Genomic DNA, 72089 nt, shown 5'->3' with positions numbered 1-72089 from the left:
ATTAAACCCAGATCTGTGACTGGAGGTCAGTGTTTGAAAAGTTTCAACACTCTGTCCATCATTTTATTTTGTTTTGTGAGGTAAACGATGGAGTAGCCAGGTGTTGTACATCTCATCTGCCCTTCAAAGGCAGCTTCTCCTTTGAAGTCTGCCTTTTGGAGTTAACACTCAAGGGGCTTGGTCGAAGGGAGTTTGACACCTCCCATGGTCTGCAATCTCACATTGTTCTTCCTGAGTGATGTTGACACGTCTCTCTAAAAGGGCCGAAAGCTGTTTCATGGAACATGCTCCATCTGTGTCCGAGAAGGCACAGGAGTTTTAAAGGCAACAAAGTGGCACACTGCAACAAGTTACATTAATTTCAACTTGCGAGGCAGTCAGGCTTAATGGAACGAGTTGCTTGGTAGCTTGGAATGCCCATTTTGGTTGTACTATTCAGGAGTTAGCAAAGCTTGGGCGATAGCTTGTAACCCTGTACTCGTCAATTGGGCGACCTCTTTCCACAGCAAAAACTGTAGCTTTGATGTTTACTAGCAGGACATGTAAAGTACATGGCCTGCCTGTGTCTTATATTGCACCCTGCCTTCGGACTCAGTAGGCCTGCCAGAGGTTTAACTTACACAGATGTACATGGAAAGTGGTGGTTTCGTCATTGCTCTCAATGGACAAGTCAGGCTAGCCGTGTATGACTGCTCTACCAGTCTGCAGTGACAGCTGGGGGACTCATTTTACTTGGGGGACCTCCAGGGTAGCTCAGCCACTGCTGCAAGCCATTTCTTACATGACCCCCTCCCAGACAAAAGGTGATGAGCAACTAACATTTTTCTTGGTGATTCTCATCATCTAGGTGCAAGAACCTGGTAAGACCATTGGCATGGCCAGTCCCAGGTCTGCATTCCACTGTGAAGTCCATACCCTGTAGGGAAATGGACCACGTTAACACATTGGGGTTCTCTCTTCTCATCTGCATAAGCCATTTGAGGGGTCTGAGGTGGGTTTGTACTTTGAAGCGAGTCTCAAACAGGTAGAGTCCTCACTTCATCAGGGACCAAACCACAGAAAAAGGCTTCCTCCACGGAATGGCACTCCAGCGCTTCTTCCTAGGAAACAGACACCTGAGAATGAAGGCAACTGCCTTATTCTGGCCCAAATCATTCACTTGTGATAGCACTGCTCCTACCCCATGCTCAGAGGCATCTGTCTGGGCTACAAGCTCTTTGCTGATGTCAGGGGACTTCAAGACAGGTGTCAATCACAGAGCTTCCTTAAGAGTGTTAGAAATTGATACTGCTCAGTCAAGACTCATATTCTGGGTTACCTTTTGAAGATCAAGTCAATTAGTGGTGTCACTAACGTACCATAACCCTTAACAGATCACCTGTAGTATCCAGTCAGGCCTTAGAAGACTCTGACTTGGGTCTTATCGAGCTCCCAAGACAGGATGGTCTGGATCTTGGGCTGGAGAAGCTGTACATGGCCTCCACCAACTTGGTAGCCCAGGTACACAACAGAGCCCTGTCCTGCCTGGCACTTACATGCCTTGATTGTCAGGACTGCCTCCTAAAAAACCTGAAGCACTTCATTGAGGTAGACCAGATGATCGTCCCAGGTGGAGTTAAATACAGCTATATCATTAGGATAAGCTGCATTGAAACTCTTTAATCCTGACAGCACACGATTCACCAACCTCTGGAAGGTGGCAGGGGCATTCTTCAACCCAAAAGGCATCAGTTTAAACTGAAATTAGTCTTTAGGTGTACAGAAATGAGTCCTCTCCTGGAGTGAGGAAAATCATAAAAATAACCTGATGTCAGGTCAAAGGTGCACAGCTACTTAGCTGCCCCCAACCTATCGATGAGCTCCTCAGCTCTTGGACAGGGTGGGCATCAGTCTTGGTGACTGCATTGAGACCCTTGTAGGTCACACAGATCCTCAATTCAGGTTCACCCTTTTGGTGTTGGGTTTGGAAACTAGTACCACTGGGCTGGCCTGTGGACTACTAGAGGGCTCAATTACCCTCAGCTCAGACATCATGGCAATCTCAGCCTTGATGCTGGTCTTGACCTGGTCAGAAAATCTGTAAATTTCCCTTTTGACAGGAAAGCTCTCATCGGTGTCCACATCATGGGTGCGCCATGTTGTTAGACATGGGGACAGAGAAATCTGTCCAGCAAACTGCTTCAGGAAGTGATAGCAGCCCCTTTATTGCTGGTCTGTCAATGTTGGAGACTACTCTCTCAACTGTTCTATCTTGGCCATTAGTAGATAGGAGATCTGGGAGAGGGTCATTCTCTTCTACCTCACCTATATCTGTTGCCATCAACATGGTGATGTCTGCCCTCTCGTGGTGTAACTTGAGCCTATTTAAATGGATCACCATTATCTCAGGTACCTAGGGGCATGGTTCACTAACACCAGGGTGAACCTGAAGCTATGGGTGGGTTTAGGGGACCAGCATATCTTCCTCCACCCTTTCAAAGGTGGTCCCCAGCACTAGTAGTGGTATCAGTGGGGCCTTTTGCTTTCCTTGCCATTGGTTTGGTAGGTCACACAGAAGGGAGGAAACTCCTTGACCTTGTTAGACATCTGGGGCCAGTAGAAGTGGTTGACCAAACTTTCCCAGGTCTTGGTCTGCCCCAGCTGCTCAGCCAAGGACATATCATGGACCAGGTTGAGGAAAAACTCTTTGTACTCTTGAGGGACCACCAGACGCCTGAATGCCCCTTGTTTGGGGTCTCTTGGCTCACTATACAGGAACCCTTCTTCCCAGTATACTTCATGGGTTCCACTAGTATCTTCTTGTGCCTGTTTGACAGCTAGCCGTTGCAGGTCTTCTGGAGTGGAACAGGGTTTTTGTCGATTACTCAGGTTCTCCCTAGAGGAGCCCCTGCTCTTTGGAGTTCTGCCAGGCCTGGTAAGCTTCCAGGGATCATTTTAAAGTACCATCCCTCCCGCCTGGGGGGGTTTGACTCCATCTGGGCCTGTGGACCCTTGGAGGCTGGGCTGCAAGCCTTCCTGACCCTCCTCATGGCTTTTGGGACCTGGTTCATAGCTTCAGGCTCCAGGATCCCTTGATTGTCTCTCAGTGTCTTCTGTGCTCTGGTACTGACACAAACACCTTCAGAGAGACTCATCATGGTTGCATGGGTCCTCCCCTCTACTTCTACCAAAGCAGAAGTTTCTGAGTCATTGCCTAGTAGACACTCCACTGGTATGGCAGCTACTTTCTTTGGGTCAGTAACTCCTCTCACTCAAAGTCAGCCACAGCCATAGGGTGTGACTTTGGGATATTGTCAGCATTAACAATCTTGTGCACCTCTTCCGGTAGGTTCTGGTCTGAGGAAATCAGTTTAGCCATAACCATGGTTAAACTGGCACCTGTATCCTTCGTGGCCTTCACCGCCACCCCATTGATTTATGGTCACTGCCCACACTTCTCCGTACTAGGAGGCCAGTGGGCCAAAGGTTCAACGTTCCACCCTCCCAGAGACACTAAGGTGGTCTCTGTGTACCCTTTGGGATCTCTAGGCGCAACGCCCACCAAGCCCCTTCACTAGCAAACCCTTTAGACCGGTCACCAGTAGGTGCCTTTTTGGTGCACAGAGCATCCCCTCTTTTGTGCCCTGACTGGTTACAGTCAAAGCACATTCCTGCCTTCAAAGGGTCAAACTTATTTTCATGATACCCCTTCAACTTTGAATGGGATGTGGCTCTGGACTCCCTCCTTGGGCTTGGTTTGGGTACTCTTTGGGGCTACCTTTCTTTTTATCCTTTCCCCCGCTTTCCCCTGAGAGGGGGCTGACCACTTTTCTTTTGGTCATCACCCAGGGACTTTTTGGGGACCCTCGTTCTCACTCACTCATCACCTATCTTGCCCACTTTGCTGGGGCTAGATATCTTGGAGTCCACTACATCCTGGTGCAACTTCTCTGTTGCACCAGGATGTAGTGACAATGGGTTAAAATGTGTTCCTTAGCCAACAGATTGTAGAACCCTTCAAGTGTATTCACTTTGTTACTTTTAATCCAACAATCTAGTGCCATAACTGAGGTGTCAATGAAATCTACCCATGTTTGGGTAGTGCCTTTATGAAGGAATCTAAGCTTCTGCCTATACTTTCAGGAGTTATCCCAAAAAGCTCAATGAGGGGTGTCTTCTTGTGGGTATAGGACTATGCTGCCTCTTCCTCTAGTTTGAGCAGCCTATATTTGACAACCCCTTACACTAACTCCCACAGAAGTGTTCTTGAGCTCCCCAGTTCACCAGTGTCATGCCCCTACCTTTCTCATTTTGAGAGCTGTCAGACGAGGCCAGCGTATAGTAATGTCATCCCCTGAAACATAACTAGGGACAGACCCTTAGGCAAGCTTACACCTGGGACATCCCCATCAGCCCCTCCAGATCTCCTGCAACCATCTTCTCTGGTCTCGAAACCCAATGTGACCCTCCTTTCTTCTAGGACCTACCTTCTCTCAGGCAGTTCCATGGCTCTCTCTTCCAAGTCCATGACTGCTATATTCTCTGTATAAACCTCTGGCGGTCTTTAGAGACAGACAGACTGTGGGCCATTTAGACCCTCCTGGGTTTCCTTAGATGGGGTACCAACTTGCTCCAGTCAACAGGCTCTGATTGTCCTCTTCCTTTTCTTCATCCTTATTACCACAGAGTAGTTCCTTCTCCAGGTGTGGAGGTACCCTGTGATCCTCCTCCCAAGCTCTCAGGGCCTTAATCAAAGCAGGTTTCTTTGCTTTAGCTCCTAAAATGATTTTCATTTTTGCATAAAATGAACTCAGGTCATTCCCCCTTGTAAGAGGACAGATATTCCACATTGAGCTTCTCCTTGTTGAAAAAGTGGCTCCTGTGTTTTCTCCCTTTCACTTGAAGTTTGCAGGAAACTTTGCAAAATTTTTCAAACTCTTGCGTTTCTTGGGGAGAATTTTAGAACTCTTTGGAGATAGTACCCTGGAGATCAACATTGTCCACATAAAATATTCCTTGAGGGCAAGGACTTCTCTTCTAGGTGTGCAACTATGCAAATGCACGGTGGTGCTAACTTCAATAATTGTATGGTATTGCTAAAGACAAGTACTGGATCCCACAGCTAGGCACCAATGTGAGGAAATAAGTTGTAGTACAATGGGTGGTTGTGCAACCTCACAGTGTAAAACACTTACCAACCATTTTAGGACCCTTACATTTTGATTGTCAACCCCTCAGCTCAACCTTGAGTAGGTGTGGCACTGAGCAGCAGGGCTCACACAGAGGAACAGCACCAACACAATTGAAGAAGAAATTGACATGTCACTAAATAGTCTGACACCAGTTTATAATAGGCTGCATTTTTACAAGAATTTAGGGACTGATTTAGACCTTGGCGGAGGAGTTACTTCGTCACAAATGTGACGGATATCTCATCCACTGTATTATGATCTCCATAGGATAATATGTGATCGTAATATGGTGGCCGGGATATCCGTCATATTTGTGAAGGAGTATTTCCCTTCCCCAAGATCTGAATCAGGCCCTCAGACACTAGGATGAAAAAAATCCACCAGAGGTTTCCAGAGACATTGATTTTACAAGTAATAATAATTCAAAGCAGTTTCACTCAACTGTGAACAAGCCTTGGGAAAGTCAACTAAATTGACACTTAGAAACTTTTTCTAAGAACACTTAGGTAAGTGTCAATACGGTCGGTTAGAAGTACTTGGGGGCAAGCAGAAGGGAGCTAGATTGGGAGACCAGCAAGGTCCTCAAGAACAGTACCTTTCATACCTTCACCGAAGAAACAGTCCTATAGCAGTTGCAGGTACTTTATCCGTGTTGCAATGGCTTCCTGTGGAGTGGTCCTGATGCAAGGGATGAAGGATTCTGAAAATGCTCCAAGTCTGCTGTGGGTGTGATACAGTCAACAGGGGTCTTCCTGCAGAGATTCTCAGTCCACGAAGATGTTGACAACATCCCACTAGGTCCTTGCTTGTCTGGCTGAAGTCCAGTTGCTACCAGACTACCAGTCACACGGTGTTGTGGCCACAGCAAACTCCGACAGCACTCCTGGGTTCAGCAAACTTGGGTGCAACTCTGTGTGCCGGGTTAGGGACCTTAGTGCTGCACAGCGGCGGTGATGGCAACTTGAAGAATATGGGCTGCAAACGTGTCCCACCAGGCTTCTTCAGTTGTTGTATCCCTGTACTGTGAACAGGAGGCCATTCGGTTGACCCTTGGAGTCTCTTGGCTTGACTGGGCTTTGGAGACAGCTTCTCCTTGAGCAGGACAAAGCAGGCACAGTCCCTCTCTTCTCTAGCCACCAGGTGCAGTCTTTGATGGCACAGTCTTGCTTCCCTGGTCCCTTGGTGCAGCAGGGCAGTCCTTCTTTTGTTCTTCTTCGAAGTTGGTCAAGATTCGAGGACTGGGTGCCAGGAGTGCCCCCTTTATACTCAGAAAGTGCACTCAGGGTAGGATGAGGTTGGTAGCTAGTGAGCTCCCAGCTTTATTACCACCTGGAAACCACTTCCTGTGGTTTGATGCATCTGGCTTTCCTAGGATGCACAATTATGCCCACTCCCAAGATGGCGAGACCCCTCTCTTGGTGTTCAGACCCACCCCAGCCCACCCCTGGGGTGTGGCTACCTCAAGGCTACACTGCCCTGTGGAAACCAGTTTGGCAACAGGTTTCCCTCTCTGCTCCCTGTGACAGCCAGTCTGCCTACACAATGGGGCAGCCCTCCTCCATGGTATTGTATATCTCCCCTTCAATGTTGGCTTCTCCTTTGAAACCTGCCTTTTGGGGCTAACACCCAAGTGTGTCCCTGCAGGAGGGAGGCGACACCTCCCTGGCCTGAAATCACTCATTGTTCTCTTTCCTGACAGTGGTTGCCACATCAGGCACATATCTCCAGTAGAGCAGAAAGCTGTCTTGTGGAATAGACTCCATGTCTGCCCCGGGAAGGCACAGGAGTTTCAAAGGCAACCAAACAGCAGCTTCGCTAAAGCTGTACACTGAAAGAAGTTACATTAATTTATACGTGTGAGACAAGTCAGGCTTAATATACTGAGTTGTTTGATACCTTGGAGTGCCCACTTTGTTCGCACCATTCAGGAATTAGCACAACTGAAGGGTCAGGGTGTAATCTTGTATTTACTAAATGGGTGACCAAGTCTTTCCACATTAAAAATGGTAGTTTTGCATGTTTACTGTCAGGACTTGTAAAGTACATGTCCTGCCTGTGCCATATGTTGCATCCTGCCTTCAAACTCAGTAGGCCTGCCAGAGGGGTGACTTACACAGATGTACAGAGAAAGTTGTGACTTTACCATTGCTTTCAATAGCAAAGACGGGCTAGAAGTGCATGATATAGGAAAGTACCATCTTGCCTGTCATGTTACCCCCATATTTCACTTATATATGTTGTTTTAGTGTATGTGTCACTGGGACCCTGCCAGCCAGGGCCCCAGTGCTCATAAGTGTGCCCTGTATGTGTTCCCTGTGTGATGACTAACTGTCTCACTGAGGCTCTGCTAATCACAACCTCAGTGGTTATGCTCTCTCTGCTTTCTAAATTGCCACTAACAGGCTAGTGACCAATTTCACCAATTCACATTGGCATACTGGAACACCCTTACAATTCCCTAGTATATGGTACTAAGGTACCCAGGGTATTGGGGTTCCAGGAGATCCATATGGGCTGCAGCATTTCTTTTGCCACCCATAGGGAGCTCTGACAATTCTTACACAGGCCTGCCACTGCAGCCTGAGTGAAATAACGTCCATGTTATTTCACAGCCATTTACCACTGCACTTAAGTAACTTATAAGTCACCTCTATGTCTAACCTTCACCTGGTGAAGGTTGGGTGCTAAGTTACTTAGTGAGATGGCACCCTGGCACTAGCCAAGGTGCCCTCACATCGTTCAGGGCAAATTCCCCGGACTTTGTGAGTGCGGGGACACCATTTCACGCGATCACTATACATATGTCACTACCTATGTATAGCGTCACAATGGTAACTCCGAACATGGCCATGTAACATGTCTAAGATCATGGAATTGTCACCCCATTCTGACATTGGGGAGACAATTCCATGATCCCCCGAGTCTCTAGCACAGACCTGGGTACTGCCAAACTACCTTTCCCGGGGTTTCACTGCAGCTGCTGCTGCTGCCAACCCCTCAGACAGGCTTCTGCCCTCCTGGGGTCCAGCCAGGCCTGGCTCAGGAAGGCAGAACAAAGGACTTCCTCAGAGAGAGGATGTTACACCCTCTCCCTTTGGAAAAAGGTGTCAGCGCTGGGGAGGAGTAGCCTCCCTCAGCCTCTGGAAATGCTTTGATGGGCACAGATGGTGCCCATCTCTGCATAAGCCAGTCTACACCAGTTCAGGGATCCCCCAGCCCTGCTCTGGTGTGAAACTGGACAAAGGAAAGGGGAGTGACAACTACCCTGACCTGCACCTCCCAGGGGAGGTGCCCAGAGCTCCTCCAGCGTGCCCCAGACCTCTGCCATCTTGGATTCAGAGGTGTGCTGGCACACTGGACTGCTCTGAGTGGCCAGGGCCAGCAGGTGACGTCAGAGACTCCTTCTGATAGGCTCTTACCTGTGTTACTAGCCTATCCTCCTTACTAGGTAGCCAAACCTCCTTTTCTGGCTATTTAGGGTCTCTGCATTGGGGAATTCTTCAGATACCGAATGCAAGAGCTCACCAGAGTTCCTCTGCATCTCTCTCTTCACCTTCTGCCAAAGGATCGACCGTTGACTGCTCAGGACGCCTGTAAAACTGCAACAAAGTAGCAAAGACAACTACTGCAACCTTGTATCGCTTATCCTGCCGCCTTCTTGACTGTTTCCTGGTGGTGCATGCTCTGGGGGTAGTCTGCCTCCTTCTTGCACCAGGAGCTCTGAAGAAATATCCCGTGGGACGACGGAATCTTCCCCCTGCAACCGCAGGCAACAAAAGACTGCATCACCGGTCCTCTGGGTCCTCTCTCAGCACGACGAGCGTGGTCCCTGGAACTCAGCAACTCTGTCCAAGTGACTCCCACAGTCCAGTGACTCTTCAGTCCAAGTTTGGAGGAGGTAATTCCTTGCCTCCCCATGCTAGACTGCATTGCTGGGTACTGCGTGATTTGCAGCTGCTCCGGCTCCTGTGCACACTTCCAGGATTTCCTTTGTGCACAGCCAAGCCTGGGTCCCCGACACTCTAACCTGCAGTGCACAACCTTCTGAGCTGTCCTCTGGCGTCGTGGGACTCCCTTTTGTGTCTTCGGGTGGACTTCGGTCCACTCCTCTTCCAAGTGCCTGTTCCGGTACTTCTGCGGGTGCTGCCTGCTTCTGAGAAGGCTCCCTGACTTGCTGGGTGCCCCCTCTGTCTCCTCATCCAAGTGGCGACATCCTGGTCCCTCCTGGGCCACAGCAGCATCCAAAAACCCTAACTGCGACCCTTGCAGCTAGCAAGGCTTGTTTGCGGGCTTTCTGCGTGGGAACACCTCTGCAAGCTTCTTCACGGTGTGGGACATCCATCCTCCAAAGGGCAAGTTTCTAGCCCTCTACGTTCTTGCAGAATCCACAGCTTCTACCATCTGGTGGCAGCTTCTTTGCACCCTCAGCTGGCATTTCCTAGGCATCTGCCCACTCTTGACATTGTCGCTGCTCTTGGACTTGGTCCCCTTGTTTCACAGGTACTCAGGTCTGGAAATCCACTGTTGTTGCTTTGCTGGTGTTGGTCTTCCTTGCAGAAACCCCCTATCACGTCTTCTGTGCTCTCTGGGGGTTATAGGTGCACTTTACACCTACTTTTCAGGGTCTTGGGGTGGGCTATTTTTCTAACCCTCACTGTTTTCTTACAGACCCAGCAACCCTCTACAAGCTCACATAGGTTTGGGGTCCATTCCACTTTTGGAGTATATAGTTTGTGTTGCCCCTATACCTATGTGCTCCTATTTGAATCTACTGTAACTTTACACTGCTTGCATTATTTCCTTTTGCTATTACTGCATATTTTTGGTATTGTGTACATATATCTTGTGTATATTTGGCATCCTCATACTGAGGGTACTCACTGAGATACATTGGGCATATTGTCATTGTATGAGGCTGGACTGGCTTGTAGTGAGTACCTAGGGGTACTTACACCTTGCACCAGACCCAGTTATCCCTTATTAGTGTATATGGTGTCTAGCAGCATAGGCTGATAGATAATGGTAGCTTAGCAGAGCAGCTTAGGCTGAACTAGGAAACGAGTGAAGCTCCTACAGTACCACTAGTGTCATATGCACCTTATCATAAGAAAACACAATACACAGATATACTAAAAATAAAGGTACTTTATTTTTATGACAATATGCCAAAAGTATCTCAGTGAGTACCCTCAGTATGAGGATAGCAAATATACACAAGATATATGTACACAATACCAAAATATGCAGTAATAGTATTAGAAAACAGTGCAAACAATGTATAGTTACAATAGGATGCAATGGGGACACATAGGGATAGGGGCAACACAAACCATATACTCCAAAAGTGGAATGCGAACCACGAATGGACCCCAAACCTATGTGACCTTGTAGAGGGTGGCTGGGACTATTAGAAAATAGTAAGGGTTAGAAAAATAACCCACCCCAAGACCCTGAAAAGTGAGAGCAAAGTGCACTAAAGTTCACCAAAGGACATGGAAGTCGTGATAGGGGAATTCTGCAGGAAAGACACAAACCAGCAATGCAAGAACAATGGATTTCCAGTCGAGGGTACCTGTGGAACAAGGGGACCAAGTCCAAAAGTCACAAGCAAGTCGGAGATGGGCAGATGCCCAGGAAATGCCAGCTGTGGGTGCAATGAAGCTGCTACTGGACTGTAGAAGCTTAGGTTTATGCAGGAACAACAAGGGCTAGAGACTTCCCCTTTGGAGGACGAATCCCTCATGCCGTGGAGAGTCGTGCAGAAGTGTTTTCCCGCCGAAATACCGCCAACAAGCCTTGCTAGCTGCAAATCTTGCAGTTAGTGTTTTTGGATGCTGCTGTGGCCCAGGAGGGACCAGGATGTCGCCAATTGCGTCAGGGGACAGAGGAGGCGTCGAGCAAGACGAGGAGCCCTCTCAGCAGCAGGCAGCACCCGCAGAAGTGCCAGAAACAGGCACTACAAGGATGTGTGAAACGGTGCTCACCCGAAGTCGCACAAAGGAGTCCCATGTCGCCGGAGAACAACTTAGGAGGTCGTGCAATGCAGATTAGGGTGCTGTGGATGCAGGCTGGACTGTGCACAAAGGATTTCCGCCGGAAGTGCACGGAGGCCGGAGTAGCTGCAAAAGTTGCGGTTCCCAGCAATGCAGTCTGGCGTGGGGAGGCAAGGACTTACCTGCACCAAACTTGGACTGAAGAGTCACTGGACTGTAGGCGTCACTTGGACAGAGTTGCTGGGTTCAAGGGACCTCGCTCGTCGTGCTGAGGGGAGACCCAAGGTACCGGTGATGCAGTTCTTTGGTGCCTGCGGTTGCAGGGGGACGATTCCGTCGACCCACGGGAGATTTCTTCGGAGCTTCTAGTGCAGAGAGGAGGCAGACTACCCCCACAGCATGCACCACCAGAAAAGCAGTCGAGAAGGCGGCTGGATCAGCGTTACAGAGTTGCAGTAGTCGTCTTTGCTACTATGTTGCAGTTTTGCAGGATTCCAGCACGGTCAGCAGTCGATTCCTTGGCAGAAGGTGAAGAGAGAGATGCAGAGGAACTCGGATGAGCTCTTGCATTCGTTATCTAAGGAATCCCAACAGACAGAGACCCTAAAGAGGGTTTGGCTACCTAGGAGAGAGGATAGGCTAGCAACACCTGAAGGAGCCTATCAGAAGGAGTCTCTGACGTCACCTGATGGCACTGGCCACTCAGAGCAGTCCAGTGTGCCAGCAGCACCTCTGTTTCCAAGATGGCAGAGGTCTGGAGCACACTGGAGGAGCTCTGGGCACCTCCCAGGGGAGGTACAGGTCAGGGCAGTGGTCACTCCCCTTTCCTTTGTCCAGTTTCGCGCCAGAGCAGGGCTAAGAGGTCCCTGAACCGGTGTAGACTGGCTTATGCAGAAATGGGCACCATGTGTGCCCATGAAAGCATTTCCAGAGGCTGGGGGAGGCTACTCCTCCCCTGCCTTCACACCATTTTCCAAAGGGAGAGGGTGTAACACCCTCTCTCAGAGGAAGTCCTTTGTTCTGCCATCCTGGGCCAGGCCTGGCTGGACCCCAGGAGGGCAGAAGCCTGTCTGAGGGGTTGGCAGCAGCAGCAGCTGCAGTGAAATCCCTGGAAAGGCAGTTTGGCAGTACCAGGGTCTGTGCTACAGACCACTGGGATCATGGGATTGTGCCAACTATGCCAGGATGGTATAGAGGGGGCAATTCCATGATCATAGACATGTTACATGGCCATATTCGGAGTTACCATTGTGAAGCCACATATAGGTAGTGACCTATATGTAGTGCACGCGTGTAATGGTGTCCCCGCACTCACAAAGTCCGGGGAATTGGCCCTGAACAATGTGGGGGCACCTTGGCTATTGCCAGGGTGCCCTCACACTAAGTAACTTAGCACCCAACCTTTACCAGGTAAAGGTTAGACATATAGGTGACTAATAAGTTACTTAAGTGCAGTGTAAAATGGCTGTGAAATAACGTGGACGTTATTTCACTCAGGCTGCAGTGGCAGGCCTGTGTAAGAATTGTCAGAGCTCCCTATGGGTGGCAAAAGAAATGCTGCAGCCCATAGGGATCTCCTGGAACCCCAATACCCTGGGTACCTTAGTCCCATATACGAGGGAATTATAAGGGTGTTCCAGTAAGCCAATATAAATTGGTAAAATTGGTCACTAGCCTTTGTTAGTGACAATTTGAAAGAAATGAGAGAGCATAACTGTAGGAAAGTACCATCTTGCCTGGCATATTACCCCCATTTTTCACTGTATATATGTTGTTTTAGTTGTATGTGTCACTGGGACCCTGGTAACCCAGGGCCCCAGTGCTCATAAGTGTGCCTGAATGTGTTACCTGTGTAGTGACTAACTGTCTCACTGAGGCTCTGCTAATCAGAACCTCAGTGGTTATGCTCTCTCATTTCTTTCCAAATTGTCACTAACAGGCTAGTGACCATTTTTACCAATTTACATTGGCTTACTGGAACACCCTTATAATTCCCTAGTATATGGTACTGAGGTACCCAGGGTATTGGGGTTCCAGGAGATCCCTATGGGCTGCAGCATTTCTTTTGCCACCCATAGGGAGCTCTGACAATTCTTACACAGGCCTGCCACTGCAGCCTGAGTGAAATAACGTCCACGTTATTTCACAGCCATTTTACACTGCACTTAAGTAACTTATAAGTCACCTATATGTCTAACCTTTACCTGGTAAAGGTTAGGTGCAAAGTTACTTAGTGTGAGGGCACCCTGGCACTAGCCAAGGTGCCCCCACATTTTTCAGAGCCAATTCCCTGAACTTTGTGAGTGCGGGGACACCATTACACGCGTGCACTACATATAGGTCACTACCTATATGTGGCTTCACAATGGTAACTCCGAATATGGCCATGTAACATGTCTATGATCATGGAATTGCCCCCTCTATGCCATCCTGGCATAGTTGGCACAATCCCATGATCCCAGTGGTCTGTAGCACAGACCCTGGTACTGCCAAACTGCCCTTCCTGGGGTTTCACTGCAGCTGCTGCTGCTGCCAACCCCTCAGACAGGCATCTGCCCTCCTGGGGTCCAGCCAGGCCTGGCCCAGGATGGCAGAACAAAGAACTTCCTCTGAGAGAGGGTGTGACACCCTCTCCCTTTGGAAAATGGTGTGAAGGCAGGGGAGGAGTAGCCTCCCCCAGCCTCTGGAAATGCTTTGTTGGGCACAGAGGTGCCCAATTCTGCATAAGCCAGTCTACACCGGTTCAGGGGACCCCTTACCCCTGCTCTGGCGCGAAACTGGACAAAGGAAAGGGGAGTGACCACTCCCCTGACCTGCACCTCACCTGGGAGGTGTCCAGAGCTCCTCCAGTGTGCTCCAGACCTCTGCCATCTTGAAAACAGAGGTGCTGCTGGCACACTGGACTGCTCTGAGTGGCCAGTGCCACCAGGTGACGTCAGAGACTCCTTCTGATAGGCTCCTTCAGGTGTTAGTAGCCTATCCTCTCTCCTAAGTAGCCAAACCCTCTTTTCTGGCTATTTAGGGTCTCTGTCTCTGGGGAAACTTTAGATAACGAATGCAAGAGCTCATCCGAGTTCCTCTGCATCTCTCTCTTCAACTTCTGATAAGGAATCGACTGCTGACCGCACTGGAAGCCTGCAAACCTGCAACATAGTAGCAAAGATGACTACTCAACTCTGTAACGCTGATCCTGCCGCCTTCTCGACTGTTTTCCTGCGTGTGCATGCTGTGGGGGTAGTCTGCCTCCTCTCTGCACCAGAAGCTCCGAAGAAATCTCCCGTGGGTCGACGGAATCTTCCCCCTGCAACCGCAGGCACCAAAAAGCTGCATTACCGGTCCCTTGGGTCTCTTCTCAGCACGACGAGCGAGGTCCCTCGAATCCAGCGACTCTGTCCAAGGTACCCCCACAGTCCAGTGACTCTTCAGTCCAAGTTTGGTGGAGGTAAGTCCTTGCCTCACCTCGCTGGGCTGCATTGCTGGGAACCGTGACTTTTGCAGCTACTCCGGCCCCTGTGCACTTCCGGCGGAAATCCTTTGTGCACAGCCAAGCCTGGGTCCACGGCACTCTAACCTGCATTGCACGACTTTCTAAGTTGGTCTCCGGCGACGTGGGACTCCTTTGTGCAACTTCGGCGAGCACCGTTTCACACATCTTTGTAGTGCCTGTTTCTGGCACTTCCCTGGGAGCTACCTGCTTCAGAGAGGGCTCTTTGTCTTGCGCGACGTCCCCTCTCTCTGCTGTTCCAATTTGCGACCTCCTGGTCCCTCCTGGGCCTCAGCAGCGTCCAAAAACGCTAACCGCACGATTTGCAGCTAGCAAGGCTTGTTGGTGTTCTTTCGGCGGGATACACTTCTGCACAACTCTCCATGGCGAGAGGGATCCGTCCTCCAAAGGGGAAGTCTCTAGCCCTTGTAGTTCCTGCAGAAACCTCAGCTTCTTCTGTCCAGTAGAAGCTTCTTTGCACCCGCAGCTGGCATTTCCTGGGCATCTGCCCATCTCCGACTTGCTTGTGACTTTTGGACTTGGTCCCCTTGTTCCACAGGTAACCTAGATTGGAAATCCACAGTTGTTGCATTGCTGGTTTGTGTCTTTCCTGCATTATTCCTCTAACACGACTTCTTTGTCCTTAGGGGAACTTTAGTGCACTTTGCACTCACTTTTCAGGGTCTTGGGGAGGGTTATTTTTCTAACTCTCACTATTTTCTAATAGTCCCAGCGACCCTCTACAAGGTCACATAGGTTTGGGGTCCATTCGTGGTTCGCATTCCACTTTTGGAGTATATGGTTTGTGTTGCCCCTATCCCTATGTTTCCCCATTGCATTCTATTGTAACTATACATTGTTTGCACTGTTTTCTAAGACTATACTGCATATTTTTGCTATTGTGTATATATATCTTGTGTATATTTCCTATCCTCTCACTGAGGGTACACTCTAAGATACTTTGGCATATTGTCATAAAAATAAAGTACCTTTATTTTTAGTATAACTGTGTATTGTGTTTTCTTATGATATTGTGCATATGACACTAGGTGGTACTGTGGTAGCTTCACACGTCTCCTAGTTCAGCCTAAGCTGCTCTGCTAAGCTACCATTATCTATCAGCCTAAGCTGCTAGACACCCTATACACTAATAAGGGATAACTAACTGGGCCTGGTGCAAGGTGCAAGTACCCCTTGGTACTCACTACAAGCCAGTCCAGCCTCCTACAATAACCACTGAGGTTCTGATTAGCAGAGCCTCAGTGAGACAGTTAGTCATAACACAGGTAACACATTCAGGCACACTTATGAGCACTGGGGCCCTGGCTGGCAGGGTCCCAGTGACACATACAACTAAAACAACATATATACAGTGAAAAATGGGGGTAACATGCCAGGCAAGATGGTACTTTCCTACAGTCATAAAAATAAAGTACCTTTATTTTTAGTATATCTTTGTATGGTGTTTTCTTATGATATTGTGCATATGACACCAGTGGTATAGTAGGAGCTTTGCATGTCTCCTAGTTCAGCCTAAGCTGCTCTGCTATAGCTACCTTCTATCAGCCTAAGCTGCTAGAAACACCTCTTCTACACTAATAAGGGATAACTGGACCTGGTACAGAGTGTAAGTACCCCTTGGTACCCACTACAAGCCAGGCCAGCCTCCTACATTGGTTGTGCAGCGGTGGGATAAGTACTTGCAACTACTTACCACTTTGTCATTGTGTACTTTTCATAAGAGAATAATATACAAAACAAGTTCAGTGTATGTATACCTAACCAAAATGTTTTGCTTTCCTTCTCTTACACTATCTGCTAAGTGCTGAAAAGTACTCCTAAACTTTCAAAACGTTTTCGAAAAGTTGAAAAAGTTTTTTTCCTGTTCTTTAAAAAGTCCTGAAACTTTTTCTATCTTTTATCTGTCTCTAAACCTTTTTCTATCATGTCTGGTGTAGGAATCCCTCTTAATTTGGTCAGTACTACTTATGACCACCTTAACTTCAAGAGCCTAAGGAGTCTCTGCATTGATGGAGGTTTAGTGGTGGGTAAGAACCCTTCTAGAGAGTTACTGTCTAATATGCTTATTGAGAATGATAAGGCCCAGGGTGGCACCTCATCTGAAAAGTTGATAGATAGCTCACACTCTGACTCAGGGGAGCCCCCAGTAGGAGTGTTGCAGGGTTCCCTTCTTAATCTGCCCCTTAGCAGACCTCATAGCAATGCTGGTAGTATAAGAAGCTCCCATCATAGTGGGAGGTTTTTTTTCCTGAAGGCCAGGTTGTTGGAGTGCCAACTGTTAGGGACAGGTCTCCCTCTGCTCATTCAAATCTTTCTTCTGTGTCAAAACATTCCCAACCCACCCACCCTGATGACAAGATGTTGGAAAGCGAACTCAATAAGTTGAGAGTGGAAGAGACCAGGCTGAAGCTTAAACAGCAACAGCTGGCTCTAGACAGGGAATCCCTAGACTTAGAAAAAGAGAGACAGAGGTTGGGGTTTGAACCCCATGGTGGCAGCAGCAGTATTCCTGATAGCAATCCTGTGAGAGAGCATGATTCTAGGAATCTGCATAAGATAGTTCCCCCTTACAAGGAGGGGGATGACATTAACAAGTGGTTTGCTGCACTTGAGAGGGCCTGTATGGTACAGGGGGTCCCTCAAAGGCAGTTGGCTGCTATCCTATGGCTATCTTTCAGTGGAAAGGGTAGGGATAGGCTCTTTACTGTTAAGGAAAGTGATGCCAATAATTTTACAGTTTTGAAGAATGCACTCTTGGATGGATTTGGCTTAACCATTGTAGGAGGCTGGACTGGCTTGTAGTGAGTACCAAGGGGTACTTGCACCTTGCACCAGGCCCAGTTATCCCTTATTAGTCTATAGGGTGTCTAGCAGCTTAGGCTGATAGATAATGGTAGCTTAGCAGAGCAGCTTAGGCTGAACTAGGAGACGGGTGAAGCTACTACAGTACCACTTAGTGTCATATGCACAATATCATAAGAAAACACAATACACAGTTATACTAAAAATAAAGGTACTTTATTTTTATGAAAATATGCCAAAGTATCTTAGAGTGTACCCTCAGTGAGAGGATAGGAAATATACACAAGATATGTATACACAATAGCAAAAATATGCAGTATAGTCTTAGAAAACAGTGCAAACAATGTATAGTTACAATAGGATGCAATGGGGACACATAGGGATAGGGGCAACACAAACCATATACTCCAAAAGTGGAATGCGAACCACGAATGGACCCCAAACCTATGTGACCTTGTAGAGGGTCGCTGAGACTATTAGAAAATAGTGAAAGTTAGACAAATAACCCTCCCCAAGTGTAGGAGGCTGGACTGGCTTGTAGTGAGTACCAAGGGGTACTTGCACCTTGCACCAGGCCCAGTTATCCCTTATTAGTGTATAGGGTGTCTAGCAGCTTAGGCTGATAGATAATGGTAGCTTAGCAGAGCAGCTCGGGCTGAACTAGGAGACGTGTGAAGCTACTACAGTACCACTTAGTGTCATATGCACAATATCATAAGAAAACACAATACACAGTTATACTAAAAATAAAGGTACTTTATTTTTATGACAATATGCCAAAGTATCTTAGAGTGTACCCTCAGTGAGAGGATAGGAAATATACACAAGATATATATACACAATAGCAAAAATATGCAGTATAGTCTTAGAAAACAGTGCATACAATGTATAGTTACAATAGGATGCAATGGGGAAACATAGGGATAGGGGCAACACAAACCATATACTCCAGAAGTGGAATGCGAACCACGAATGGACCCCAAACCTATGTGACCTTGTAGAGGGTCGCTGGGACTATTAGAAAATAGTGAGAGTTAGAAAAATAACCCTCCCCAAGACCCTGAAAAGTGAGTGCAAAGTGCACTAAAGTTCCCCTAAGGACAAAATAGTCGTGTTAGAGGGAGAATGCAAGGAAAACACCAATCAGCAATGCAACAACGATGGATTCCTGTCTGAGGGTACCTGTGGAACAAGGGGACCAAGTCCAAAAGTCACAAGCAGCTCGGAGATGGGCAGATGCCCAAGAAATGCCAGCGGTTGGTGCAAAGAAGCTCTGACTAGGCTGAAGAACTGTGAATACTGCAGGAACGACAAGGGCTAGAGACTTCCCCTTTGGAGGATGGATCCCCCACGCCTTGGAGAGTCGTGCAGAAGTGTTTTCCCGCCGGATGGACGCCAACAAGCCTTGCTACACGCAAATCGTGCGTTTGGCGTTTTTGGACGCTGCTGGGGCCCAGGAGGGACCAGGAGGTCGCAAATTGGACCTGCAGAGAGAGGGGACGTCGAGCAAGACAAAGAGCCCTCACTGAAGCAGGTAGCACCCGGAGAAGTGCCAGAAACAGGCACTACGAGGATGCGTGAAACGGTGCTCGCCGAAGTTGCACAAAGGAGTCCCACGTCGCCGGAGACCAACTTAGAAAGTCGTGCAATGCAGGTTAGAGTGCCGTGGACCCAGGCTTGGCTGTGCATGAAGGATTTCCGCCGGAAGTGCACAGGGGCCGGAGTAGCTTGCAAAGTCGCGTTTCCCAGCAATGCAGCCCAGCGAGGTGAGGCAAGGACTTACCTCCACCAAACTTGGGCTGAAGAGTCACTGGACTGTGGGGGTCACTTGGACGGTGTCGCTGGATTCGAGGGACCTCGCTCATCGTGCTGAGAGGAGACCCAAGGGACCGGTAATGCAGCTTTTTGGTGCCTGCGGTTGCAGGGGGAAGATTCCGTCGACCCACGGGAGATTACTTCGGAGCTTCTGGTGCAGAGAGGAGGCAGACTACCCCCACAGCATGCACAAGCAGGAAAACAGTCGAGAAGGCGGCAGGATCAGCGTTACAGAGTTGCAGTAGTCGTCTTTGCTACTATGTTGCAGGTTTGCAGGCTTCCAGCGCGGTCAGCGGTCGATTCCTTATCAGAAGGTGAAGAGGGAGATGCAGAGGAACTCGGCTGAGCTCATGCATTCGTTATCTAAAGTTTCCCCAGAGACAGAGACCCTAAATAGTCAGAAAAGAGGGTTTGGCTACCTAGGAGAGAGGAAAGGCTACTAACACCTGAAGGAGCCTATCAGCAGGAGTCTCTGACGTCACCTGGTGGCACTGGCCACTCAGAGCAGTCCAGTGTGCCAGCAGCACCTCTGTTTCCAAGATGGCAGAGGTCTGGAGCACACTGGAGGAGCTCTGGACACCTCCCAGGGGAGGTGCAGGTCAGGGGAGTGGTCACTCCCCTTTCCTTTGTCCAGTTTCGCGCCAGAGCAGGGGCTAAGGGGTCCCTGAACCGGTGTAGACTGGCTTATGCAGAATTGGGCACATCTGTGCCCAACAAAGCATTTCCAGAGGCTGGGGGAGGCTACTCCTCCCCTGCCTTCACACCATTTTCCAAAGGGAGAGGGTGTCACACCCTCTCTCAGAGGAAGTTCTTTGTTATGCCATCCTGGGCCAAGCCTGGCTGGACCCCAGGAGGGCAGCTGCCTGTCTGAGGGGTTGGCAGCAGCAGCAGCTGCAGTGAAACCCCAGGAAGGGCAGTCTGGCAGTACCAGGGTCTGTGCTACAGACCACTGGGATCATGGAATTGTACCAACAATGCCAGGATGGCATAGAGGGGGCAATTCCATGATCATAGACATGTTACATGGCCATATTCGGAGTTACTATGGTGAAGCTACATATAGGTAGTGACCTATATGTAGTGCACGCGTGTAATGGTGTCCCCGCACTCACAAAGTTCAGTGAATTGGCTCTGAACAATGTGGGGGCACCTTGGCTAGTGCCAGGGTGTCCACACACTAAGTAACTTTGCACCTAACCTTTACCAGGTAAAGGTTAGACATATAGGTGACTTATAAGTTACTTAAGTGCAGTGTAAAATGGCTGTGAAATAACGTGGACGTTATTTCACTCAGGCTGCAGTGGCAGGCCTGTGTAAGAATTGTCAGAGCTCCCTATGGGTGGCAAAAGAAATGCTGCAGCCCATAGGGATCTCCTGGTACCCCAATACCCTGGGTACCTCAGTACCATATACTAGGGAATTATAAGGGTGTTCCAGTAAGCCAATGTAAATTGGTAAAAATGGTCACTAGCCTGTTAGTGACAATTTGGAAAGAAATGAGAGAGCATAACCACTGAGGTTCTGGTTAGCAGAGCCTCAGTGAGACAGTTAGGCACCACACAGGGAACATATACATGCACAGCTATGAGCACTGGGGCCCTGTGTGACAGGGTCCCAGTGACACATACATATAGGCCACAAACCTATGAGCACTGGGGTCCTGACCAGCAGGATCCCAGTGACACATAACAAACATACTGAAAACATAGTGTTTTCACTATGAGCACTGAGGCCTGGCTATCAGGATCCCAGTGAGACAGTGAAAACAGTGACAAACACCCTGACATACACTCACAAACAGGCCAAAAGTGGGGGTAACAAGGCTAGAAAGAGGCTACCTTCTCACACAACCCCCCCCAAACGAAGGACAATAAGGCTAACCTTGGCCAGTTGAGACTTTATTGTCTAAGTGGTGATAAGTAGAGAGTAGCTCTGCAATAGACTGGTTACTCCCTTTATCATCCACTATATGGTTACTTCCCTGTGGGGATGTAAACCACCCTGTTTGAAGTTTTTTAGCTAAGCAACAATGTGAAGATGTATTTTCAGAGTTTCTATCTGTAAGTTTTAGTTTAGAGCAGTGGGAATTGTCCACTGAACCTATTTGTAGTGATGGAAATGCCAGACAGGGATGCTGTCTCAGAAAAGCCATAGCTGGGCAAAAACTTTGTCCATCTGGCTGGAAGAGAGAACAGGGATGCTGTTTCTCTTGAGTTGGAGCAGGGCAGGGATGCTGTCCTATGAGCTCCACACTAGGGCAGGGATGCTGTCCTAAGTGTTGTGAGGTAGTGCAGGGTTTCTGCACTAAAGTTTCTCTGGGAGGGTTGGAGGGATGCTCCATGTTAACTAAAATGGTGCTGTATTTCTCACCAATGTTAGTTATCCCACAGAGAGGTACTTCCACCTCAGGGAGTCCAGCTTTGCCAGCTGATGATTCCCTTGGAACAGGTGCCACCCCAGGAGAGGTTTCTCCCACCACAGGAATAGTATCCTGAATGGTAGGGTGGTTAGGGGATACTGTGATACCCTTTTTACCTGTTGATGGAGAGGGATCCTGAGTTTTCAGGCCTTCTCTCCTTTGCTTTTTCATTTCACTTGAAATGAGAGGGAACAATTCCTCAGGGATGCCCAGCATGGCTGCATGGGCATAAAACTCTACATCAGCCCAACCTGAGGCCTCTAGGTCATTACCTAAGAGACAGTCTACAGGTAAGCTAGGTGATACCACCACCTGCTTAGGGCCAGTAACTCCACCCCAACTAAACTGAATTATAGCTAAGGGAAGAAACTTAGTGGAGTTATGGACATCAATAATCTTATACTGTTGTCCAATGATGTGTTGTTCAGGAGGCACTAGGTTTTCAGTCACCAAAGTGAAACTGGCACCTGTGTCCCTGTAGGCCAAGGCCTCAACACCATTTATTGAAACTGTCTGCCTGTACTTATCCATTGTAAGGGGACAAGCAGCCAGTGTGGCAAGGCCAATGCCACTAGGTGTGACAGAAACTGTCTTGGGACTGATGACATCAGTTTCCACTATGGACCCATAAGTGAACCCAACTACACCCTTTGCTTGACTGTTGCCAGCAGTCCCACCACTAGTACCACTACTGCTAGGGGCACTAGAGCTTGATGTATTAGTGGTGGTAGGCTCAGGGGGTTTACCTGGACAGGACTTATCCCCTGGCCTATGGCCTCTATTTTTACACACAAAGCACCAAGGCTTTTTAATGTGTGCAGGTTGGGAAGAAGAGGAAGAATTTGTTTTAACCCCACCCTCTGAAGAGTGTTTTAGATTTGAAGTGGGATCTTTGGTTTTACCCTTATCCCCATGCTTATCTTGAGATTTTTCACCATCTTTCTTCTTATTGCCATCTTTGTCACCCCCTGTATGAACTTTTCTGTTCACTCTTGTTCTGACCCATTTGTCTGCCTTCTTTCCCAATTCTTGGGGAGAGGTCAGATCAGAGTCTACCAGGTACTGGTGCAACAAATCAGACACACAATTATTAAGTATATGCTCTCTCAGGATTGTGTTATACAGGCTTTCATAATCAGTAACTTTACTGCCATGTAACCACCCCTCCAAGGCCTTCACTGAATGGTCAATGAAATCAACCCAGTCTTGTGAAGACTCCTTTTTGGTCTCAATGAACTTTATCCTGTACTGTTCAGTGGTTAAGCCATAACCATCCAGGAGTGCATTCTTAAGAACTGTAAAATTATTGGCATCATTTTCTTCACAGTAAGGAGCCTATCCCTACCTTTTCCACTAAATGATAGCCATAGGATAGCAGCCCACTGCCTTTGAGGGACATCCTGTACAACACAGGCCCTCTCAAGTGCAGCAAACCACTTGTTAATGTCATCCCCCTCCTTATAAGGGGGAACTATCTTGTGCAGATTCCTGGAATCATGCTCTTTTGCAGGATGACTATGGGGAATACTGCTGCTGCCACCATGGGTATCTAAACCCAACTTCTGTCTTTCCTTCTCTAATTCTAAAGACTGTCTATCCAAATCCAGCTGTTGCTTCTTGAGCTTCAGTCTGGTTTGTTCCACTCTCAATCTATTGAGCTCCCTTTCTAACAATCTGTCATCAGGGTGGGTGGGAGGGACATTTCTAGATACAGAGGTATGATGGGAATGAACAGAAGGAGACCTGTCCCTTACAGAGGGCACCCTAACAGCTTGGCTACCAGCATAATGTGAGAGCACACCATCAGTATGGTGTGATTCAATTTCTGTACCATCTATGCTAGACTGTCTAGTAATGGGCAGGCTGAGAAGTTTCTTTCCTGAACCTTTTCCTGGGGGAGTCCCTGGATCAGATTGAGAACCATTAGCTACTTTTTCACCAGATTGGGCACTTATGGCCTTATCCTGTACTCTAAGCATATTAATTAACAGTTCTAAGGAAGGATTCTTCCCTACACTCAAACCTCTCTCTATGCAGAGACTCCTTGCTCCTTTCCAGCTAAGGTGATCATATGCAAGTTTGGACAGTTCATCTTTTTGGCCTGTGCCAGACATTTTTAGAGAGAGTTAAAGTGATAGACAAAGAGAAAAAAGTTTTCTGAACTTTTTGGAAAGACAGAAAAAAACTTTTTAAACTTTTAAGAACTTTTTGAAAGTTTAGAAGTACTTTTCAGCACTTAGAAAAGAGTGAAAAGAGGAAATGCAAAACTTTTTGGCTATGTGTATATACACTGACCTTGTTTTGTATATTTTTCTCTTATGAAAAGTACAATGACAAGAGTGGTAAGTAGTCTCAAAGCACTTATCCCACCGCTGCACAACCAATGTAGGAGGCTGGACTGGCTTGTAGTGAGTACCAAGGGGTACTTGCACCTTGCACCAGGCCCAGTTATCCCTTATTAGTGTATAGGGTGTCTAGCAGCTTAGGCTGATAGATAATGGTAGCTTAGCAGAGCAGCTCGGGCTGAACTAGGAGACGTGTGAAGCTACTACAGTACCACTTAGTGTCATATGCACAATATCATAAGAAAACACAATACACAGTTATACTAAAAATAAAGGTACTTTATTTTTATGACAATATGCCAAAGTATCTTAGAGTGTACCCTCAGTGAGAGGATAGGAAATATACACAAGATATATATACACAATAGCAAAAATATGCAGTATAGTCTTAGAAAACAGTGCATACAATGTATAGTTACAATAGGATGCAATGGGGAAACATAGGGATAGGGGCAACACAAACCATATACTCCAGAAGTGGAATGCGAACCACGAATGGACCCCAAACCTATGTGACCTTGTAGAGGGTCGCTGGGACTATTAGAAAATAGTGAGAGTTAGAAAAATAACCCTCCCCAAGACCCTGAAAAGTGAGTGCAAAGTGCACTAAAGTTCCCCTAAGGACAAAATAGTCGTGTTAGAGGGAGAATGCATGGAAAACACCAATCAGCAATGCAACAACGATGGATTCCTGTCTGAGGGTACCTGTGGAACAAGGGGACCAAGTCCAAAAGTCACAAGCAGCTCGGAGATGGGCAGATGCCCAAGAAATGCCAGCGGTTGGTGCAAAGAAGCTCTGACTAGGCTGAAGAACTGTGAATACTGCAGGAACGACAAGGGCTAGAGACTTCCCCTTTGGAGGATGGATCCCCCACGCCTTGGAGAGTCGTGCAGAAGTGTTTTCCCGCCGGATGGACGCCAACAAGCCTTGCTACACGCAAATCGTGCGTTTGGTGTTTTTGGACGCTGCTGGGGCCCAGGAGGGACCAGGAGGTCGCAAATTGGACCTGCAGAGAGAGGGGACGTCGAGCAAGACAAAGAGCCCTCACTGAAGCAGGTAGCACCCGGAGAAGTGCCAGAAACAGGCACTACGAGGATGTGTGAAACGGTGCTCGCCGAAGTTGCACAAAGGAGTCCCACGTCGCCGGAGACCAACTTAGAAAGTCGTGCAATGCAGGTTAGAGTGCCGTGGACCCAGGCTTGGCTGTGCATGAAGGATTTCCGCCGGAAGTGCACAGGGGCCGGAGTAGCTTGCAAAGTCGCGGTTCCCAGCAATGCAGCCCAGCGAGGTGAGGCAAGGACTTACCTCCACCAAACTTGGGCTGAAGAGTCACTGGACTGTGGGGGTCACTTGGACGGTGTCGCTGGATTCGAGGGACCTCGCTCGTCGTGCTGAGAGGAGACCCAAGGGACCGGTAATGCAGCTTTTTGGTGCCTGCGGTTGCAGGGGGAAGATTCCGTTGACCCACGGGAGATTACTTCGGAGCTTCTGGTGCAGAGAGGAGGCAGACTACCCCCACAGCATGCACAAGCAGGAAAACAGTCGAGAAGGCGGCAGGATCAGCGTTACAGAGTTGCAGTAGTCGTCTTTGCTACTATGTTGCAGGTTTGCAGGCTTCCAGCGCGGTCAGCGGTCGATTCCTTATCAGAAGGTGAAGAGGGAGATGCAGAGGAACTCGGCTGAGCTCATGCATTCGTTATCTAAAGTTTCCCCAGAGACAGAGACCCTAAATAGTCAGAAAAGAGGGTTTGGCTACCTAGGAGAGAGGAAAGGCTACTAACACCTGAAGGAGCCTATCAGCAGGAGTCTCTGACGTCACCTGGTGGCACTGGCCACTCAGAGCAGTCCAGTGTGCCAGCAGCACCTCTGTTTCCAAGATGGCAGAGGTCTGGAGCACACTGGAGGAGCTCTGGACACCTCCCAGGGGAGGTGCAGGTCAGGGGAGTGGTCACTCCCCTTTCCTTTGTCCAGTTTCGCGCCAGAGCAGGGGCTAAGGGGTCCCTGAACCGGTGTAGACTGGCTTATGCAGAATTGGGCACATCTGTGCCCAACAAAGCATTTTCAGAGGCTGGGGGAGGCTACTCCTCCCCTGCCTTCACACCATTTTCCAAAGGGAGAGGGTGTCACACCCTCTCTCAGAGGAAGTTCTTTGTTATGCCATCCTGGGCCAAGCCTGGCTGGACCCCAGGAGGGCAGCTGCCTGTCTGAGGGGTTGGCAGCAGCAGCAGCTGCAGTGAAACCCCAGGAAGGGCAGTCTGGCAGTACCAGGGTCTGTGCTACAGACCACTGGGATCATGGAATTGTACCAACAATGCCAGGATGGCATAGAGGGGGCAATTCCATGATCATAGACATGTTACATGGCCATATTCGGAGTTACTATGGTGAAGCTACATATAGGTAGTGACCTATATGTAGTGCACGCGTGTAATGGTGTCCCCGCACTCACAAAGTTCAGTGAATTGGCTCTGAACAATGTGGGGGCACCTTGGCTAGTGCCAGGGTGTCCACACACTAAGTAACTTTGCACCTAACCTTTACCAGGTAAAGGTTAGACATATAGGTGACTTATAAGTTACTTAAGTGCAGTGTAAAATGGCTGTGAAATAACGTGGACGTTATTTCACTCAGGCTGCAGTGGCAGGCCTGTGTAAGAATTGTCAGAGCTCCCTATGGGTGGCAAAAGAAATGCTGCAGCCCATAGGGATCTCCTGGAACCCCAATACCCTGGGTACCTCAGTACCATATACTAGGGAATTATAAGGGTGTTCCAGTAAGCCAATGTAAATTGGTAAAAATGGTCATTAGCCTGTTAGTGACAATTTGGAAAGAAATGAGAGAGCATAACCACTGAGGTTCTGGTTAGCAGAGCCTCAGTGAGACAGTTAGGCACCACACAGGGAACATATACATGCACAGCTATGAGCACTGGGGCCCTGTGTGACAGGGTCCCAGTGACACATACATATAGGCCACAAACCTATGAGCACTGGGGTCCTGACCAGCAGGATCCCAGTGACACATAACAAACATACTGAAAACATAGTGTTTTCACTATGAGCACTGAGGCCTGGCTATCAGGATCCCAGTGAGACAGTGAAAACAGTGACAAACACCCTGACATACACTCACAAACAGGCCAAAAGTGGGGGTAACAAGGCTAGAAAGAGGCTACCTTCTCACACCAAGACCCTGAAAAGTGAGTGCAAAGTGCACTAAAGTTCCCCTAAGGACAAAGAAGTCGTGTTAGAGGAATAATGCGGGAAAGACACAAACCAACAATGCAACAATGATGGATTTCCAATCTTGGGTACCTGTGGAACAAGGGGACCAAGTCCAAAAGTCACAAGCAAGTCGGAGATGGGCAGATGCCCAGGAAATGCCAGCTGTGGGTGCAAACAAGCTTCTACTGGACAGAAGAAGCTGAGGTTTCTGCAGGAACAAAAAGGGCTAGAGACTTCCCCTTTGGTGGACGGATTCCTCTTGCCGTGGAGAGTCGTGCAAAAGTGTTTTCCCGCCGAAAGAACGCCAACAAGCCTTGCTAGCTGCAAATCGTGCAGTTAGCGTTTTTGGACGCTGCTGTGGCCCAGGAGGGACCAGGAGGTCGCAAATTGGACCAGGAGGTAGAGGGGACATCGAGCAAGAGAAGGAGCCCTCTTAGCAGCAGGTAGCATCCGGAAAAGTCCCAGAAACAGGCACTAAAAGGACGCGTGAAATGGTGCTCACCCGAAGTTACACAAAGGAGTCCCACGTCGCCGGAGACCAACTTAGAAAGTTGTGCAATGCAGGTTAGAGTGCCGTGGACCCAGGCTTGGCTGTGCACAAAGGATTTCCGCCGGAAGTGCACAGGGGCCGGAGTAGCTGCAAAAGTTGCGGTTCCCAGCAATGCAGTCTAGCGAGGTGAGGCAAGGACTTACCTCCACCAAACTTGCACTGAAGAGTCACTGGACTGTGGGGGTCACTTGGACAGAGTTGCTGGATTCGAGGGACCTCGCTCGTCGTGCTGAGAGGAGACCCAAGGGACCGGTAATGCAGCTTTTTGGTGCCTGCGGTTGCAGGGGGAAGATTCCGTCGACCCACGGGAGATTTCTTCGGAGCTTCTAGTGCAGAGAGGAGGCAGACTACCCCCACAGCATGCACCACCAGGAAAACAGTCGAGAAGGCGGCAGGATCAGCGTTACAGAGTTGCAGTAGTCGTCTTTGCTACTATGTTGCAGTGTTGCAGGCTTCCAGCGCGGTCAGCAGTCGATTCCTTGGCAGAAGGTGAAGAGAGAGATGCAGAGGAACTCGGATGAGCTCTTGCATTCGTTATCTAAAGTTTCCCCAGAGACAGAGACCCTAAATAGCCAGAAAAGAGGGTTTGGCTATCTAGGAGAGAGGATAGGCTAGCAACACCTGAAGGAGCCTATCAGAAGGAGTCTCTGACGTCACCTGGTGGCACTGGCCACTCAGAGCAGTCCAGTGTGCCAGCAGCACCTCTGTTTCCAAGATGGCAGAGGTCTGGAGCACACTGGAGGAGCTCTGGACACCTACCAGGGGAGGTGCAAGGGAGTGGTCACTCCCCTTTCCTTTGTCCAGTTTCGCGCCAGAGCAGGGCTAAGGGGTCCCCTGAACCGGTGTAGACTGGCTTATGCAGAATTGGGCACATCTGTGCCCAAGAAAGCATTTCCAGAGGCTGGGGGAGGCTACTCCTCCCCTGCCTTCACACCATTTTCCAAAGGGAGAGGGTGTAACACCCTCTGTCAGAGGAAGTCCTTTGTTCTGCCATCCTGGGCCAGGCCTGGCTGGACCCCAGGAGGGCAGCTGCCTGTCTGAGGGGTTGGCAGCAGCAGCAGCTGCAGTGAAACCCCAGGAAGGGCAGTTGGGCAGTACCAGGGTCTGTGCTACAGACCACTGGGATCATGGGATTGTGCCAACTATGCCAGGATGGTATAGAGCGGGCAATTCCATGATCATAGACATGTTACATGGCCATATTCGGAGTTACCATTGTGAAGCTACATATAGGTAGTGACCTATATGTAGTGCACGCGTGTAATGGTGTCCCCGCACTCACAAAGTCTGGGGAATTGGCCCTGAACAATGTGGGGGCACCTTGGCTAGTGTCAGGGTGCCCTCACACTAAGTAACTTTGCACCTAACCTTTACCAGGTAAAGGTTAGACATATAGGTGACTTATAAGTTACTTAAGTGCAGTGTAAAATGGCTGTGAAATAACGTGGACGTTATTTCACTCAGGCTGCAGTGGCAGGCCTGTGTAAGAATTGTCAGAGCTCCCTATGGGTGGCAAAAGAAATGCTGCAGCCCATAGGGATCTCCTGGAACCCCAATACCCTGGGTACCTCAGTACCATATACTAGGGAATTATAAGGGTGTTCCAGTAAGCCAATGTAAATTGGTAAAATTGGTCACTAGCCTGTTAGTGACAATTTGGAAAGAAATGAGAGAGCATAACCACTGAGGTTCTGATTAGCAGAGCCTCAGTGAGACAGTTAGTCACTACACAGGTAACACATTCAGGCACACTTATGAGCACTGGGGCCCTGGGTTACCAGGGTCCCAGTGACACATACAACTAAAACAACATATATACAGTGAAAAATGGGGGTAACATGCCAGGCAAGATGGTACTTTCCTACAGTCATAAAAATAAAGTACCTTTATTTTTAGTATATCTTTGTATGGTGTTTTCTTATGATATTGTGCATATGACACCAGTGGTATAGTAGGAGCTTTGCATGTCTCCTATTTCAGCCTAAGCTGCTCTGCTATAGCTACCTTCTATCAGCCTAAGCTGCTAGAAACACCTCTTCTACACTAATAAGGGATAACTGGACCTGGTACAGAGTGTAAGTACCCCTTGGTACCCACTACAAGCCAGGCCAGCCTCCTACATTGGTTGTGCAGCGGTGGGATAAGTACTTGCAACTACTTACCACTTTGTCATTGTGTACTTTTCATAAGAGAATAATATACAAAACAAGTTCAGTGTATGTATACCTAACCAAAATGTTTTGCTTTCCTTCTCTTACACTATCTGCTAAGTGCTGAAAAGTACTCCTAAACTTTCAAAACGTTTTCGAAAAGTTGAAAAAGTTTTTTTCCTGTTCTTTAAAAAGTCCTGAAACTTTTTCTATCTTTTATCTGTCTCTAAACCTTTTTCTATCATGTCTGGTGTAGGAATCCCTCTTAATTTGGTCAGTACTACTTATGACCACCTTAACTTCAAGAGCCTAAGGAGTCTCTGCATTGATGGAGGTTTAGTGGTAGGTAAGAACCCTTCTAGAGAGTTACTGTCTAATATGCTTATTGAGAATGATAAGGCCCAGGGTGGCACCTCATCTGAAAAGTTGATAGATAGCTCACACTCTGACTCAGGGGAGCCCCCAGTAGGAGTGTTGCAGGGTTCCCTTCTTAATCTGCCCCTTAGCAGACCTCATAGCAATGCTGGTAGTATAAGAAGCTCCCATCATAGTGGGAGGTTTTTTTTCCTGAAGGCCAGGTTGTTGGAGTGCCAACTGTTAGGGACAGGTCTCCCTCTGCTCATTCAAATCTTTCTTCTGTGTCAAAACATTCCCAACCCACCCACCCTGATGATAAGATGTTGGAAAGCGAACTCAATAAGTTGAGAGTGGAAGAGACCAGGCTGAAGCTTAAACAGCAACAGCTGGCTCTAGACAGGGAATCCCTAGACTTAGAAAAAGAGAGACAGAGGTTGGGGTTTGAACCCCATGGTGGCAGCAGCAGTATTCCTGATAGCAATCCTGTGAGAGAGCATGATTCTAGGAATCTGCATAAGATAGTTCCCCCTTACAAGGAGGGGGATGACATTAACAAGTGGTTTGCTGCACTTGAGAGGGCCTGTATGGTACAGGGGGTCCCTCAAAGGCAGTTGGCTGCTATCCTATGGCTATCTTTCAGTGGAAAGTATAGGGATAGGCTCTTTACTGTTAAGGAAAGTGATGCCAATAATTTTACAGTTTTGAAGAATGCACTCTTGGATGGATTTGGCTTAACCATTGTAGGAGGCTGGACTGGCTTGTAGTGAGTACCAAGGGGTACTTGCACCTTGCACCAGGCCCAGTTATCCCTTATTAGTGTATAGGGTGTCTAGCAGCTTAGGCTGATAGATAATGGTAGCTTAGCAGAGCAGCATAGGCTGAACTAGGAGACGGGTGAAGCTACTACAGTACAACTTAGTGTCATATGCACAATATCATAAGAAAACACAATACACAGTTATACTAAAAATAAAGGTACTTTATATTTATGAAAATATGCCAAAGTATCTTAGAGTGTACCCTCAGTGAGAGGATAGGAAATATACACAAGATATATATACACAATAGCAAAAATATGCAGTATAGTCTTAGAAAACAGTGCAAACAATGTACAGTTACAATAGGATGCAATGGGGACACATAGGGATAGGGGTAACACAAACCATATACTCCAAAAGTGGAATGCGAACCACGAATGGACCCCAAACCTATGTGACCTTGTAGAGGGTCGCTGGGACTATTAGAAAATAGTGAGAGTTAGAAAAATAACCCTCCCCAAGACCCTGAAAAGTGAGTGCAAAGTGCACTAAAGTTCCCCTAAGGACAAAGAAGTCGTGTTAGAGGAATAATGCGGGAAAGACACAAACCAACAATGCAACAATGATGGATTTCCAATCTTGGGTACCTGTGGAACAAGGGGACCAAGTCCAAAAGTCACAAGCAAGTCGGAGATGGGCAGATGCCCAGGAAATGCCAGCTGTGGGTGCAAAGAAGCTTCTACTGGACAGAAGAAGCTGAGGTTTCTGCAGGAACAAAAAGGGCTAGAGACTTCCCCTTTGGTGGACGGATTCCTCTTGCCGTGGAGAGTCGTGCAGAAGTGTTTTCCAGCCGAAAGAACGCCAACAAGCCTTGCTAGCTGCAAATCGTGCGGTTAGCGTTTGTGGACGCTGCTGTGGCCCAGGAGGGACCAGGAGGTCGCAAATTGGACCAGGAGGTAGAGGGGACGTCGAGCAAGAGAAGGAGTCCTCTTAGCAGCAGGTCGCTCCCGGAGAAGTGCCAGAAACAGGCACTACAAGGACGCGTGAAACGGTGCTCACCCGAAGTTACACAAAGGAGTCCCACGTTGCCGGAGACCAACTTAGAAAGTTGTGCAATGCAGGTTAGAGTGCCGTGGACCCAGGCTTGGCTGTGCACAAAGGATTTCCGCCGGAAGTGCACAGGGGCCGGAGTAGCTGCAAAAGTTGCGGTTCCCAGCAATGCAGTCTAGCGAGGTGAGGCAAGGACTTACCTCCACCAAACTTGCACTGAAGAGTCACTGGACTGTGGGAGTCACTTGGACAGAGTTGCTGGATTCGAGGGACCTCGCTCGTCGTGCTGAGAGGAGACCCAAGGGACCGGTAATGCAGCTTTTTGGTGCCTGCGGTTGCAGGGGGAAGATTCCGTCGACCCACTGGAGATTTCTTCGGAGCTTCTAGTGCAGAGAGGAGGCAGACTACCCCCACAGCATGCACCACCAGGAAAACAGTCGAGAAGGCGGCAGGATCAGCGTTACAGAGTTGCAGTAGTCGTCTTTGCTACTATGTTGCAGTGTTGCAGGCTTCCAGCGCGGTCAGCAGTCGATTCCTTGGCAGAAGGTGAAGAGAGAGATGCAGAGGAACTCGGATGAGCTCTTGCATTCGTTATCTAAAGTTTCCCCAGAGACATAGACCCTAAATAGCCAGAAAAGAGGGTTTGGCTACCTAGGAGAGAGGATAGGCTAGCAACACCTGAAGGAGCCTATCAGAAGGAGTCTCTGACGTCACCTGATGGCACTGGCCACTCAGAGCAGTCCAGTGTGCCAGCAGCACCTCTGTTTCCAAGATGGCAGAGGTCTGGAGCACACTGGAGGAGCTCTGGACACCTACCAGGGGAGGTGCAGGTCAGGGGAGTGGTCACTCCCCTTTCCTTTGTCCAGTTTCGCGCCAGAGCAGGGCTAAGGGGTCCCCTGAACCGGTGTAGACTGGCTTATGCAGAATTGGGCACATCTGTGCCCAAGAAAGCATTTCCAGAGGCTGGGGGAGGCTACTCCTCCCCTGCCTTCACACCATTTTCCAAAGGGAGAGGGTGTAACACCCTCTCTCAGAGGAAGTCCTTTGTTCTGCCATCCTGGGCCAGGCCTGGCTGGACCCCAGGAGGGCAGCTGCCTGTCTGAGGGGTTGGCAGCAGCAGCAGCTGCAGTGAAACCCCAGGAAGGGCAGTTGGGCAGTACCAGGGTCTGTGCTACAGACCACTGGGATCATGGGATTGTGCCAACTATGCCAGGATGGTATAGAGCGGGCAATTCCATGATCATAGACATGTTACATGGCCATATTCGGAGTTACCATTGTGAAGCTACATATAGGTAGTGACCTATATGTAGTGCACGCGTGTAATGGTGTCCCCGCACTCACAAAGTCTGGGGAATTGGCCCTGAACAATGTGGGGGCACCTTGGCTAGTGTCAGGGTGCCCTCACACTAAGTAACTTTGCACCTAACCTTTACCAGGTAAAGGTTAGACATATAGGTGACTTATAAGTTATTTAAGTGCAGTGTAAAATGGCTGTGAAATAACGTGGACGTTATTTCACTCAGGCTGCAGTGGCAGGCCTGTGTAAGAATTGTCAGAGCTCCCTATGGGTGGCAAAAGAAATGCTGCAGCCCATAGGGATCTCCTGGAACCCCAATACCCTGGGTACCTCAGTACCATATACTAGGGAATTATAAGGGTGTTCCAGTAAGCCAATGTAAATTGGTAAAATTGGTCACTAGCCTGTTAGTGACAATTTGGAAAGAAATGAGAGAGCATAACCACTGAGGTTCTGATTAGCAGAGCCTCAGTGAGACAGTTAGTCACTACACAGGTAACACATTCAGGCACACTTATGAGCACTGGGGCCCTGGGTTACCAGGGTCCCAGTGACACATACAACTAAAACAACATATATACAGTGAAAAATGGGGGTAACATGCCAGGCAAGATGGTACTTTCCTACACAACCCCCCCCCCCAAACGAAGGACAATAAGACTAGCCATGACCTGATGAGTCTTCATTGTCTAAGTGGAAATATCTGGAGAGTCCATCTGCAATGGAGTGGCTACTCCCAGGTCTATGTTCCACTGTATAGTCCATTCCCTGTAGGGATATGGACCACCTCAATAACTTAGGATTTTCACCTTTCATTTGTTTTAGCCAAAGTAGAGGTTTGTGGTCTGTCTGAACAATGAAGTGAGTGCCAAACAGGTATGGCCTCAACTTCTTCAGAGCCCAGACCACAGCAAAGGCCTCCCTCTCTATGGCAGACCAACGCTTTTCTCTAGGGGTCAACCTCCTACTAATAAAAGCAACAGGTTGATCCTGGCCCTCAGAATTAAGTTGTGATAGGACTGCCCCTACTCCTAATTCAGATGCATCAGTTTGGACATAGAATTTTTTAGAGTAACAAGGGCTTTTCAGGACAGGTGCAGAGCACATGGCCTGCTTCAGCTCCTCAAAAGCTTTCTGACAGTTTGCTGTCCATAATACCTTTTTAGGCATTTTCTTGGATGTGAGGTCATTAAGAGGGACTGCAATGGAGCCATAGTTCTTAATGAACCTCCTGTAATACCCAGTGAGGCCCAGGAAGGCTCTCACCTGAGTCTGAGTGGTAGGGGGAACCCAATCAATAATTGTTTGGATTTTCCCCTGAAGTGGTGCAATCTGTTCCCCACCAACAAGGTGTCCCAGATAAACCACTTAACCCTGCCCTATCTGGCACTTTGAAGCCTTGATAGTGAGGCCTGCCTCTTGCAGGGCCTCCAAAACTTTCCATAGGTGGACCAGGTGATCATCCCAGCTGGAGCTAAAGACAGCTATATCGTCCAAATACGCTGCACTGAAAGCTTCCAGCCCTTGCAGGACTGTGTTCACCAACCTCTGAAAAGTGGCAGGTGCATTTTTCAATCCAAAAGGCATTACAGTAAACTGGTAATGGCCTCCAATGGTTGAAAATGCAGTTTTAGGTTTAGCATCTTCTGACAATTTGATCTGCCAATACCCTGCAGTCAAATCAAAAGTGCTTAGATACTTGCAGATGCCAGTGTATCTATGAGCTCATCTGCCCTGGGTATAGGGTGAGCATCAGTTTTGGTTACTAGGTTGAGACCTCTATAGTCAACACAAAACCGCATTTCCTTCTTTCCATCTTTGGAATGGGGTTTTGGTACAAGTACCACAGGAGAAGCCCATGGACTTTCAGAGTGCTCAACCACTCCTAGTTCTAACATTTTCTGCACCTCTTGCTTTATGCAGTCCCTGACATGGTCAGGCTGCCTATAGATCTTACTTTTGACAGGTAAACTGTCTCCAGTATCTATAGTGTGCTCACACCAAGAAGTGGTACCTGGCACAGTAGAGAAGAGTTCAGAGAATTGATCTAGGAGATTTATGCAATGGTCTTTCTGCTCAGCAGTAAGACAATCAGCCAAAACTACACCTTCCACAAGAGCATCTTGTTCTGTGGAAGAGAAGAGATCAGGTAGAGGATCAATGTCTTCTTCCTGTCCCTCATCAGTTGCCATGAGCAGGGTGAGATCAGTCCTGTCTTAGTAGTGTTTCAGGCGGTTTACATGGAGTACCCTAAGGGGACTCCTTGCAGTGCCTAAGTCAACTAAATAGGTGACTTCACCCTTTTTCTCAATAATTGTGTGGGGTCCACTCCATTTATCTTGGAGTGCTCTTGGGGCCACAGGCTCCAAGACACACACTTTCTGCCCTGGTTTGTACTGAACCAAAACAGCCTTCTGATCATGCCAATGCTTCTGGAGCTCTTGGCTGGCCTGAAGGTTTTTACTGGCCTTTGTCATATACTCAGCCATCCTTGATCTGAGGCCAAGTACATAATCCACAATATCTTGCTTAGGAGCTTTTAAAGGTTGTTCCCAACCCTCCTTGACAAGTGTGAGTGGACCCCTAACATTGTGTCCAAAAAGAAGTTCAAAGGGGCTGAAGCCCACTCCTTTCTGGGGTACCTCCCTGTAGGCAAAAAGGAGGCATGGTAACAGGATATCCCATCTCCTGCGGAGTTTTTCAGGGAGACCCATAATCATGCCTTTGAGAGTTTTATTAAATCTCTCCACCAGTCCATTTGTTTGTGGATGATAGGGTGTTGTGAACCTGTAAGTTACACCACACTCCTTCCACATGGCCTTTAAGTATGCAGACATGAAATTGCTTCCCCTGTCTGATACTACTTCCTTTGGGAAGCCCACCCTAGAAAATATTCCCAGGAGGGCCTTTGCCACTGCAGGTGCTGTAGTGGTCCTTAAAGGAATTGCTTCAGGGTATCTTGTGGCATGGTCCACTACCACCAAGATAAACCTATTGCCTTAAGCAGTAGGAGGGTCAAGGGGGCCAACTATGTCAACCCCTACCCTTTCAAAGGGAACCCCAACCACAGGCAGTGGGATAAGGGGTACCTTTGGGGTGCCACCTGTCTTGCCACTGGCTTGACAGGTTTCACAGGACTTACAAAATTCCTTTGTGTCCTCAGACATCCTAGGCCAATGAAACAAGGGGACAAGTCTGTCCCAAGTTTTCATTTGTCCCAGGTGTCCAGCTAGGGGAATGTCGTGGGCAAGAGTTAGGAGGAACTTTCTGTACTCCTGAGGAATCACTAATCTCCTGGCAGCACCAGGTTTAGGATCCCTATGCTCAGTGTACAAGAGGTTGTCCTCCCAGTAAACTCTGTGAGAGTCACTGACATCCCCTTTAGCCTGTTTGACAGCTTGCTGTCTTAGACCCTCTAATGTGGGACAGGTTTGCTGTGCCACACTCAGCTCCTCCCTGGCAGGCCCCCTTCACCCAACAGCTCAGCAGTGTCTGCTTCAATCTCCTCTGGTGTAGGTTCTGCACAGGGAGGGAATTCCTCTTCCTCAGAAGTTGAATCCACTGTAGAGGGAGGGATAGTAGGAAGTGGTTTGCTTCTACTAGCCCTAGCGTTAGGGAACACTTGGTCCATTGTTCCAGGATCCAAGCTTCCCTGTCCTTTTTGCTTTTTGGCCTGAGCCCTGGTTAAAGCAAAAATATGCCCTGGGATGCCCAGCATTGCTGCATGGGCCTCCAACTCCACATCTGACCAAGCTGATGTCTCCAAATCATTTTCTAGTAGACAGTCTACAGGTAAATCTGTGGCTACCACAACTTTCTTTGGACCAGTAACCCCCCCCCCCCCCAGTTGAGATTAACAACAGCCATGGGGTGGCTAAGTGTGTTGTTGTGAGCATTGGTTACTTGGTACTGGTTACCAAGTAGGTGTTGTTCAGGGTGGACCAGTTTCTCTATGACCATAGTCACACTGGCTCCAGTGTCCCTGTAGGCCTGAACCTCAACACCATTTATTAGGGGTAGCTGCTTGTATTTATCCATATTAAGGGGACAAGCAACTAAGGTGGCTAAATCAATAGCCCCCTTAGAGACTAACACAGCCTCTGTGGTCTCCCTAACCAGACCAACCCCAACTAAGTTACCAATAGTGAGCCCAGCTACTCCCTTGGATTGGCTATTAGTAGGTTTGCTCCCACCACCACTGCTATTAATAGGGACACTAGGTGTAGCAGTAGGGGTTGTAGTGGTAGGAGGCTTGGTGCTTTTCTTTGGACAGCTGGGATCTGTTGTCCAATGGCCTTTTACTTTACATAAATAGCACCATGGTTTCTTTTCCTTGTTTTGATTAAAGGAGGATTTGGACCCACCACCCCCACCAGAGTGTTTTTGTGGGCCTGATGAAGACTCATTTTTAGATTTGTCCCTACCCTTGTCAGAAGACTTACCATCCTTCTTTTTTTTGCCATCTTTGTCACCCCCTGTATGAACATTTCTGTTCACCCTTGTTCTGACCCATTTGTCTGCCTTCTTTCCCAATTCTTGGGGAGAGGTCAGATCAGAGTCCACCAAGTACTGTGCAACAAATCAGACACACAATTATTAAGAATATGCTCTCTCAGGATCAAGTTATACAGGCTGTCATAATCAGTAACTTTACTGCCATGTAACCACCCCTCCAAGGCCTTCACTGAATGGTCAATGAAATCAACCCAGTCTTGTGAAGACTCCTTTTTGGTCTCTCTGAACTTTATCCTGTACTGTTCAGTGGTTAAGCCATAACCATCCAGGAGTGCATTCTTAAGAACTGTAAAATTATTGGCATCACTTTCTTTCACAGTAAGGAGCCTATCCCTACCTTTTCCACTAAATGATAGCCATAGGATAGCAGCCCACTGCCTTTGAGGGACATCCTGTACAACACAGGCCCTCTCAAGTGCTGCAAACCACTTGTTAATGTCATCCCCCTACTTATAAGGGGGAACTATCTTATGCAGATTCCTGGAATCATGCTCTTTTGCAGGATGACTATGGGGAATACTGCTGCTGCCACCATGGGTTTCTAAACCCAGTTTCTGTCTCTCCTTCTCTACTTCTAAAGTCTGTCTATCCAAATCCAGCTGTTGCTTCTTGAGCTTCAGTCTGGTTTGTTCCACTCTCAATCTATTGAGCTCCCTTTCTAACAATCTGTCATCAGGGTTGGTGGGAGGAACATGCCTTGAAACAGAAGTATGGTGAGAATGGACAGAAGGAGACCTGTCCCTTACAGAGGGCACCCTAACAGCTTGGCTAACAGAAACATCAGTACCACTGTGGTGTGAATACATGCTTTTGCTATGATGTGAGACAACACTATTTGTATGGTGTGGCTCTTCATCATTACCAACTATGATAGACTGTCTAGTAATGGGCAGGCTAGGAAGTTTCTTTCCTGAATCTTTTCCTGGGGGAGTCCCTGGATCAGATTGGGAACCATTAGCTACTTTTTCAACAGATGGGGCACTTCTTGCCTTATCTTGTTCTCTAAGCATGTTAAGTAACAATTCCAAGGAAGGATTCTTCCCTACACTCAAACCTCTCTCTATGCAGAGACTCCTTGCTCCTTTCCAGCTAAGGTGATCATATGCAAGTTTGGACAGATCAACATTTTGGCCTGTGCCAGACATTTTTAGAGAGAGTTAAAGTCATAGAAAAAGAGAAAAAAGTTTGTCAGAGCTTTTAGAAAGACAGAGAAAAAAAACTTTTTAAACTTTTTAGAACTTTTTAGAAAGCTAGAAGTACTTTTCAGCACTTAGAAAAGAGTGAAAAGAGGAAATGCAAAACTTTTTGGCTATGTGTATATACACTGAACTTGTTTTGTATATTTTTCTCTTATGAAAAGTACAATGACAAGAGTGGTAAGTAATCTCAAAGCACTTATCCCACCGCTGCACAACCAATGCAGGAGGCTGGACTGGCTTGTAGTGAGTACCAAGGGGTACTTGCACCTTGCACCAGGCCCAGTTATCCCTTATTAGTGTATAGGGTGTCTAGCAGCTTAGGCTGATAGATAATGGTAGCTTAGCAGAGCAGCTTAGGCTGAACTAGGAGACGGGTGAAGCTACTACAGTACCACTTAGTGTCATATGCACAATATCATAAGAAAACACAATACACAGTTATACTAAAAATAAAGGTACTTTATTTTTATGACAATATGCCAAAGTATCTTAGAGTGTACCCTCAGTGAGAGGATAGGAAATATACACAAGATATATATACACAATAGCAAAAATATGCAGTATAGTCTTAGAAAACAGTGCAAACAATGTATAGTTACAATAGGATGCAATGGGGAAACATAGGGATAGGGGCAACACAAACCATATACTCCAAAAGTGGAATGCGAACCACGAATGGACCCCAAACCTATGTGACCTTGTAGAGGGTCGTTGGGACTATTAGAAAATAGTGAGAGTTAGAAAAATAACCCTCCCCAAGACCCTGAAAAGTGAGTGCAAAGTGCACTAAAGTTCCCCTAAGGACAAAGAAGTCGTGTTAGAGGAATAATGCGGGAAAGACACAAACCAACAATGCAACAACGATGGATTTCCAATCTTGGGTACCTGTGGGACAAGGGGACCAAGTCCAAAAGTCACAAGCAAGTCGGAGATGGGCAGATGCCCAGGAAATGCCAGCTGTGGGTGCAAAGAAGCTTCTACTTGACAGAAGAAGCTGAGGTTTCTGCAGGAACGAAAAGGGCTAGAGACTTCCCCTTTGGTGGACGGATCCCTCTCGCCGTGGAGAGTCGTGCAGAAGTGTTTTCCCGCCGAAAGAACGCCAACAAGCCTTGCTAGCTTCAAATCGTGCGGTTAAAGTTTTTGGACGCTGCTGTGGCCCAGGAGGGACCAGGAGGTCGCAAATTGGACCAGGAGGTAGAAGGGACGTCGAGCAAGACAAGGAACCCTCTTAGCAGCAGGTAGCACCCGGAGAAGTGCCAGAAACAGGCACTACGAGGATGCGTGAAACGGTGCTCACCCGAAGTTACACAAAGGAGTCCCACGTCGCCGGAGACCAACTTAGAAAGTCGTGCAATGCAGGTTAGAGTGCCGTGGACCCAGGCTTGGCTGTGCACAAAGGATTTCTGCCGGAAGTGCACAGGGGCCGGTGTAGCTGCAAAAGCCGCGGTTCCCAGCAATGCAGTCTAGCGAGGTGAGGCAAGGGCTTACCTCCACCAAACTTGGACTGAAGAGTCACTGGACTGTGGGGGTCACTTGGATAGAGTTGCTGGATTCGAGGGACCTCGCTCGTCGTGCTGAGAGAAGACCCAAGGGACCGGTAATGCAGCTTTTTGGTGCCTGCGGTTGCAGGGGGAAGATTCCATCGACCCACAGGAGATTTCTTCGGAGCTTCTAGTGCAGAGAGGAGGCAGACTACCCCCACAGCATGCACCACCAGGAAAACAGTTGAGAAGGCGGCAGGATCAGCGTTACAGAGTTGCAGTAGTCGTCTTTGCTACTATGTTGCAGTGTTGCAGGCTTCCAGCGCGGTCAGCAGTCGATTCCTTGGCAGAAGGTGAAGAGAGAGATGCAGAGGAACTCGGATGAGCTCTTGCATTCATTATCTAAAGTTTCCCTAGAGACCCTAAATAGCCATAAAAGAGGGTTTGGCTACCTAGGAGAGAGGATAGGCTAGCAACACCTGAAGGAGCCTATCAAAAGGAGTCTCTGACGTCACCTGGTGGCACTGGCCACTCAGAGCAGTCCAGTGTGCCAGCAGCACCTCTGTTTCCAAGATGGCAGAGGTCTGGAGCACACTGGAGGAGCTCTGGACACCTCCCAGGGGAGGTGCAGGTCAGGGGAGTGGTCACTCCCATTTCCTTTGTCCAGTTTCGCGCCAGAGCAGGGCTAAGGGGTCCCCTGAACCGGTGTAGACTGGCTTATGCAGAATTGGGCACATCTGTGCCCAAGAAAGCATTTCCAGAGGCTGGGGGAGGCTACTCCTCCCCTGCCTTCACACCATTTTCCAAAGGGAGAGGGTGTAACACCCTCTCTCAGAGGAAGTCCTTTGTTCTGCCATCCTGGGCCAGGCCTGGCTGGACCCCAGGAGGGCAGCTGCCTGTCTGAGGGGTTGGCAGCAGCAGCAGCTGCAGTGAAACCCCAGGAAGGGCAGTTGGGCAGTACCAGGGTCTGTGCTACAGACCACTGGGATCATGGGATTGTGCCAACTATGCCAGGATGGTATAGAGGGGGCAATTCCATGATCATAGACATGTTACATGGCCATATTCGGAGTTACCATTGTGAAGCTACATATAGGTAGTGACCTATATGTAGTGCACGCGTGTAATGGTGTTTCCGCACTCACAAAGTCCGGGGAATTGGCCCTGAACAATGTGGGGGCACCTTGGCTAGTGCCAGGGTGCCCTCACACTAAGTAACTTTGCACCTAACCTTTACCAGGTAAAGGTTAGACATATAGGTGACTTATAAGTTACTTAAGTGCAGTGTAAAATGGCTGTGAAATAACGTGGACGTTATTTCACTCAGGCTGCAGTGGCAGGCCTGTGTAAGAATTGTCAGAGCTCCCTATGGGTGGCAAAAGAAATGCTGCAGCCCATAGGGATCTCCTGGAACCCCAATACCCTGGGTACCTCAGTACCATATACTAGGGAATTATAAGGGTGTTCCAGTAAGCCAATGTAAATTGGTAAAATTGGTCACTAGCCTGTAAGTGACAATTTGGAAAGAAATGAGAGAGCATAACCACTGAGGTTCTGATTAGCAGAGCCTCAGTGAGACAGTTAGTCACTACACAGGTAACACATTCAGGCACACTTATGAGCACTGGGGCCCTGGGTTACCAGGGTCCCAGTGACACATACAACTAAAACAACATATATACAGTGAAAAATGGGGGTAACATGCCAGGCAAGATGGTACTTTCCTACAACCATTGAACAATACAGGATTAAGTTCAGAGAAACCAGAAAAGAGTCCTCACAAGACTGGGTAGACTTTGTTGACTATTCAGTGAAGGCCTTGGAGGGGTGGTTACATGGCAGTAAAGTTTCTGACTATGAAAGCCTGTACAATCTAATCCTGAGAGAGCATATTCTGAATAACTGTGTGTCTGATTTGTTACACCAATATCTAGTGGACTCAGATCTGACCTCTCCCCAAGAATTGGGAAAGAAGGCAGACAAATGGGTCAGAACAAGAGTGAACAGAAAGGTTCATACAGGGGGTGACAAGGATGGCAAGGAGAAGGATGGTAAGTCTTCAGACAAGGGTGGGGACCAATCTAAAAATGAGTCTTCATCAGGCCCACAAAAACACTCTGGTGGGGTGGTGGGTCCAAATCCTCTTCTAATCAAGTAAATAAACCATGGTGCTCTTTATGTAAAGTAAAAGGCCATTGGACAACTGATGCCAGTTGCCCAAAGAAAAGCAACAAGACTCCCACTACCACAACCCCTACTGCAACCTCTAGTGCCCCTAGTAATAGCAGTGGTGGTGGGAGCAAACCTAGTAATAGCCAACCCAAGGGAGTAGCTGGGCTCACTTTTGGTAATTTAGTTGGGGTTGGTCATGTTAGGGAGACCACAGAGGCTGTGTTAGTCTCTGAAGGTGCCATTGATTTGGCCACCTTGGTTGCTTGTCCCCTTAATATGGATAAGTACAAGCAACTTCCCCTAATCAATGGTGTTGAGGTTCAGGCCTACAGGGACACAGGTGCCAGTGTTACCATGGTAATAGAGAAACTGGTACACCCTGAACAACACCTACTTGGTCACCAGTACCAAGTGACAGACGCTCATAGCAACACTCTTAGGCACCCCATGGCTGTTGTGAATCTCAACTGGGGGGGGGGGTTACTGGTCCAAAGAAAGTTGTGGTTGCTTCAGATTTACCTGTAGACTGTCTACTAGGAAATGATTTAGAGACATCAGCTTGGGCAGATGTGGAGTTGGAGGCTCATGCAGCAATGCTGGGCAGTCCTGGGCATATTTGTGCTTTAACCAGGGCTCAGGCCAAAAAGCAAAAAGGACAGGGTGACTTGGATCCTGGAACAATGGACCAAGTGCTCCCTAAAGCTAGGGTTAGTAAGGGTAAATCCCTACCCACTATCCCTCCCTCTACAGATGATTCTACTTCTGAGGAAGAAGAATTTCCCCCCTGTGCAGAACCGTCACCAGAGGAGCTGGCAGCAGACACTGCTGAGCTTTTGGGTGGAGGGGGGCCTGCCAGGAAGGAGCAGAGTGTGGCACAGCAAACCTGTCCCACATTAGAGGGTCTAAGACAGCAAGCTGTCAAACAGCAGAATGGGGATGTCAGTGACTCACATAGAGTTTACTGGGAGGACAACCTCTTGTACACAGAGGCAAGGGACCCAAAACCTGGAGCAGCCTGGAGATTGGTCATTCCCCTGCAGTACAGAGAGTTCCTCCTAACTCGGGCACACAACATTCCTTTGGCTGGACATTTGGGTCAGATTAAAACATGGGAAAGGCTTGTCCCCCTGTTTCACTGGCCTAGGATGTCAGAGGACACAAAAGACTTTTGTAAGTCCTGTGTGACCTGCCAAGCCAGTGGCAAGACTGGTGGCACCCCAAAGGCTCCCCTTTTTCCACTGCCTGTGGTTGGGGTTCCCTTTGAAAGGGTAGGGGTTGACATAGTTGGCTCCCTTGTCCCTCCTACTGCTTCAGGCAATAGGTTTATCTTGGTGGTAGTGGACCATGCCACAAGATATCCTGAAGCTATTCCTCTAAGGACCACTACAGCTCCTGCAGTGGCAAAAGCCCTCCTGGGAATCTTTTCCAGGGTGGGTTTCCCAAAAGAGGTTGTATCAGACAGGAGTAGCAACTTTATGTCTGCATACTTGAAGGCCATGTGGAAGGAATGTGGTGTAACATACAAATTCACCACACCTTATCATCCACAAACAAATGGACTGGTAGAGAGGTTTAATAAAACTCTCAAAGAAATGATAACGGGACTCCCTGAAAAACTCAGGAGGAGATGGGATGTCCTGTTACCGTGCCTCCTTTTTGCTTACAGGGAGGTACCCCAGAAAGGAGTGGGCTTCAGCCCCTTTGAACTCCTATTTGGACACCCTGTAAGAGGTCCCCTAACACTTGTAAAGGAGGGTTGGGAACAACCTTTAAAAGCTCCTAAGCAAGACATAGTGGACTATGTACTCGGCCTAAGATCCAGAATGACTGAGTACATGAAAAAGGCCAGTAAAAACCTTCAGGCCAGCCAAGAGCTCCAAAAGCAATGGCATGGCCAGAAGGCTGTTCTGATTCAGTACCAACCAGGACAGAAGGTGTGGGTATTGGAGCCTGTGGCCCCAAGAGTACTCCAAGACAAAGTGGACCCCATCTCATTGTTGAAAAGAAGGGCGAGGTCACCTACTTGGTTGACCTGGGCACTGCCAGGAGTCCCCTTAGGGTGCTCCATGTCAATCGCCTAAAACCCTACTATGACAGGGCTGATCTCACCCTGCTCATGGCAACAGATGAAGGACAGGAAGAAGAGAGTGACCCTCTCCCTGATCTCTTCTCTTCCACAGAACAAGATGCTCTAGTGGAAGGTGTAGTTTTGGCAGACTGTCTCACTGCTGAGCAGAAAGACAACTGCATAAATCTCCTAGGTCAGTTTTCTGAACTCTTTTCTACTGTGCCAGGCACCACTTCTTGGTGTGAGCACACTATAGATACTGGAGACAGCATGCCTGTCAAAAGTAAGATCTATAGGCAGCCTGGCCATGTCAGGGACTGCATAAAACAAGAAGTTCAGAAAATGCTTGAACTGGGAGTGGTTGAATATTCTGAAAGCCCATGGGCCTCTCCTGTGGTGCTTGTACCAAAGCCTCACTCAAAAGATGGGAAAAGAGAGATGAGGTTTTGTATAGATTACAGAGGTCTCAACCAGGTAACTAAAACTGATGCTCACCCTATACCCAGGGCAGATGAGCTCATAGATACACTGGCATCTGCCAAGTATCTAAGCACCTTTGATTTGACTGCAGGGTATTGGCAGATCAAGTTATCTGAGAATGCTAAAGCAACAAGCATTTGCAATGCAATGGGTCTCGCATTTGCTTCAGTTACAGCTATTGGTGTTCTAAATTCCTGTAGGAAAGTGCCATCTTGCCTGGCATGTTACCCCCATTTTTCACTGTATATATGTTGTTTTAGTTGTATGTGTCACTGGGACACTGTCATCCAGGGCCCCAGTGCTCATAAGTGTGCCTGAATGTGTTACCTGTGTAGTGACTAACTGTCTCACTGAGGCTCTGCTAATCAGAACCTCAGTGGTTATGCTCTCTCATTTCTTTCCAAATTGTCACTAACAGGTTAGTGACCAATTTCACCAATTTACATTGGCTTACTGGAACACCCTTATAATTCCCTAGTATATGGTACTGAGGTACCCAGGGTATTGGGGTTCCAGGAGATCCCTATGGGCTGCAGCATTTCTTTTGCCACCCATGGGGAGCTCTGACAATTCTTACACAGGCCTGCCACTGCAGCCTGAGTGAAATAACGTCCACGTTATCTCACAGCCATTTTACACTGCACTTAAGTAACTTATAAGTCACCTATATGTCTAACCTTTACCTGGTAAAGGTTAGGTGCAAAGTTACTTAGTGTGAGGGCACCCTGGCACTAGCCAAGGTGCCCCCACATTGTTCAGGGCCAATTCCCCGGACTTTGTGAGTGCGGGGACACCATTACACGCGTGCACTACATATAGGTCACTACCTATATGTAGCTTCACAATGGTAACTCCGAATATGGCCATGTAACATGTCTATGATCATGGAATTGCCCCCTCCATGCCATCCTGGCATAGTTGGCACAATCCCATGATCCCAGTGGTCTGTAGCACAGACCCTGGTGCTGCCAAACTGCCTTTCCTGGGGTTTCACTGCAGCTGCTGCTGCTGCCAACCCCTCAGACAGCCTTCTGCCCTCCTGGGGTCCAGCCAGGCCTGGCCCAGGATGGCAGAACAAAGGACTTCCTCTGAGAGAGGGTGTTACACCCTCTCCCTTTGAAAAATGGTTTGAAGGCAGGGGAGGAGTAGCCTCCCCCAGCCTCTGGAAATGCTTTCATGGGCACATTTGGTGCCCATTTCTGCATAAGCCAGTCTACACCGGTTCAGGGACCCCTTAGCCCTGCTCTGGCGCGAAACTGGACAAAGGAAAGGGGAGTGACCACTCCCCTGACCTGCACCTCCCCTGGGAGGTGTCCAGAGCTCCTCCAGTGTGCTCCAGACCTCTGCCATCTTGGAAACAGAGGTGCTGCTGGCACACTGGACTGCTCTGAGTGGCCAGTGCCACCAGGTGACGTCAGAGACTCCTTCTGATAGGCTCCTTCAGGTGTTGCTAGCCTATCCTCTCTCCTAGGTAGCCAAACCCTCTTTTATGGCTATTTAGGGTCTCTGTCTCTGGGGAAACTTTAGATAACGAATGCAAGAGCTCATCCGAGTTCCTCTGCATCTCTCTCTTCACCTTCTGCCAAGGAATCGACTGCTGACCGCGCTGGAAGCCTGCAAAACTGCAACATAGTAGCAAAGACGACTACTGCAACTCTGTAACGCTGATCCTGCCGCCTTCTCGACTGTTTTCCTGGTGGTGCATGCTGTGGGGGTAGTCTGCCTCCTCTCTGCACTAGAAGCTCCGAAGAAATCTCCCGTGGGTCGACGGAATTGTCCCCCTGCAACCGCAGGCACCAAAGAACTGCATCACCGGTACCTTGGGTCTCCTCTCAGCACGACGAGCGAGGTCCCTTGAATCGAGCAACTCTGTCCAAGTGACTCCCACAGTCCAGTGACTCTTCAGTCTAAGTTTGGTGGAGGTAAGGTCTTGCCTCCCCACGCCAGACTGCATTGCTGGGAACTGCGACTTTTGCAGCTACTCCGGTCTCCGTGCACTTCCGGCAGAAATCCTTTGTGCACATTCCAGCCTGGGTCCACGGCACTCTAACCTGCATTGCACGACCTCCTAAGTTGTTCTCCGGCGACGTGGGACTCCTTTGTGCGACTTTGGGTGAGCACCGTTTCACGCATCCTCGTAGTGCCTGTTTCTGGCACTTCTCTAGGTGCTACCTGCTGTTGAGAGGGCTTCTTGTCTTACTTGACGTCCCCTCTGTCTCATGACGCAATTTGCGACATCCTGGTCTCTCCTGGACCACAGCAGCGTCCAAAAACCCTTACCGCATGATTTGCAGCTAGCAAGGCTTGTTGGCGGTCTTTTGGCGGAAAAACACTTCTGCACGACTCTCCACGGTGTGAGAGTTTCGTCTTCCAAAGGGGAAGTCTCTAGCCCTTGTCGTTCCTGCAGAAACCTAAGCTTCTACAGTCCAGTAGCAGCTTCTTTGCACCCACAGCTGACATTTCCTGGGCATCTGCCCATCTCCGACTTGCTTGTGACTTTTGGACTTGGTCCCCTTGTTCCACAGGTACCCTCGACTGGAAATCCATCGTTGTTGCATTGTTGGTTTGTGTCTTTCCTGCAGAATTCCCCTATCACGACTTCTATGTCCTTTGGGGAACTTTAGTGCACTTTGCACTCACTTTTCAGGGTCTTGGGGTGGGCTATTTTTCTAACCCTTACTATTTTCTAATAGTCCCAGCGACCCTCTACAAGGTCACATAGGTTTGGGGTCCATTCGTGGTTCGCATTCCACTTTTGGAGTATATGCTTTGTGTTGCCCCTATCCCTATGTGTCTCCATTGCATCCTATTGTAACTATACATTGTTTGCACTGTTTTCTAAGACTATTACTGCATATTTTGGTATTGTGTATCTATATCTTGTGTATATTTGCTATCCTCATACTGAGGGTACACTCTGAGATACTTTGGCATATTGTCATAAAAATAAAGTACCTTTATTTTTATTATAACTGTGTATTGTGTTTTCTTATGATATTGTGCATATGACACTAAGTGGTACTGTAGGAGCTTCACTCGTCTCCTAGTTCAGCCTAAGCTGCTCTGCTAAGCTACCATTATCTATCAGCCTATGCTGCTAGACACCCTATACACTAATAAGGGATAACTGGGCCTGGTGCAAGGTGCAAGTACCCCTTGGTCCTCACTACAAGCCAGTCCAGCCTCCTACATTGGTTGTGCAGCGGTGGGATAAGTGCTTTGAGACTACTTACCACTCTTGTCATTGTACTTTTCATAAGAGAATAATATACAAAACAAGTTCAGTGTATATACACATAACCAAAAAGTTTTGCATTTCCTCTTTTCACTCTTTTCTAAGTGCTGAAAAGTACTTCTAACTTTCTAAAAAGTTCTAAAACGTTTTAAAAGTCTTTTTTCCTGTCTTTCTAAAAGCTCTGACAAACTTTTTACTCTTTTTCTATCACTTTAACTCTCTCTAAAAATGTCTGGCACAGGCCAAAATGTTGATCTGTCCAAACTTGCATATGATCACCTTAGCTGGAAAGGAGCAAGGAGTCTCTGCATAGAGAGAGGTTTGAGTGTAGGGAAGAATCCTTCCTTGGAATTGTTACTTAACATACTTAGAGAGCAAGATAAGGCTAAAAGAGCCCCATCTATTGAAAAAGTAGCTAATGGTTCCCAATCTGATCCAGGGACTCCCACAGGAAAAGATTCAGGAAAGAAACTTCCAAGCCTGCCCATTACTAGACAGTGTAGCATAGTTGGTACTGATGTTGAGTCACACCATACAGATAGTGTTGTCTCACATCATAGCAAGAGCATTCATTCTCATCACAGTAGAAATAATGTTTCTGTTAGCCAAGCTGTTAGGGTGCCCTCTGTAAGGGACAGGTCTCCTTCTGTGCATTCTCATCATACTTCTGTTTCAAGACATGTCCCTCCCACCCACCCTGATGACAGATTGTTAGAAAGGGAGCTCAATAGATTGAGAGTGGAACAAGCCAGACTGAAGCTCAAGAAGCAACAGCTGGATTTGGAAAGACAGACTTTAGAAGTAGAGAAGGAGAGACAGAAACTGGGTTTAGAAACCCATGGTGGCAGCAGCAGTATTCCCCATAGTCATCCTGCAAAAGAGCATGATTCCAGGAATCTGCACAAGATAGTTCCCCCTTATAAGGAGGGGGATGACATTAACAAGTGGTTTGCTGCACTTGAGAGGGCCTGTGCTGTACAGGATGTCCCTCAAAGGCAGTGGGCTGCTATCCTATGGCTATCATTTAGTGGAAAAGGTAGGGATAGGCTCCTTACTGTGAAAGAAAATGAAGCTAATGATTACAAAGTTCTTCAGAATGCACTCCTGGATGGTTATGGCTTAACCACTGAACAATACAGGATAAAGTTCAGAGAGACCAAAAAGGAGTCTTCACAAGACTGGGTTGATTTCATTGACCATTCAGTGAAGGCCTTGGAGGGGTGGTTACATGGCAGTAAAGTTACTGATTATGACAGCCTGTATAACTTGATCCTGAGAGAGCATATTCTTAATAATTGTGTGTCTGATTTGTTGCACCAGTACTTGGTGGACTCTGATCTGACCTCTCCCCAAGAATTGGGAAAGAAGGCAGACAAATGGGTCAGAACAAGGGTGAACAGAAAAGTTCATACAGGGGGTGACAAAGATGGCAACTAGAAGAAGGATGGTAAGACTTCTGACAAGGGTGGGGACAAATCTAAAAATGAGTCTTCATCAGGCCCACAAAAACACTCTGGTGGGGGTGGTGGGCCCAAATCCTCTTCTAATCAAAACAAGGAAAAGAAACCATGGTGCTATTTATGTAAAATAAAAGGCCATTGGACAACAGATCCCAGTTGTCCAAAGAAAAGCACCAAGCCTCCTACCACTACAACCCCTACTGCTACACCTAGTGTCCCTACTAATAGCAGTGGTGGTGGGAGCAAACCTACTAATAGCCAATCCAAGGGAGTAGCTGGGCTCACTATTGGTAACTTAGTTTGGGTTGGTCTTGGTAGGGAGACCACAGAGGCTGTGTTAGTCTCTGAGGGGGCTATTGATTTAGCCACCTTAGTTGCTTGTCCCCTTAATATGGATAAGTACAAGCAGCTACCCCTAATAAATGGTGTTGAGGTTCAGGCCTACAGGGACACAGGTGCCAGTGTGACTATGGTCATAGAGAAACTGGTCCACCCTGAACAACACCTACTTGGTCACCAGTACCAAGTAACTGATGCTCACAACAACACACTTAGCCACCCCATGGCTGTTGTAAATATCAACTGGGGGGGGTTACTGGTCCAAAGAAAGTTGTGGTAGCCACAGATTTACATGTAGACTGTCTACTAGGAAATGATTTGGAGACATCAGCTTGGTCAGATGTGGAGTTGGAGGCCCATGTAGCAATGCTGGGCATCCCAGGGCATATTTTTGCTTTAACCAGGGCTCAGGCCAAAAAGCAAAAAGGACAGGGAAGCTTGGATCCTGGAACAATGGACCAAGTGTTCCCTAAAGCTAGGGCTAGTAGAAGTAAAGCACTTCCTACTATCCCTCCCTCTACAGTGGATTCTACTTCTGAGGAAGAAGAATTTCCACCCTGTGCAGAACCTCCCCCAGAGGAGCTGGAAGCAGACACTGCTGAGCTTTTGGGTGAAGGGGGGCCTGCCAGGGAGGAGCTGAGTGTGGCACAGCAAACCTGTCCCACACTAGAGGGTCTAAGACAGCAAGCTGTCAAACAAGCTAATGGGGATGTTAGTGACTCTCACAGAGTTTACTGGGAGGACAACCTCTTGTACACTGAAGCAAGGGATCCTAAACCTGGAACTGCCAGGAGGTTAGTGATTCCTCAGGAGTACAGAAAGTTCCTCCTAACTCTAGCCCACGACATCCCCCTAGCTGGACATCTGGGACAAATGAAAACTTGGGACAGGTGTAGGAGGCTGGACTGGCTTGTAGTGAGTACCAAGGGGAACTTGCACCTTGCACCAGGCCCAGTTATCCCTTATTAGTGTATAGGGTGTCTAGCAGCTTAGGCTGATAGATAATGGTAGCTTAGCAGAGCAGCTTAGGCTGAACTAGGAGACGTGTGAAGCTACTACAGTACCACTTAGTGTCATATGCACAATATCATAAGAAAACACAATACACAGTTATACTAAAAATAAAGGTACTTTATTTTTATGACAATATGCCAAAGTATCTTAGAGTGTACCCTCAGTGAGAGGATAGGAAATATACACAAGATATATATACACAATAGCAAAAATATGCAGTATAGTCTTAGAAAACAGTGCAAACAATGTATAGTTACAATAGGATGCAATGGGGAAACATAGGGATAGGGGCAACACAAACCATATATACTCCAAAAGTGGAATGCGAACCACGAATGGACCCCAAACCTATGTGACCTTGTAGAGGGTCGCTGGGACTATTAGAAAATAGTGAGAGTTAGCAAAATAACCCTCCCCAAGACCCTGAAAAGTGAGTGCAAAGTGCACCAAAGTTCCCCTAAGGACAAAAGAGCCGTGTTAGAGGAATAATGCAGGAAAGACACAAACCAGCAATGCAACACTGTGGATTTCCAATCTAGGGTACCTGTGGAACAAGGGGACCAAGTCCAAAAGTCACAAGCAAGTCGGAGATGGGCAGATGCCCAGGAAATGCCAGCTGCGGGTGCAAAGAAGCTTCGACTGGACAGAAGAAGCTGAGGTTTCTGCAGGAACGAAAAGGGCTAGAGACTTCCCCTTTGGTGGACGGATCCCTCTCGCCTAGGAGAGTCGTGCAGAAGTATTTTCCCGCCGGAAGGATACCAACAAGCCTTGCTACATGCAAATCGTTAGTTTGACGTTTTTGGACGCTGCTGGGGCCCAGGAGGGACCAGAAGGTCGCAAATTAGACCTGCGGAGAGAGGGAACGTCGAGCAAGACAAAGAGCTCTCACTGAAGCAGGTAGTACCCAGAGAAGTGCCTGAAACCGGCACTACGAGGATGCGTGAAACGGTGCTCGCCGAAGTTGCACAAAGGAGTCCCACGTCGCCGGAGACCAACTTAGAAAGTCGTGCAATGCAGGTTAGAGTGCCGTGGACCCAGGCTTGGCTGTGCACGAAGGATTTCCGCCGGAAGTGCACAGGGGCCGGAGTAGCTGCAAAGTCGCGGTTCCCAGCAATGCAGCCCAGCGAGGTGAGGCAAGGACTTACCTCCACCAAACTTGGGCTGAAGAGTCACTGGACTGTGGGGGTCACTTGGACAGCGTCGCTGGATTCGAGGGACCTCGCTCTTCGTGCTGAGAGGAGACCCAAGGGACCGGTAATGCAGCTTTTTGGTGCCTGCGGTTGCAGGGGGAAGATTCCGTCGACCCACGGGAGATTTCTTCGGAGCTTCTGGTGCAGAGAGGAGGCAGACTACCCCCACAGCATGCACAAGCAGGAAAACAGTCGAGAAGGCGGCAGGATCAGCGTTACAGAGTTGCAGTAGTCGTCTTTGCTACTATGTTGCAGGTTTGCAGGCTTCCAGCGCGGTCAGCGGTCGATTCCTTATCAGAAGGTGAAGAGAGAGATGCAGAGGAACTCGGCTGAGCTCATGCATTCGTTATCTAAAGTTTCCCCAGAGACAGAGACCCTAAATAGCCAGAAAAGAGGGTTTGGCTACCTAGGAGAGAGGAAAGGCTACTAACACCTGAAGGAGCCTATCAGCAGGAGTCTCTGACGTCACCTGGTGGCACTGGCCACTCAGAGCAGTCCAGTGTGCCAGCAGCACCTCTGTTTCCAAGATGGCAGAGGTCTGGAGCACACTGGAGGAGCTCTGGACACCTCCCAGGGGAGGTGCAGGTCAGGGGAGTGGTCACTCCCCTTTCCTTTGTCCAGTTTCGCGCCAGAGCAGGGGATAAGGGGTCCCTGAACCGGTGCAGACTGGCTTATGCAGAATTGGGCACATCTGTGCCCAACAAAGCATTTCCAGAGGCTAGGGGAGGCTACTCCTCCCCTGCCTTCACACCATTTTCCAAAGGGAGAGGGTGTCACACCCTCTCTCAGAGGAAGTTCTTTGTTCTGCCATCCTGGGCCAGGCCTGGCTGGACCCCAGGAGGGCAGCTGCCTGTCTGAGGGGTTGGCAGCAGCAGCAGCTGCAGTGAAACCCCAGGAAGGGCAGTCTGGCAGTACCAGGGTCTGTGCTACAGACCACTGGGATCATGGAATTGTACCAACAATGCCAGGATGGCATAGAGGGGGCAATTCCATGATCATAGACATGTTACATGGCCATATTCGGAGTTACCATGGTGAAGCTACATATAGGTAGTGACCTATATGTAGTGCACGCGTGTAATGGTGTTTCCGCACTCACAAAGTCCGGGGAATTGGCCCTGAACAATGTGGGGGCACCTTGGCTAGTGCCAGGGTGCCCTCACACTAAGTAACTTTGCACCTAACCTTTACCAGGTAAAGGTTCGACATATAGGTGACTTATAAGTTACTTAAGTGCAGTGTAAAATGGCTGTGAAATAACGTGGACGTTATTTCACTCAGGCTGCAGTGGCAGGCCTGTGTAAGAATTGTCAGAGCTCCCTATGGGTGGCAAAAGAAATGCTGCAGCCCATAGGGATCTCCTGGAACCCCAATACCCTGGGTACCTCAGTACCATATACTAGGGAATTATAAGGGTGTTCCAGTAAGCCAATGTAAATTGGTAAAATTGGTCACTAGCCTGTAAGTGACAATTTGGAAAGAAATGAGAGAGCATAACCACTGAGGTTCTGATTAGCAGAGCCTCAGTGAGACAGTTAGTCACTACACAGGTAACACATTCAGGCACACTTATGAGCACTGGGGCCCTGGGTTACCAGGGTCCCAGTGACACATACAACTAAAACAACATATATACAGTGAAAAATGGGGGTAACATGCCAGGCAAGATGGTACTTTCCTACAACCATTGAACAATACAGGATTAAGTTCAGAGAAACCAGAAAAGAGTCCTCACAAGACTGGGTAGACTTTGTTGACTATTCAGTGAAGGCCTTGGAGGGGTGGTTACATGGCAGTAAAGTTTCTGACTATGAAAGCCTGTACAATCTAATCCTGAGAGAGCATATTCTGAATAACTGTGTGTCTGATTTGTTACACCAATATCTAGTGGACTCAGATCTGACCTCTCCCCAAGAATTGGGAAAGAAGGCAGACAAATGGGTCAGAACAAGAGTGAACAGAAAAGTTCATACAGGGGGTGACAAGGATGGCAAGAAGAAGGATGGTAAGTCTTCAGACAAGGGTGGGGACCAATCTAAAAATGAGTCTTCATCAGGCCCACAAAAACACTCTGGTGGGGTGGTGGGTCCAAATCCTCTTCTAATCAAGTAAATAAACCATGGTGCTCTTTATGTAAAGTAAAAGGCCATTGGACAACTGATGCCAGTTGTCCAAAGAAAAGCAACAAGACTCCCACTACCACAACCCCTACTGCAACCTCTAGTGCCCCTAGTAATAGCAGTGGTGGTGGGAGCAAACCTAGTAATAGCCAACCCAAGGGAGTAGCTGGGCTCACTTTTGGTAATTTAGTTGGGGTTGGTCATGTTAGGGAGACCACAGAGGCTGTGTTAGTCTCTGAAGGTGCCATTGATTTGGCCACCTTGGTTGCTTGTCCCCTTAATATGGATAAGTACAAGCAACTTCCCCTAATCAATGGTGTTGAGGTTCAGGCCTACAGGGACACAGGTGCCAGTGTTACCATGGTAATAGAGAAACTGGTACACCCTGAACAACACCTACTTGGTCACCAGTACCAAGTGACAGACGCTCATAGCAACACTCTTAGGCACCCCATGGCTGTTGTGAATCTCAACTGGGGGGGGGGGTTACTGGTCCAAAGAAAGTTGTGGTTGCTTCAGATTTACCTGTAGACTGTCTACTAGGAAATGATTTAGAGACATCAGCTTGGGCAGATGTGGAGTTGGAGGCTCATGCAGCAATGCTGGGCAGTCCTGGGCATATTTGTGCTTTAACCAGGGCTCAGGCCAAAAAGCAAAAAGGACAGGGTGACTTGGATCCTGGAACAATGGACCAAGTGCTCCCTAAAGCTAGGGTTAGTAAGGGTAAATCCCTACCCACTATCCCTCCCTCTACAGATGATTCTACTTCTGAGGAAGAAGAATTTCCCCCCTGTGCAGAACCGTCACCAGAGGAGCTGGCAGCAGACACTGCTGAGCTTTTGGGTGGAGGGGGGCCTGCCAGGAAGGAGCAGAGTGTGGCACAGCAAACCTGTCCCACATTAGAGGGTCTAAGACAGCAAGCTGTCAAACAGCAGAATGGGGATGTCAGTGACTCACATAGAGTTTACTGGGAGGACAACCTCTTGTACACAGAGGCAAGGGACCCAAAACCTGGAGCAGCCTGGAGATTGGTCATTCCCCTGCAGTACAGAGAGTTCCTCCTAACTCGGGCACACAACATTCCTTTGGCTGGACATTTGGGTCAGATTAAAACATGGGAAAGGCTTGTCCCCCTGTTTCACTGGCCTAGGATGTCAGAGGACACAAAAGACTTTTGTAAGTCCTGTGTGACCTGCCAAGCCAGTGGCAAGACTGGTGGCACCCCAAAGGCTCCCCTTTTTCCACTGCCTGTGTTTGGGGTTCCCTTTGAAAGGGTAGGGGTTGACATAGTTGGCTCCCTTGTCCCTCCTACTGCTTCAGGCAATAGGTTTATCTTGGTGGTAGTGGACCATGCCACAAGATATCCTGAAGCTATTCCTCTAAGGACCACTACAGCTCCTGCAGTGGCAAAAGCCCTCCTGGGAATCTTTTCCAGGGTGGGTTTCCCAAAAGAGGTTGTATCAGACAGGAGTAGCAACTTTATGTCTGCATACTTGAAGGCCATGTGGAAGGAATGTGGTGTAACATACAAATTCACCACACCTTATCATCCACAAACAAATGGACTGGTAGAGAGGTTTAATAAAACTCTCAAAGAAATGATAACGGGACTCCCTGAAAAACTCAGGAGGAGATGGGATGTCCTGTTACCGTGCCTCCTTTTTGCTTACAGGGAGGTACCCCAGAAAGGAGTGGGCTTCAGCCCCTTTGAACTCCTATTTGGACACCCTGTAAGAGGTCCCCTAACACTTGTAAAGGAGGGTTGGGAACAACCTTTAAAAGCTCCTAAGCAAGACATAGTGGACTATGTACTCGGCCTAAGATCCAGAATGACTGAGTACATGAAAAAGGCCAGTAAAAACCTTCAGGCCAGCCAAGAGCTCCAAAAGCAATGGCATGGCCAGAAGGCTGTTCTGATTCAGTACCAACCAGGACAGAAGGTGTGGGTATTGGAGCCTGTGGCCCCAAGAGTACTCCAAGACAAAGTGGACCCCATCTCATTGTTGAAAAGAAGGGCGAGGTCACCTACTTGGTTGACCTGGGCACTGCCAGGAGTCCCCTTAGGGTGCTCCATGTCAATCGCCTAAAACCCTACTATGACAGGGCTGATCTCACCCTGCTCATGGCAACAGATGAAGGACAGGAAGAAGAGAGTGACCCTCTCCCTGATCTCTTCTCTTCCACAGAACAAGATGCTCTAGTGGAAGGTGTAGTTTTGGCAGACTGTCTCACTGCTGAGCAGAAAGACAACTGCATAAATCTCCTAGGTCAGTTTTCTGAACTCTTTTCTACTGTGCCAGGCACCACTTCTTGGTGTGAGCACACTATAGATACTGGAGACAGCATGCCTGTCAAAAGTAAGATCTATAGGCAGCCTGGCCATGTCAGGGACTGCATAAAACAAGAAGTTCAGAAAATGCTTGAACTGGGAGTGGTTGAATATTCTGAAAGCCCATGGGCCTCTCCTGTGGTGCTTGTACCAAAGCCTCACTCAAAAGATGGGAAAAGAGAGATGAGGTTTTGTATAGATTACAGAGGTCTCAACCAGGTAACTAAAACTGATGCTCACCCTATACCCAGGGCAGATGAGCTCATAGATACACTGGCATCTGCCAAGTATCTAAGCACCTTTGATTTGACTGCAGGGTATTGGCAGATCAAGTTATCTGAGAATGCTAAAGCAACAAGCATTTGCAATGCAATGGGTCTCGCATTTGCTTCAGTTACAGCTATTGGTGTTCTAAATTCCTGTAGGAAAGTGCCATCTTGCCTGGCATGTTACCCCCATTTTTCACTGTATATATGTTGTTTTAGTTGTATGTGTCACTGGGACACTGTCATCCAGGGCCCCAGTGCCCATAAGTGTGCCTGAATGTGTTACCTGTGTAGTGACTAACTGTCTCACTGAGGCTCTGCTAATCAGAACCTCAGTGGTTATGCTCTCTCATTTCTTTCCAAATTGTCACTAACAGGTTAGTGACCAATTTCACCAATTTACATTGGCTTACTGGAACACCCTTATAATTCCCTAGTATATGGTACTGAGGTACCCAGGGTATTGGGGTTCCAGGAGATCCCTATGGGCTGCAGCATTTCTTTTGCCACCCATGGGGAGCTCTGACAATTCTTACACAGGCCTGCCACTGCAGCCTGAGTGAAATAACGTCCACGTTATCTCACAGCCATTTTACACTGCACTTAAGTAACTTATAAGTCACCTATATGTCTAACCTTTACCTGGTAAAGGTTAGGTGCAAAGTTACTTAGTGTGAGGGCACCCTGGCACTAGCCAAGGTGCCCCCACATTGTTCAGGGCCAATTCCCCGGACTTTGTGAGTGCGGGGACACCATTACACGCGTGCACTACATATAGGTCACTACCTATATGTAGCCTCACAATGGTAACTCCGAATATGGCCATGTAACATGTCTATGATCATGGAATTGCCCCCTCCATGCCATCCTGGCATAGTTGGCACAATCCCATGATCCCAGTGGTCTGTAGCACAGACCCTGGTGCTGCCAAACTGCCTTTCCTGGGGTTTCACTGCAGCTGCTGCTGCTGCCAACCCCTCAGACAGCCTTCTGCCCTCCTGGGGTCCAGCCAGGCCTGGCCCAGGATGGCAGAACAAAGGACTTCCTCTGAGAGAGGGTGTTACACCCTCTCCCTTTGAAAAATGGTTTGAAGGCAGGGGAGGAGTAGCCTCCCCCAGCCTCTGGAAATGCTTTCATGGGCACATTTGGTGCCCATTTCTGCATAAGCCAGTCTACACCGGTTCAGGGACCCCTTAGCCCTGCTCTGGCGCGAAACTGGACAAAGGAAAGGGGAGTGACCACTCCCCTGACCTGCACCTCCCCTGGGAGGTGTCCAGAGCTCCTCCAGTGTGCTCCAGACCTCTGCCATCTTGGAAACAGAGGTGCTGCTGGCACACTGGACTGCTCTGAGTGGCCAGTGCCACCAGGTGACGTCAGAGACTCCTTCTGATAGGCTCCTTCAGGTGTTGCTAGCCTATCCTCTCTCCTAGGTAGCCAAACCCTCTTTTATGGCTATTTAGGGTCTCTGTCTCTGGGGAAACTTTAGATAACGAATGCAAGAGCTCATCCGAGTTCCTCTGCATCTCTCTCTTCACCTTCTGCCAAGGAATCGACTGCTGACCGCGCTGGAAGCCTGCAAAACTGCAACATAGTAGCAAAGACGACTACTGCAACTCTGTAACGCTGATCCTGCCGCCTTCTCGACTGTTTTCCTGGTGGTGCATGCTGTGGGGGTAGTCTGCCTCCTCTCTGCACTAGAAGCTCCGAAGAAATCTCCCGTGGGTCGACGAAATTGTCCCCCTGCAACCGCAGGCACCAAAGAACTGCATCACCGGTACCTTGGGTCTCCTCTCAGCACGACGAGCGAGGTCCCTTGAATCGAGCAACTCTGTCCAAGTGACTCCCACAGTCCAGTGACTCTTCAGTCTAAGTTTGGTGGAGGTAAGGTCTTGCCTCCCCACGCCAGACTGCATTGCTGGGAACTGCGACTTTTGCAGCTACTCCGGTCTCCGTGCACTTCCGGCGGAAATCCTTTGTGCACAGTCCAGCCTGGGTCCACGGCACTCTAACCTGCATTGCACGACCTCCTAAGTTGTTCTCCGGCGACGTGGGACTCCTTTGTGCGACTTTGGGTGAGCACCGTTTCACGCATCCTCGTAGTGCCTGTTTCTGGCACTTCTCTAGGTGCTACCTGCTGTTGAGAGGGCTTCTTGTCTTACTTGACGTCCCCTCTGTCTCATGACGCAATTTGCGACATCCTGGTCTCTCCTGGACCACAGCAGCGTCCAAAAACCCTTACCGCATGATTTGCAGCTAGCAAGGCTTGTTGGCGGTCTTTTGGCGGAAAAACACTTCTGCACGACTCTCCACGGTGTGAGAGTTTCGTCTTCCAAAGGGGAAGTCTCTAGCCCTTGTCGCTCCTGCAGAAACCTAAGCTTCTACAGTCCAGTAGCAGCTTCTTTGCACCCACAGCTGGCATTTCCTGGGCATCTGCCCATCTCCGACTTGCTTGTGACTTTTGGACTTGGTCCCCTTGTTCCACAGGTACCCTCGACTGGAAATCCATCGTTGTTGCATTGTTGGTTTGTGTCTTTCCTGCAGAATTCCCCTATCACGACTTCTATGTCCTTTGGGGAACTTTAGTGCACTTTGCACTCACTTTTCAGGGTCTTGGGGTGGGCTATTTTTCTAACCCTTACTATTTTCTAATAGTCCCAGCGACCCTCTACAAGGTCACATAGGTTTGGGGTCCATTCGTGGTTCGCATTCCACTTTTGGAGTATATGCTTTGTGTTGCCCCTATCCCTATGTGTCTCCATTGCATCCTATTGTAACTATACATTGTTTGCACTGTTTTCTAAGACTATTACTGCATATTTTGGTATTGTGTATATATATCTTGTGTATATTTGCTATCCTCATACTGAGGGTACACTCTGAGATACTTTGGCATATTGTCATAAAAATAAAGTACCTTTATTTTTATTATAACTGTGTATTGTGTTTTCTTATGATATTGTGCATATGACACTAAGTGGTACTGTAGGAGCTTCACTCGTCTCCTAGTTCAGCCTAAGCTGCTCTGCTAAGCTACCATTATCTATCAGCCTATGCTGCTAGACACCCTATACACTAATAAGGGATAACTGGGCCTGGTGCAAGGTGCAAGTACCCCTTGGTCCTCACTACAAGCCAGTCCAGCCTCCTACATTGGTTGTGCAGCGGTGGGATAAGTGCTTTGAGACTACTTACCACTCTTGTCATTGTACTTTTCATAAGAGAATAATATACAAAACAAGTTCAGTGTATATACACATAACCAAAAAGTTTTGCATTTCCTCTTTTCACTCTTTTCTAAGTGCTGAAAAGTACTTCTAACTTTCTAAAAAGTTCTAAAAAGTTTTAAAAGTCTTTTTTCCTGTCTTTCTAAAAGCTCTGACAAACTTTTTACTCTTTTTCTATCACTTTAACTCTCTCTAAAAATGTCTGGCACAGGCCAAAATGTTGATCTGTCCAAACTTGCATATGATCACCTTAGCTGGAAAGGAGCAAGGAGTCTCTGCATAGAGAGAGGTTTGAGTGTAGGGAAGAATCCTTCCTTGGAATTGTTACTTAACATGCTTAGAGAACAAGATAAGGCTAAAAGAGCCCCATCTATTGAAAAAGTAGCTAATGGTTCCCAATCTGATCCAGGGACTCCCACAGGAAAAGATTCAGGAAAGAAACTTCCAAGCCTGCCCATTACTAGACAGTCTAGCATAGTTGGTACTGATGTTGAGTCACACCATACAGATAGTGTTGTCTCACATCATAGCAAGAGCATTCATTCTCATCACAGTAGAAATAATGTTTCTGTTAGCCAAGCTGTTAGGGTGCCCTCTGTAAGGGACAGGTCTCCTTCTGTGCATTCTCATCATACTTCTGTTTCAAGACATGTCCCTCCCACCCACCCTGATGACAGATTGTTAGAAAGGGAGCTCAATAGATTGAGAGTGGAACAAGCCAGACTGAAGCTCAAGAAGCAACAGCTGGATTTGGAAAGACAGACTTTAGAAGTAGAGAAGGAGAGACAGAAACTGGGTTTAGAAACCCATGGTGGCAGCAGCAGTATTCCCCATAGTCATCCTGCAAAAGAGCATGATTCCAGGAATCTGCACAAGATAGTTCCCCCTTATAAGGAGGGGGATGACATTAACAAGTGGTTTGCTGCACTTGAGAGGGCCTGTGCTGTACAGGATGTCCCTCAAAGGCAGTGGGCTGCTATCCTATGGCTATCATTTAGTGGAAAAGGTAGGGATAGGCTCCTTACTGTGAAAGAAAATGAAGCTAATGATTACAAAGTTCTTCAGAATGCACTCCTGGATGGTTATGGCTTAACCACTGAACAATACAGGATAAAGTTCAGAGAGACCAAAAAGGAGTCTTCACAAGACTGGGTTGATTTCATTGACCATTCAGTGAAGGCCTTGGAGGGGTGGTTACATGGCAGTAAAGTTACTGATTATGACAGCCTGTATAACTTGATCCTGAGAGAGCATATTCTTAATAATTGTGTGTCTGATTTGTTGCACCAGTACTTGGTGGACTCTGATCTGACCTCTCCCCAAGAATTGGGAAAGAAGGCAGACAAATGAGTCAGAACAAGGGTGAACAGAAAAGTTCATACAGGGGGTGACAAAGATGGCAACAAGAAGAAGGATGGTAAGACTTCTGACAAGGGTGGGGACAAATCTAAAAATGAGTCTTCATCAGGCCCACAAAAACACTCTGGTGGGGGTGGTGGGCCCAAATCCTCTTCTAATCAAAACAAGGAAAAGAAACCATGGTGCTATTTATGTAAAATAAAAGGCCATTGGACAACAGATCCCAGTTGTCCAAAGAAAAGCACCAAGCCTCCTACCACTACAACCCCTACTGCTACACCTAGTGTCCCTACTAATAGCAGTGGTGGTGGGAGCAAACCTACTAATAGCCAATCCAAGGGAGTAGCTGGGCTCACTATTGGTAACTTAGTTTGGGTTGGTCTTGGTAGGGAGACCACAGAGGCTGTGTTAGTCTCTGAGGGGGCTATTGATTTAGCCACCTTAGTTGCTTGTCCCCTTAATATGGATAAGTACAAGCAGCTACCCCTAATAAATGGTGTTGAGGTTCAGGCCTACAGGGACACAGGTGCCAGTGTGACTATGGTCATAGAGAAACTGGTCCACCCTGAACAACACCTACTTGGTCACCAGTACCAAGTAACTGATGCTCACAACAACACACTTAGCCACCCCATGGCTGTTGTAAATATCAACGGGGGGGGGGTTACTGGTCCAAAGAAAGTTGTGGTAGCCACAGATTTACATGTAGACTGTCTACTAGGAAATGATTTGGAGACATCAGCTTGGTCAGATGTGGAGTTGGAGGCCCATGTAGCAATGCTGGGCATCCCAGGGCATATTTTTGCTTTAACCAGGGCTCAGGCCAAAAAGCAAAAAGGACAGGGAAGCTTGGATCCTGGAACAATGGACCAAGTGTTCCCTAAAGCTAGGGCTAGTAGAAGTAAAGCACTTCCTACTATCCCTCCCTCTACAGTGGATTCTACTTCTGAGGAAGAAGAATTTCCACCCTGTGCAGAACCTCCCCCAGAGGAGCTGGAAGCAGACACTGCTGAGCTTTTGGGTGAAGGGGGGCCTGCCAGGGAGGAGCTGAGTGTGGCACAGCAAACCTGTCCCACACTAGAGGGTCTAAGACAGCAAGCTGTCAAACAAGCTAATGGGGATGTTAGTGACTCTCACAGAGTTTACTGGGAGGACAACCTCTTGTACACTGAAGCAAGGGATCCTAAACCTGGAACTGCCAGGAGGTTAGTGATTCCTCAGGAGTACAGAAAGTTCCTCCTAACTCTAGCCCACGACATCCCCCTAGCTGGACATCTGGGACAAATGAAAACTTGGGACAGGTGTAGGAGGCTGGACTGGCTTGTAGTGAGTACCAAGGGGAACTTGCACCTTGCACCAGGCCCAGTTATCCCTTATTAGTGTATAGGGTGTCTAGCAGCTTAGGCTGATAGATAATGGTAGCTTAGCAGAGCAGCTTAGGCTGAACTAGGAGACGTGTGAAGCTACTACAGTACCACTTAGTGTCATATGCACAATATCATAAGAAAACACAATACACAGTTATACTAAAAATAAAGGTACTTTATTTTTATGACAATATGCCAAAGTATCTTAGAGTGTACCCTCAGTGAGAGGATAGGAAATATACACAAGATATATATACACAATAGCAAAAATATGCAGTATAGTCTTAGAAAACAGTGCAAACAATGTATAGTTACAATAGGATGCAATGGGGAAACATAGGGATAGGGGCAACACAAACCATATACTCCAAAAGTGGAATGCGAACCACGAATGGACCCCAAACCTATGTGACCTTGTAGAGGGTCGCTGGGACTATTAGAAAATAGTGAGAGTTAGCAAAATAACCCTCCCCAAGACCCTGAAAAGTGAGTGCAAAGTGCACCAAAGTTCCCCTAAGGACAAAAGAGCCGTGTTAGAGGAATAATGCAGGAAAGACACAAACCAGCAATGCAACACTGTGGATTTCCAATCTAGGGTACCTGTGGAACAAGGGGACCAAGTCCAAAAGTCACAAGCAAGTCGGAGATGGGCAGATGCCCAGGAAATGCCAGCTGCGGGTGCAAAGAAGCTTCGACTGGACAGAAGAAGCTGAGGTTTCTGCAGGAACGAAAAGGGCTAGAGACTTCCCCTTTGGTGGAAGGATCCCTCTTGCCTAGGAGAGTCGTGCAGAAGTGTTTTCCCGCCGGAAGAACACCAACAAGCCTTGCTACATGCAAATCGTGCGTTTGGAGTTTTTGGACGCTGCTGGGGCCCAGGAGGGACCAGAAGGTCGCAAATTAGACCTGCGGAGAGAGGGAACGTCGAGCAAGACAAAGAGCTCTCACTGAAGCAGGTAGCACCCGGAGAAGTGCCTGAAACCGGCACTACAAAGATGCGTGAAACGGTGCTCGCCGAAGTTGCACAAAGGAGTCCCACGTCGCCGGAGACCAACTTAGAAAGTCGTGCAATGCAGGTTAGAGTGCCGTGGACCCAGGCTTGGCTGTGCACGAAGGATTTCCGCCGGAAGTGCACAGGGGCCGGAGTAGCTGCAAAGTCGCGGTTCCCAGCAATGCAGCCCAGCGAGGTGAGGCAAGGACTTACCTCCACCAAACTTGGGCTGAAGAGTCACTGGACTGTGGGGGTCACTTGGACAGTGTCGCTGGATTCGAGGGACCTCGCTCTTCGTGCTGAGAGGAGACCCAAGGGACCGGTAATGCAGCTTTTTGGTGCCTGCGGTTGCAGGGGGAAGATTCCGTCGACCCACGGGAGATTTCTTCGGAGCTTCTGGTGCAGAGAGGAGGCAGACTACCCCCACAGCATGCACAAGCAGGAAAACAGTCGAGAAGGCGGCAGGATCAGCGTTACAGAGTTGCAGTAGTCGTCTTTGCTACTATGTTGCAGGTTTGCAGGCTTCCAGCGCGGTCAGCGGTCGATTCCTTATCAGAAGGTGAAGAGAGAGATGCAGAGGAACTCGGCTGAGCTCATGCATTCGTTATCTAAAGTTTCCCCAGAGACAGAGACCCTAAATAGCCAGAAAAGAGGGTTTGGCTACCTAGGAGAGAGGAAAGGCTACTAACACCTGAAGGAGCCTATCAGCAGGAGTCTCTGACGTCACCTGGTGGCACTGGCCACTCAGAGCAGTCCAGTGTGCCAGCAGCACCTCTGTTTCCAAGATGGCAGAGGTCTGGAGCACACTGGAGGAGCTCTGGACACCTCCCAGGGGAGGTGCAGGTCAGGGGAGTGGTCACTCCCCTTTCCTTTGTCCAGTTTCGCGCCAGAGCAGGGGCTAAGGGGTCCCTGAACCGGTGCAGACTGGCTTATGCAGAATTGGGCACATCTGTGCCCAACAAAGCATTTCCAGAGGCTGGGGGAGGCTACTCCTCCCCTGCCTTCACACCATTTTCCAAAGGGAGAGGGTGTCACACCCTCTCTCAGAGGAAGTTCTTTGTTCTGCCATCCTGGGCCAGGCCTGGCTGGACCCCAGGAGGGCAGCTGCCTGTCTGAGGGGTTGGCAGCAGCAGCAGCTGCAGTGAAACCCCAGGAAGGGCAGTCTGGCAGTACCAGGGTCTGTGCTACAGACCACTGGGATCATGGAATTGTACCAACAATGCCAGGATGGCATAGAGGGGGCAATTCCATGATCATAGACATGTTACATGGCCATATTCGGAGTTACCATGGTGAAGCTACATATAGGTAGTGACCTATATGTAGTGCACGCGTGTAATGGTGTCCCCGCACTCACAAAGTTCAGTGAATTGGCTCTGAACAATGTGGGGGCACCTTGGCTAGTGCCAGGGTGCCCTCACACTAAGTAACTTTGCACCTAACCTTTACCAGGTAAAGGTTAGACATATAGGTGACTTCTAAGTTACTTAAGTGCAGTGTAAAATGGCTGTGAAATAACGTGGACGTTATTTCACTCAGGCTGCAGTGGCAGGCCTGTGTAAGAATTGTCAGAGCTCCCTATGGGTGGCAAAAGAAATGCTGCAGCCCATAGGGATCTCCTGGAACCCCAATACCCTGGGTACCTCAGTACCATATACTAGGGAATTATAAGGGTGTTCCAGTAAGCCAATGTAAATTGGGAAAAATGGTCACTAGCCTGTCAGTGACAATTTTGAAAGAAATGAGAGAGCATAACCACTGAGGTTCTGATTAGCAGAGCCTCAGTGAGACAGTTAGTCACTACACAGGTAACACATTCAGGCACACTTATGAGCACTGGGGCCCTGGGTTACCAGGGTCCCAGTGACACATACAACTAAAACAACATATATACAGTGAAAAATGGGGGTAACATGCCAGGCAAGATGGTACTTTCCTACACAACCCCCCCCCAAACGAAGGACAATAAGACTAGCCATTACCCGATGAGTCTTCATTGTCTAAGTGGAAATATCTGGAGAGTCCATCTGCATTGGAGTGGCTACTCCCAGGTCTATGTTCCACTGTATAGTCCATTCCCTGTAGGGATATGGACCACCTCAACAATTTAGGATTTTCACCTTTCATTTGTTTTAGCCAAAGTAGAGGTTTGTGGTCTGTCTGAACAATGAAGTGAGTGCCAAACAGGTATGGCCTCAACTTCTTCAGAGCCCAGACCACAGCAAAGGCCTCCCTCTCAATGGCAGACCAACGCTTTTCTCTAGGGGTCAACCTTCTACTAATAAAAGCAACAGGTTGATCCTGGCCCTCAGAATTAAGTTGTGATAGGACTGCCCCTACTCCTAATTCAGGTGCATCAGTTTGGACATAGAATTTTTTAGAGTAACAAGGGCTTTTCAGGACAGGTGCAGAGCACATGGCCTGCTTCAGCTCCTCAAAAGCTTTCTGACAGCTTGCTGTCCATAATACCTTTTTAGGCATTTTCTTGGAAGTGAGGTCATTAAGAGGGGCTGCAATGGAGCCATAGTTCTTAATGAACCTCCTGTAATACCCAGTGAGGCCTGGGAAGGCTCTCACCTGAGTCTGAGTGGTAGGGGGAACCCAATCAATAATTGTTTGGATTTTCCCCTGAAGTGGTGCAATCTGTTCCCCACCAACAAGGTGTCCCAGATAAACCACCTTACCCTGCCCTATCTGGCACTTTGAAGCCTTGATAGTGAGGTCTGCCTTTTGCAGGGCCTCCAAAACTTTCCAAAGGTGGACCAGGTGATCATCCCAGCTGGAGCTAAAGACAGCTATATCGTCCAAATATGCTGCACTGAAAGCTTCCAGCCCTTGCAGGACTGTGTTCACCAACCTCTGAAAAGTGGCAGGTGCATTTTTCAAACCAAAAGGCATTACAGTAAACTGGTAATGTCCTCCAATGGTAGAAAATGCAGTCTTAGGTTTAGCATCTTCTGACAATTTGATCTGCCAATACCCTGCAGTCAAATCAAAAGTGCTTAGATACTTGGCAGATGCCAGTGTATCTATGAGCTCATCTGCCCTGGGTATAGGGTGAGCATCAGTTTTGGTTACCAAGTTGAGACCTCTATAGTCTACACAAAACCTCATTTCCTTCTTTCCATCTTTAGAATTGGGTTTTGGTACCAGTACCACAGGAGAAGCCCATGGACTGTCAGAGTGCTCAACCACTCCTAGTTCCAACATTTTCTGAACTTCTTGCTTTATGCAGTCCCTGACATGGTCAGGCTGCCTATAGATCTTACTTTTGACAGGTAAACTGTCTCCAGTATCTATAGTGTGCTCACACCAAGAAGTGGTGCCTGGCACAATAGAGAAGAGTTCTGAAAATTGTCCTAGGAGATTTATGCAATTATCTTTCTGCTCAGCAGTAAGACAATCAGCCAAAACTACACCTTCCACAAGAGCATCTTGTTCTGTGGAAGAGAAGAGATCAGGTAGAGGATCACTGTCTTCTTCCTGTCCCTCATCTGTTGCCATGAGCAGGGTGAGATCAGCCCTGTCATAGTAGGGTTTCAGGCGGTTGACATGGAGCACCCTAAGGGGACTCCTGGCAGTGCCTAAGTCGACCAAGTAGGTGACTTCACCCTTCTTTTCAACAATTGTGTGGGGTCCACTCCATTTGTCTTGGAGTGCTCTTGGGGCCACAGGCTCCAAGACCCACACTTTCTGCCCTGGTTGGTACTGAACCAAAACAGCCTTCTGATCATGCCATTGCTTCTGGAGCTCTTGGCTGGCCTGAAGGTTTTTACTGGCCTTTTTTTTAAAGGTTGTTCCCAACCCTCCTTTACAAGTGTGAGTGGACCCCTAACAGGGTGTCCAAAAAGAAGTTCAAAGGGGCTGAAGCCCACTCCTTTCTGGGGTACCTCCCTGTAGGCAAAAAGGAGGCATGGTAGAAGGACATCCCATCTCCTGCGGAGTTTTTCAGGGAGTCCCATAATCATGCATTTGAGAGTTTTATTAAATCTCTCCACCAGTCCATTTGTTTGTGGATGATAGGGTGTTGTGAACTTGTAAGTTACACCACACTCCTTCCACATGGCCTTTAAGTATGCAGACATGAAATTGCTTCCTCTGTCTGATACTACTTCCTTTGGGAAGCCCACCCTGGAAAATATTCCCAGGAGGGCCTTTGCCACTGCAGGAGCTGTAGTGGTCCTTAAAGGAATAGCTTCAGGATATCTTGTGGCATGGTCCACTACCACTAAGATAAACCTATTGCCTGAAGCAGTAGGAGGGTCAAGGGGGCCAACTATGTCAACCCCTACCCTTTCAAAGGGAACCCCAACCACAGGCAGTGGGATAAGGGGTGCCTTTGGAGTGCCACCTGTCTTGCCACTGGCTTGACAGGTTTCACAGGACTTACAAAATTCCTTTGTGTCCTCAGACATCCTAGGCCAATGAAACAATGGTACCAATCTGTCCCAAGTTTTCATTTGACCCAGGTGCCCAGCTAAGGGAATGTCATGTGCCAGTGTTAGGAGGAACTTTCTGTACTCCTGAGGAATCACTAATCTCCTGGCAGCTCCAGGTTTAGGATCCCTATGCTCAGTGTACAAGAGGTTGTCCTCCCAGTAAACTCTGTGAGAGTCACTGACATCCCCATTAGCCTGTTTGACAGCTTGCTGTCTGAGACCCTCTAATGTGGGACAGGTTTGCTGTGCCACACTCAGCTCCTCTCTGGCAGGCCCCCCTTCACCCAAAAGCTCAGCAGTGTCTGCTTCCAGCTCCTCTGGTGTAGGTTCTGCACAGGGAGGGAATTCTTCTTCCTCAGAAGTAGAATCCACTGTAGAGGGAGGGATAGTAGGAAGTGGTTTGCTTCTACTAGCCCTAGCTTTAGGGAGCACTTGGTCCATTGTTCCAGGATCCAAGCTTCCCTGTCCTTTTTGCTTTTTGGCCTGAGCCCTTGTCAAAGCAAAAATATGCCCTGGGATGCCCAGCATTGCTGCATGGGCCTCCAACTCCACATCTGACCAAGCTGATGTCTCCAAATCATTCCCTAATAGACAGTCTACAGGTAAATCTGAAGCTACCACAACTTTCTTTGGACCAGTTACCCCCCCAGTTGAGATTTACAACAGCCATGGGGTGGCTTTGTGTTATGTTGTGAGCATCGGTTACTTGGTACTGGTGTCCAAGTATGTGTTGTTCAGGGTGCACCAGTTTCTCAATCACCATTGTGACACTGGCACCTGTGTCCCTGTAGGCCTGGACCTCAACACCATTTATTAGGGTTAGTTGCTTGTACTTCTCCAAGTTATGGGGGCAAGCAACCAAAGTGGCTAAATCAATAGCCCCTTCAGAGACTAAAGTAGCCTCTGTGGTCTCCGTAATCAGACCAACCCCAACTAAATTACCAAAGGTGAGCCCAGCTACTCCCTTGGATTGGCTATTAGTAGGTTTGCTCCCACCACCACTGCTATTAGTAGGGACACTAGGTGTAGCAGTAGGGGTTGTAGTGGTAGGAGCTGTGGTGCCTTTCTTTGGACAACTGGGATCTGTTGTCCAATGGCCTTTTATTTTACATAAATAGCACCATGGTTTCTTTTCCTTGTTCTGATTAAAGGAGGATTTGGGCCCACCACCCCCACCAGAGTGTTTTTGTGGGCCTGATGAAGACTCATTTTTAGATTTGTCCCCACCTTTGTCAGAAGACTTACCATCCTTCTTTTTGTTGCCATCTTTGTCACCCCCTGTATGAACTTTTCTGTTCACTCTTGTTCTGACCCATTTGTCTGCCTTCTTTCCCAATTCTTGGGGAGAGGTCAGATCAGAGTCCACCAAGTACTGGTGCAACAAATCAGACACACAATTATTAAGAATATGCTCTCTCAGGATTAAGTTATACAGGCTGTCATAATCAGTAACTTTACTGCCATGTAACCACCCCTCCAAGGCCTTCACTGTCTGGTCAATGAAATCAACCCAGTCTTGTGAAGACTCCTTTTTGGTCTCTCTGAACTTTATCCTGTACTGTTCAGTGGTTAAGCCATAACCATCCAGGAGTGCATTCTTAAGAACTTGGAAATTATTGGCATCATTTTCTTTCACTGTAAGGAGCCTATCCCTACCTTTTCCACTAAATGATAGCCATAGGATAGCAGCCCACTGCTTTTGAGGGACATCCTGTACAGCACAGGCCCTCTCAAGTGCAGCAAACCACTTGTTAATGTCATCCCCCTCCTTATAAGGGGGAACTATCTTGTGCAGATTCCTGGAATCATGCTCTTTTGCAGGATGACTATGGGGAATACTGCTGCTGCCACCATGGATATCTAAACCCAACTTCTGTCTTTCCCTCTCTATTTCTAAAGACTGTCTATCCAAATCCAGCTGTTGCTTCTTGAGCTTCAGTCTGGTTTGTTCCACTCTCAATCTATTGAGCTCCCTTTCTAACAATCTGTCATCAGGGTGGGTGGGAGGGACATTTCTAGATACAGAGGTATGATGGGAATGAACAGAAGGAGACCTGTCCCTTACAGAGGGCACCCTAAAAGCTTGGCTACCAGTATAATGTGAGAGCACACCATTAGTATGGTGTGATTCAACCTCTGTACCAACTATGCTAGACTGTCTAGTAATGGGCAGGCTGAGAAGTTTCTTTCCTGAACCTTTTCCTGGGGGAGTCCCTGGATCAGATTGAGAACCATTAGCTACTTTTTCTACAGATTGGGCACTTATGGCCTTATCCTGTACTCTAAGCATATTAATTAACAGTTCTAAGGAAGGATTCTTCCCTACACTCAAACCTCTCTCTATGCAGAGACTCCTTGCTCCTTTCCAGCTAAGGTGATCATATGCAAGTTTGGACAGTTCAACATTTTTTCCTGTGCCAGACATTTTTTAGAGAGAGTTAAAGTGATAGAAAAAGAGAAAAAAGTTTTCAGAACTTTTTGGAAAGACAGAAAAAACTTTTTAACTTTTAAGAACTTTTTGAAAGTTTTAGAAGTACTTTTCAGCACTTAGAAAAGAGTGAAAAGAGGAAATGCAAAACTTTTTGGCTATGTGTATATACACTGACCTTGTTTTGTATATTTTTCTCTTATGAAAAGTACAATGACAAGAGTGGTAAGTAGTCTCAAGCACTTATCCCACCACTGCACAACCAATGTAGGAGGCTGGACTGGCTTGTAGTGAGTACCAAGGGGTACTTGCACCTTGCACCAGGCCCAGTTATCCCTTATTAGTGTATAGGGTGTCTAGCAGCTTAGGCTGATAGATAATGGTAGCTTAGCAGAGCAGCTTAGGCTGAACTAGGAGACGTGTGAAGCTACTACAGTACCACTTAGTGTCATATGCACAATATCATAAGAAAACACAATACACAGTTATACTAAAAATAAAGGTACTTTATTTTTATGACAATATGCCAAAGTATCTTAGAGTGTACCCTCAGTGAGAGGATAGGAAATATACACAAGATATATATACACAATAGCAAAAATATGCAGTATAGTCTTAGAAAACAGTGCAAACAATGTATAGTTACAATAGGATGCAATGGGGAAACATAGGGATAGGGGCAACACAAACCATATACTCCAAAAGTGGAATGCGAACCACGAATGGACCCCAAACCTATGTGACCTTGTAGAGGGTCGCTGGGACTATTAGAAAATAGTGAGAGTTAGCAAAATAACCCTCCCCAAGACCCTGAAAAGTGAGTGCAAAGTGCACCAAAGTTCCCCTAAGGACAAAAGAGTCGTGTTAGAGGAATAATGCAGGAAAGACACAAACCAGCAATGCAACACTGTGGATTTCCAATCTAGGGTACCTGTGGAACAAGGGGACCAAGTCCAAAAGTCACAAGCAAGTCGGA

Source organism: Pleurodeles waltl, chromosome 8 (genome assembly GCF_031143425.1).
Source record: "Pleurodeles waltl isolate 20211129_DDA chromosome 8, aPleWal1.hap1.20221129, whole genome shotgun sequence".
Taxonomy (NCBI): domain Eukaryota; kingdom Metazoa; phylum Chordata; class Amphibia; order Caudata; family Salamandridae; genus Pleurodeles; species Pleurodeles waltl.
Note: the sequence above shows the minus strand (reverse complement) of the source record.